General features: G+C 38.8%; 1 protein-coding gene and 2 long non-coding RNA genes across 5 annotated transcripts; all 3 read left to right on the forward strand.

Annotated features, from left to right (window-relative positions):
• The first annotated feature begins 19,931 nt into the window (after nucleotides 1-19,931).
• On the forward strand, nucleotides 19,932-27,654 carry LOC110940912. Of its 2 annotated transcripts, none has more exons than XR_002593666.2 (2): nucleotides 19,932-22,325; nucleotides 27,105-27,654. It is a non-coding gene; the product is annotated as an uncharacterized LOC110940912 (long non-coding RNA). The 2 variants fall into 2 exon arrangements; XR_004893787.1 differs by lacking the exon at nucleotides 27,105-27,654 and adding an exon at nucleotides 24,732-27,074.
• A 4,186-nt stretch (nucleotides 27,655-31,840) lies between these two features.
• LOC110938985 lies at nucleotides 31,841-33,337 on the forward strand. Its single transcript, XR_004893788.1, has 2 exons — nucleotides 31,841-32,827; nucleotides 32,910-33,337. It is a non-coding gene; the product is annotated as an uncharacterized LOC110938985 (long non-coding RNA).
• Nucleotides 33,338-54,266: 20,929 nt separating this feature from the next.
• Nucleotides 54,267-59,016, forward strand: LOC110940914 (iridoid oxidase). Of its 2 annotated transcripts, XM_022182480.2 has the most exons (3): nucleotides 54,267-54,314; nucleotides 57,209-58,130; nucleotides 58,201-59,016. In XM_022182480.2, the coding sequence occupies exons 2-3, from the start codon at nucleotides 57,237-57,239 to the stop codon at nucleotides 58,819-58,821; spliced, it is 1,515 nt and encodes a 504-aa protein (XP_022038172.1). In that variant the 5' UTR covers nucleotides 54,267-54,314; nucleotides 57,209-57,236; the 3' UTR covers nucleotides 58,822-59,016. The 2 variants fall into 2 exon arrangements, with proteins under 2 accessions (XP_022038172.1, XP_035846371.1); XM_035990478.1 differs by lacking the exon at nucleotides 54,267-54,314 and having other exon boundaries at nucleotides 56,113-58,130.
• Nucleotides 59,017-72,089: the final 13,073 nt, after the last annotated feature.

The following is a 72,089-nucleotide window of genomic DNA, read 5'->3' on the forward strand; positions in this document are numbered from 1 at the left end:
GACACTTAAGTTTTAAATTTTGTGTTAGGAAATTAATATAACAATTTATGTGTTATTCTGTGTAGATGAATCTTAATATTTATATTATGGTTTTTATGTTTTGAGTCCAGAGTATGAGTAACCAATATGACTAGACGTACCCATAGGCTACCTCGGCAGATGTGTTATACTACACTCTTATACAATTAGTAACTTAAGGTATCACCTTGAGTGCGATCTCTTCTTAAATAAATGAATGTACCGTAATATATATATACATATATATATATGTGTGTGTATATACTACTATGTGTATATCAACCTTACTAGGAAATATTAATACACGTTCATTTTGTAAAAATATCCATAGATCATGGGTATAAATTTTAGATATTAAATCTAAAATCATAATTTATGGTAAATTTACATAAGAAATCGAATAACATTATGTATCCACCTTAAATAAATAAAAGTATGTTATTTTAGTTGATTCATAGACTTCATGATCTATACCATGATCTATCCTTATGAATGGTGGTATAGATTATGGTAAATTCCTGAATTGACCTTAAATCCAGAAATCGTGTTAATATATTGTATGTAAAATAATATACACGTTGTAGTATAGTATACTTCTAATAAACATACGTTATAATACACTATTAAAAGAAACGGGTCTGATGGTTTGTACAATCGGTATAAAAGAGAGTTAATAGTTAATGTTTTTAAGAAGTAAAAATAAGGGAACCTCATTTCAACCAAATCCCTCAAGATACTCAGCAGATACTGAGAATGGAATTTTTATTCGTAAGGCACAGTCTGAGAAACTATTTACCACTAAAAAGAGAAGTAGGATTACTAGAAAAAAAAAAGTCAAGAGAAAATAAAGAAAATAAAGAAGTCACAACCAAAGGAAGTCATAATTAATAAGGAAACAAATGCACAAACTCAAGAAATAGGTAATAACCTACCATGGGAAGATAAACAACGGGTAAATCTCCATATGATAGCCACTATAGAAGTAATTATTAACTTATATTAAATAGTTGAACCGCAAAACCAGTACCAGCACCCATGCCACCTATGAGCCAGAAATTTTAAAAGAAATTTTGCCCATTAAATAAACAACCTAGTAAAAGAAAAAAATAGAATAAAACCATACATAAAAGTATGTTGAGCATAATACTCCTATAACCTAGATAGACTAACATAAGTTATGAATGCATAATTCCTAGTATATTTTGAACCCCAGTTGTAGTTGCAATAAATATACATATATATATATATAAGTCGCAATGTTCGCCATTTTTAATCAATCTATTTTTATGATGGTACCCAAATATTTATACTAGAAATTTGTCTGTGATAATTAATACCACCTACTCAAATAACATTATAATATACATCAAACTAAGTTAGTTGTTAACAAAGCAATCATGTTCATGACTTTCTTTTGGAACCAATCATTTACTTTGGTTTAAAATACATATTGAAATATATGGTATAAAGTTTTACAACTTTGTGGTTTTAATAATATTGTTTCAAAATAAATTATATTTAAATAAATAAAACCGAAGCTATTAAATTAACCGAAATGATTTTTAAGAATTAGAAAAAAAAAAGAGATTGCTTTAGTGGATTAAGTCAAAGCAAGTTTTTGAAAACCAGGTGTACCAATTTTCCACTTTATTTTATTCCTTCTGGTTTGTAACCAGTTGGCCATAAGATTTTATACTTTCATAATTTTATGTTGGGATTATTTGTAAAGATTTCTATTAAAATACTTAGCGATAAAATAAATGGTTAAATGAATATGATGGTTATTCATGATTAAATAAAATCATTTAAAATTTTTAGAAATTTGAGTTGGTTGGACTACGTAGAAAGACCTAACTATAAACATTAAAAGCATTTCTACAAATCTTTAATACTAAGATATGTCCAGAATAGGTCTTATGCCTGAAAATAGTTAATATAAGATTTTAAGAGTTACTACAAAATTAATCAATCATATTAATTATAGGATTGTGTATCCTAAATTATAAAGAAAAATATTCGAGTCAGCTGGTTGATGTATAATAGCTAAATAATACAATATTAGTAAATGAGTTGAGTTAATGAATTGGATGTTAAATTTACCTTAAGTAATCTTGAAGTTCTCATACTTTAAAAAGATTATAATGAAGATCAAAGAGATGAGATTGAATTGTGATTGGTTAAATAATGGAGATGGAGATTCTCATAAAATAACTGTAGTAATAAAATATCAGTGATGTACCCGTGACACAGATAAATTTTATAAAGTCGGTTACGTGAATTTATAAAAGATCTATTTAGTTAAATACTTGAAAAATAAATCTCGAATATATACGAAGTAAAGTATTGATCTTAACATATTTTTGAATATAAAATAGACATACTTTGATAGTATGGGATGAAGTAAGCTACAGAGGGCAAAATAATCATAAATGTTATGTGTTTTAAATTTATACTATATATTTAATATCCGCTATATTGTTATAACTAAAGTTTTCAATTACAGAAAGTAATTTATGTATAGTATATATATCTCTTGGTAACCCATAAATACAATGTCATGGGTCACATGTGCACATATTCTTTTAAATAATGCCTCTCAATCTTGAATGTATATTATGATTGATTCAAAAGGGAAAAGGTAGGCATGTGATAATTGGAATAGATATATAGATGGTTCCTTGAGGAGAAATTATTAAGATGAACCTGGTATAGTTTAAACCATTAGTTAAAAAAAAATGAAATTGTTCTTATGAATCCAGAAAATTTATATTTTGAGTAATTTATTTCCCTAAACTTTTAATTCCAAAATATTGTATTTGACATACTACTATTATAAAAGGATAAATGAAGTAATGGGAATAAGCTCGATGATTGGTACCATCGATTATATAGTTGTATTGTTATAAATTAAAGATATTATAAAATAATTTAATATCATACATATATGTGTGTGTATTACCTAAGTTTAAATATTAAACTAGAGATTTGAAAATTTCGTTGTTTCTAAATAATAAATATACACATGTATATACATAATAGAATCTCTTGATGGTATACACAATATAATAATCAAATATCTTCTGAAGATAAACATAAGAGAAAATAACGCTGGTAATTCTTATAAAGACATGAAGCCATTATAAGAATAAATTATGAAACCTATTATGTTTTAAAATACCATATGTTTCAATAAAATATTCCGTGCATCGGAATCTCGTAATATATAAGCATGAATAGAGTTGGCTATAAGCACACTTATTACATTGAACCTAGCTATAGTATCAATGGAGACAATGATATATTTGAAACTCCATTCTCCGACCAAAAGAAAACCACAACCATGATAATATCTATGCGAAAAGAGTTAAGATTTTGATATTCACTGGTAACAACCAGGACAGTATTTAGACTTGAATCTAAGAAAAATGCCTAGTATAAAGTTTTGAGATAAGCCAATTAATTGCGTAGATAAAGTGTGATGGTTATTGGTATCCCGTGAGGATGATGACTAGAACAGTGCAAGTATGATAAATAAGCGATAACAACTGGCCACTGTTATTTCTTGTTTATTAATACTACTCGGTTCTAGAATATGATCCATCATGAGAATACTAATTTCCTTGTTTCGTGATAAAAATAAATAAATAAATAAATGATGCAAATCATGATATGAGAAAATTATGTTTACGGGAAATACAATGATAACTACCTCTCCGGCAAGTCTGGGTATGATGTGGTATACACTCCAGCTTGTCCGGGTGAGATGGGGGTACCTCTCTGGCGAGACCGGGTGAGATGAGGTATATGTTATGATAATGAAATTCCCTAAATAGTATCATGACTTGATGTCTGATCTATTTTTGAAAATCTAAATCTGTTAAATACATTGACCTGATGAATGGTGTGTATATTACAGTATATGAAATATATGATTATATAGATATGTATATCTATGAGGAAATCCAAAGACCATAATGATTGACAATTAGGGATAAATCACGAACAAGTGTGTCAATGATAATTTTAGACTTAATTATCAGGAATCTCTCGTAGACATCTATAATCCCGATATCAAACACTATTTCGTTTGATCCTCAATCTCGAAACTCGTGCGACAAGATGAACGACGGGAACCCTATAAGTTGGGACGCCATGGAAAGTATAAGATTTCCCTTTGCGATTATTAATGCGTTAGGAAGCCTGTAACCAAAAGTTGTGCTAAGACACAAAACATCTAAAAACTTATAGAGAATTGTTTTACCTTTATTAAGAGCTCTTGAGAAGATAAGAGTAACCACGACTAGATATACTTACAAAAACTTTCTTCCCCTATGATTTTACTAAGATTTACCATTGGGAACCCTTAAATTTATTTGAAATGACAGGAATACATACCTAACTGATAAATCTTTAGTTATACCTCTTTAAAGTTATAGAGGTAAATGAAGAATTTAAATCCATTAAAAGATCATACAAATTAAAGGTAAGAATCTTTAAGCATAGAGAATAGTTCTGGTCAAAGTAAAGTGGAATTCAAAACAAGGACCAGAATATACCTAGAAACTAAACTATCTAAAAATATTCATCCATATTTCAGGGAATCTCGAGGACGAGATTTAAAACAAGGTGGGGAGGATGTAACATTCCCAAAATCTTTATTTATATAAAATATATAAAAACTTATGTTATTAACAGGATGCATCATGGGTAAGTTGACTGATGGAAATATGAGGTATTTTGGGCAAGCGTAGGAACCATTTAATAATTAAATTATAAAAATACATTATATTTGAACCTACTCTGTTCTTAATGAAACTTGGTTCAAAATGTAGATAAAAATATGCTCGTCCTAATGGCATATTCATTATTTTATAAAACGTCATAGTTTAGAAATTATAAGCGCCAAATAAGTGAAGCAGTTAAATTAATATATAATAAATAAAATAATAATAATAAAATAAAATAATGTATACATATGAGTTGTAGATGTTACGTGGAAGATCAACATCAAAAGCAATTAATGGCTAAACGTATTCCCGAAGTTTATAGGCAACTATAAATAGGTACATCATTTCAATTGTTAGACCGTCCCTTCTCCATCTTGCTCTCTCTAAACTTTCTATAAATCCATTCTTTCTTTTAGTAATTCACATATACTACTCCAAAGCCCTGCCCCGTTTTAAGTATTGTAGCCCCTGATCACCGATACCCTGTCCGACTGACGTAGGGCCCCGTAACGTATGTCAAGGCTCTGCCTAAATTCGTTGGGGTTCTGTCTCGTGACGTAGGGATAAAGTAGAATTGGGCCACTATACTTAATGTGAGTGCACTATATATTTTATTAAATAATCTAGGAGTTGTACCCAAAATATAACAACTTTCCTAAAACACCCATGACACCCCTACACTTCCTAAAATACATCCCGTATGGAAAAACTAAACCCGAAATATAATATAGCATTGAAAATAATGGGAAACCAGAAAAAGTAAGTTGAGGCGGGCCGCGTAGACCCACCCCAAACTTAACGCGGGCCGTGTGAGGGTGTAACTGGACTCCACTGAATTCTTTAGTTCATGCGGGCCGCGTAAGGCCACACCCTTAGTTTATGCGGGCCGCGAGGGTCCCAATTGGTGGCGCAGCCCGGTGATGACACGTGTCATCATCGTGGCAAGGCTAGATCATGACCAGGACAAGCTACGCGTTGACCCAGTATTGACGCGGGCCGCGTAAGCCTTGCCTGTTCTTTACGCGGGCCGCGTGGGAACCAGTTTTCAAGGCCATCGGGTTTCACTTTCCGTCGCTCACATCTTTCTTTCTAAACGAATTTCTGAAGTAGTAGAGATTATAGTTGGGTATTATACCCCTAATTAGCAAAGCTCTGCCTCGTTGTAAGTATCATAACCCCTGGATACGTATTAGATACTCTGCCCGATTGATCTAGGGTTCCGTAACGGCTGTCGTGGTTCTGCCCGACGTAGTCGTTGGAATGCCGTCTCGGGGAGGGTATTACTAATGTTAAAATGGGTTATTATACTAACACGTGTGCATTGTTTATTTAATTAGATTATAACCAAGAAGTTACAAAGGCAAGTCCTATAATAGCAATGTGAGTTGATCCTTCTTTTTATGAACTCATTTTTGTGAGTAATCTCCTTTTTATAAATTGTTTTTACAAAACCTCACTTAATTAAATATATATAAAGCAGTTATTGAGTATTTGTAAAGAATACAATTATAGTGGGTATGTTGGGGTTTTGTATACAAAATTGGTTACTGGCGTGGTAACATCCCATATGTTGAGTATGACCGTACCACTGATGTTAATTGTGATGTCTTGGAAACAAATGTAATTGCGGATGTGCCCTCAAAACTGCAAATTGGTTTTTATTTCAACTGGGATTCACTCACCAGTATTTCCTGCTGATAAAATGTTTTAAACACGTGTTTCAGGTAACTTAGTATGAAGCCAATAAAAGCCAGCTGGAGAGCACTGAAGGCTTGGAAAAGTGGCAATAAAGTTACCTAAAATAAAATGGATGTTTTTATTAAATAAAATAGGATTTATTCCTATGAAAATGTATGTACTGCAAAACTTGGGTTTTATCCCATGTGTTTAATCTTATGAAAATATGGTGGTTTTGCTCTGATAAAATATTTCCTAACTACGGTCCTGATGAAAAATTCCGCTGCCAAAGTAGACAATAACCAGATACCACCAAAACTGGTCACGGCCGCCCGTTCCTGTGTTTTGTACCAGGAGGGAACGGGGGTTGTGACACGTGTGGCGGAGGATCTGGTGGAGTGACGGGGGAGCGGTGGAGGGAGCGGCGGTGGAGTGTGGCGAGGAGCCGCCGTGAAGACATGGTTAGGGTTTGTAGGGTTTGAAATGTGTGGATTGGAAATGACCAACCAGTTCAATCCTTCTAGTTTTTTCTTCTACCCATTTTTTTTTACCTTAACCCGTATTAACCCGTTCCATCCTTTCCCTCTTTTTTTATTTTGACCCAGTTTGACCCTTCAAAGATAATATTAAACCCAAAAAGACCCGAGAGGTTATTATTATGACCCAAAATAAGCTATACGGGTTACTTTTGCCAGCCCTATTGATACCATAGTTGAAATTGAAACTACCTTAGACACTAAACAAACTAAATCAAATCAAAACACCCTAGAGGTATGCAACAATTCAAACTATTTTGTTTACCTAACTTAATTGTATAATAAAAAATGGGTCCTTATTGTATAGAAACTATCAGAATCAGGGCATTAAACATTTTAATTTTAGACTTAAGTGACACAGAGACTCAAAACTTAAAAAAGGCAAATAAAAACAGAGCTCGATACAAAGGTGGTGTTTGGAATTCCTTATTTTCCACCTCTTTTAACTTATTAACTTTTATAAGTTAATAAGTTAGGTTTATAGTGTTTGGCAAATTCATAAGTCCTTTTATAATAACTTATAACTTGTATTGTAAAAAGGCAATTTTGAGAAGTTAGAATTTGTAACTTCTCAAAGAAAAAGGACTTTTGGAGAATTTATTATCATTACACCCTTGCTGCCTCCAATAATACTCATCCACAGGATCCCTCTTCCTCTACATTAACCAACATTAATTCTGCATTTATAAAGTATTAATTTCAACCAATCTGCATTGATTGGTTGCGGCAGAATTAATCTATACTCTATAATAAAAGAAACCAAGTTTGGGACACATGTCACTCATAGAGGGCCTTTGGTTAAATGGGTACTTGATACGGGTATAATTCCTGACCCATGACCAACTTTCGGATCCTCTTATAACCCGTAACCACGCCTTTCTTTTCCCATCATATCCTCATTCCCTTCTCATCTTTGCCCTAATAAAACCTTTGGCAACACTCTTACCAGTAACCACCGTCTATACGCATCGCCACCGTCACCGCAACCACATATGGGTAAAGCTGCAAACAACGCCCCGAAATCTTCACTATCTATTGTTGATTGCTTTCAGCGGACTTGGTGGACTGGAAATCGATGCAAATCTGATGTGAATATGATGATAATATGAACAGATCTCAGATCTCCGGTTGAATTTCTTCTCTCCGATGAGAGTGATGAAGGTATGATGAGTGAGTTTGTTACTGATTTACCCTTGGTGTGTGTCATTCTGTTGTTGATCGGACTGCTTGCGTTCTAGATCCGTCTTTATTCGGTGAAATTACTGGATCTGAACATCGTTTTATGTGTATATGATAATATAGTTTCAATTTCCGTCTTTTTTCGGTAAAATTGCTGGATCTGAACATCATTTTATGTGTCTGAATCAAAAACTTGCAATTGGTAGCTTCTGCTCCAAGAACAGATGATTGTGTTTACATTTGTATTACTATGTTTCTTTATATGCTTGATCACGTTGGATGGGTTATACTATGAAGACAATTTGAAATTGAATCTGGGATCAGTTTTCTTAGGAGTTATTAAATTAGGGTTTTGATCTATTTTCTCCTAATTCTTTTTTTTTTATTTTGCATATATAGTGTTTTTTGTATAATGTCTTAGGGTTTTAATTAATTTTCATAAACACAATATCGTGTTCTTGTGTTTCCATTTTCGCAAATAATAATTGATCACAGTTGATTAGATTATTGATTCCATCTGTGTTTTATTCTTTACATTTGATTTGGTAGAGTTTACTGGATTTGAGTATTCTAGGATGTGTAATTTTACATGCAGGATGATTTTTTGTTTGTTTATTGTTTTAGTTTTATAATTTATAATTTAGAGAATGGATAATATTATTATTTAAAATTAATTGTAATTAAACTATTTAAACAATTAGAAAATAAAATAGAAATAATAATTTAAACATAAACGCATAATTGAAATATGATGAATCTATTTTAATATAATAAATAGATTTCAAAAGATGTTTCGCACCCCAATCGTTTTCCATCATCCAAAAGATTAGAAATATGATGAATCTATCTATCTAATATAATAAAAGAAACCAAGTTTGGGACACATGTCACTCAAAGAGGGCTCCTTTGATTAAATGGGTAGTGGATACGGGTATAACTCCTGACCCATGAACAAACTTCTGGATCCTATATAATCTCTTATAACCCGTACCCATGCCTTTTTTCCCATCATATCCTCTTTCCTTTCTCATTTTCTATGAAACCCTAATTTCAAAATCCTCAATCGTATCATCCCTTTTCATCTCAACTATTAATTTCGATTACGGTCTCAGTGGGACAGAAGATAAGGTGCTGTTTCCTCCATCATCTTTCAAGGCTCGCAGTGGACCGCTACAACAGGCCATGGGGTTGGGGTTCGGGCCAGGGTCTATGCTGACTGCACAACCTAGCCCATCTGAGACGGGTGTTTCGCCTAGAGAGTTGGCTTTGCAGAACACGCGATTGATCCTCGGTCGGGTGCTCGATAATTGTGCCCTTGGAAGAAGAAAGGATTATAAAAGGTTGGTGCCTTTTGTGACTAGCTCTGGTAACCTTTAAATCGTAGTTTTTATTAACTGTGTGTGTACATTAGTTGAGATACAAATGATGCCTATTTTGACTATTATGCATATTTAGTCTGTGAAATATACAATTTAAAGAAAAGTATACGCAAATTGAATGTAGTTGTTCTTGTCATGAAAAGAGTAATATTACACATGAAACATGATTGGCTTAGTATATAATACTTAAAAAATACAATAAATTCATCATCATACAAGAAATTGAGAAATAAAAACGTGTGTTTCTATAATATGAGATAATTTGTAGACCTAATTTATTTTTACTTCATGCAGGCAGTAGGCTTTTTGATAGAAGCTTTCGGTTCAATGATATCTCCCGATGACATGGCGTCCGCGTACTGCCAAGCGGGATGATCTAAATAAAGCAAGTGATATGTCGCTAAGGCACCGACTGAAACTATGAACAGTGATATCGAGATGTTCTTGCTTCAGATGCTTGGAGATGGTTTTCAGTTAGATATCAAAGTAATCAGAGAAGTTCTTGGTAAGAATTTTATTGTTTTCATATCCCCAAATTATTAGTAATTGGGCTTAATCTTTTGACCTTTGCAATAAATCCTTGTGGGCTCATAATGGGCTGCTTCAGATGAATAAAAAAGAAACTCAAGGCAGTTCCAGCTTTGCAGGGGATCGCATAACAAGTTATAAGAATAGCATTCAATAATAGAATTTTACACATAATTAATTGTCTTTATCTATTATTGTTTATTGTTTGAACTTTGTTAGTGTGTGAATTTGTGTTTTTATAGTAGGGTTAATAGTCTCATGGACATATCCACATTTTCTCTGTCGGAGACGAAGAGAGAATAAAATTGGTAGGCCCCGGCAAGTTGAAGTTTGGTTCCAAAACAGAATAGCCAGGTATATATATTACTCCACGTTGCAAACAAAATTATGTATGCCATAAATCTAGAAAATTATAAATATTTTGATGATTTGTAATTTTATAAAAAAAAAAGAGTTTTATAACATATGATTTAAATCATGTACAAAATATCGATCTTCTTTCTTATCTTTCAAATTTGCTAAATAAAAAACACAAAGTTGTAGTTGTAGTGAATTGATGGTCAGCCACACAATACTCTTCATATATGAGGCATGGCAATGTGAAAACAAAACAAAACAAAAAATAAAAACAAAAAAAATTGGGTCTTAGTACATAGAAAATAGAAACCATTGACTGATTGACATACCAATTACCAAATATCATTCTTTTGGGCCGGTCCACAACCCATGAAGTCATGGGCAATGGCTTGATCATAGACCTTCTTTTGGCATTTGTCCTATATGCATCATTCATTCATTTGTATGCAGACGTATACAAATAAGCGGTTTCCAGACCGAAACCGGAAAAAAACCAGTTTATGTTTTTTTAACTGTTTTTTTTAAACCGGTTTGGGCTTAACCCGAACTGGCGTTTATTGACCGGTTCCTATTTGGTCAGAACCGGTTATAACCGAACTGAACTGTTTCGTACCAGTTAGGCTTCCTATCAGTTAAAACCAGTTAAAAAACCGGTTCGGTTTTTTTTGCCAAAAAAAAGGCAGGTGTGCTACCTGCCGATGGAGGTGTGTATTGTTTGTGATGGACAAAAGTTTATGGGGAAACTTTCAGATGAGCAAACACGGAGAATGTTGAAGTTGGGGTGCTGGAAACCGATGGAATGGAAAGCGATTATTGATAGGGTTATGGCTGGATCCTTTGGTCCGTCTAGGTATGTATAAGCTATAACCTCTTTCCTTTGGATTCCTTTTTTTATATCATTACAAATATAATTATTGGATTTACAAACTTATAATGTTGGGTTTATTTAGAAAACTTTTAAAGAAAAGGAGTAAAAATGGAGGAATATGAATAACCGCAAGGAATATGGAGCTCTATTTAGAAATCCTACACAGCAGAAGCAATATATGTAAGGCTAATGTATTTTTTTTTTTTGTAATATGTTTTTTTGTTTTTTTATTTTGATTGCAGTGATCAGTTAATGTGATATTTGTATTTCAATGTAATATGAACTAACAATATATTAAGTTTATTTGTAATATTGAATAAATTTTCATTTTATTTTTATTTAATCGGAACAAATTCAAATAAATTCATTTGTTAAACCGCGTGTATACGCGGGCTCTAATCTAGTACAATTCATCAACGGCCTGTCTTTGTTATAAAAACTAGCAAGATATATGGTTCCTTTTTTTATTTGTATTAAAGTGTAAAAATATTAAGATAACAAATTAACAACTAGTAACTTATAAGTTGTTAATAATATACATGATTGCTTAACGTGACGGAACTCTATCAAGGTAATATGTATAAATGTGAATTAGGTTCTTGTGATATATTGCTTTTCTACTTTTCTTACTTGCCTAACAAATTATCTCTACGATCAAATAATAAAAAGATAAAAACGAAATTAAATTTTAATACATAATAAAAATACCTCAATTTTCATTAGGATTGTATAATCTATATAACTCTATAAAGAATCTCCCCTATACACAAAGGAAATTATAAAATATGTAAACGAATTTATGTTATATATTTCGTAAAATTGTTTTTCAATATGCAAGAGAGGGAAAAAATAAATAAGCTAAACCAAACACTTTTTAAAAGAATGTCCTTTTTGGTCATTTTACATGAATACGCTAAAAGAAACACCTTTTAAAAAACTACTTATTGACTTATTGGCTTATAAGCTAACTCAAGCATTTTTTAGAAACTCATTTATAAAAGTCATAAGTTAATAAGTCCTTTTAACAAAAAGTCTTTTTCAACTTTAATAAGCTAACCCAAACACACCCAGAAATGAGGGTTTGGTGGAAGTGGAACCGAAAGCTCAGACAACAAGAGAGAAGAAGGCAACAACAAAGGGAATGATTGGGTGTTGCCTCCCTCTGCAGCCCATGATCTCTGATTTCCCTCAATATTCAACACCCCTTGCATTTGGGATCGAACCTGAGACTTGTTGGTCTTGTTATTGTTTCTTTTTACCTAATACGGTGAAAATATACCGGTACTAGTTTTGATCCTGTTGCTAGTAACCCAGCTGCGACATACTCGTTCCCAACCAAAACCATCCCACAATGATAATTATGAGGACAAAAAGAAATGTATAGAGGCAATGATGATGAATTTCATGTTGTCTGAGTTGATCGAACGAAGCTTGAAAAACAGACGGTATCTTCGCGGGGTAATCTCCAAAGGCTTTTACTATTGAAGCAGCCGTGATGTTTGCAGCCATGCTGGTTCATTCTTCTTTGTTTTGATTATTAACAGATCTGAGCCTCTCTTAATTCTTGTTTTTTTCCTTTGGATTTGGGTTTTTGATTTATGATAAATTTTGTTTTAGATTTTAGTAACTAACAATATGTAGTTTAGAGTTTAAGAATGAATAAGAAATGACACACGGTTGGCCACGCCATGCCACGTCATGCCATACCTAGCCAACAGCCACGTCACGCCGCACCATCCATGTGGCCCCACCAACTGTCACTTGTCGCTCAATACTCAAACCCAAACCCTCCACTCCCTGCAGTCTAGTATACTTATGGATGGGATGGAACCCACATTTTTTTTCTCTCACAAAAAGAAGGTACATCTAATAACTAGAGAGAATGCATTTTAGATCAACCCTTCATGACCAAAACACAAATCACAACAACAAAGGAAAAGTATAAGGTCAAAACATGAAGTTTGACAAAAAAAAAAAAAAGAAAAAAAAAAGAAGTCCCAAGTCAATCATCTATCCATAACAAATAAACGAAGAACTCGAATACAGAAAAGAGGGTTTTTGGGGAACCCGAAATCTCAGACAACACAAGAGAAAGAGGAGGCAGCCGAGGGAAGGGTTGGGTGTTGCCTCCCTCTGTAGCCCATGATTGCCCCAAAAATTCAACACCACCATTTCTAAATAACATCTGGGACCGAACTCGGATCTTGTGATCGCTTGTGCTTCTGATCTTGTTCTTCAAAACCCTAAATTCAGTTGCGACATACTCAATTCCAAACACCCCTCTTTCTCTTTCTTTAACATTGTGAGTTACAACAGCAATCATTAGAGGCGATGATGATGATGAATTTGTCGTTGTCTGAGTGAATGGAACGAAGGTTGAGACTTACCGTATCTTGGCGGGGTAATTTCCGGAGGCTTGGCGGTAGTTTTCACCGTTGAAGCAGCCGCGTTGTTTGCAGCCATGGCGGTTCGTTCCTCTTTCTTCTCCTTATCTATACTATATATATAAGCATATCCAAAGAACAGAAATGGTCATTTGCCACTTTTTCTCTTTCTTTAACATTGTGAGTTACAACAACAATCATTAGAGGCGACGATGATGATGAATTTGTTGTTGTTGTTTGAGTGAATGGAACGAAGGTTGAGACTTACCATATCTTGGCGGGGTAATCTCCGGAGGCTTGGCGGTAGAAACTGGTGTCTTTACCGTTGAAGCAGCCGCGTTGTTTGCAGCCATGGCGGTTCGTTCCTCTTTCTTCTCCTTATTATTGTTAACAGGTCTGAGCTTCTCTTAATTCTTCTTCTTTTGCATATTTTGGTTTTTATTTTTATTATTTGTACTAGGGTTAGGGTCTTTGACTTTTGATAAATATGTTTCCAGTTTCCCAATTAAAGATATGTAGTCCATAAATTTGTCTATGGTTGGATTTGTAGTATGATGAGTAAGTTGAAAGTGAAATTGCACAGATGAATGAGTCTCGACCGAGAGAGTTGTCGATCTCTTGCCATTTGATCAACCGATTAAATACGAGCCTATGATTTCATCACACGATATGTTTTATTAAACAAACTCTTTTCTTTTATGGGATTGGAGGATGATTGATGATAATGTTGTTGTTGCTGCTGTTATTGTTGTCCCAATTAACATGGCTATGAGGATGGAAATTATTGGCTATGACGATGGAAATTATTGAGCAAACTCTTTTCTTTTATGGGATTGGAGGATGATTGATGAGGTTAACGATGCCTGGAAGGGGGCCTACCACTATTCGCATTAATAACTTACTTTATTATCTTTCAATAACCCGACCTTGCGAGATTGTATCCTTGCTGACTTAGACCAATAGGTTGAGGGTAACGTTGCCTGGAAGGGGACCTACCACTATAACTAAGATAATCTCTTAAAAAGCTCAAAGTGCGGAAATCATCAAAGGAAACATAAAAGAGGAGTTGGAAAGTGATTCGTTCTTTTCTATTTGTTTTCCTCATATTTATATTTTTTTAGTTTATCTTTTTAAATCTTTCAAAATCTTTTATCAATATTTTGTTAGATTAGACGTTAACGATAAGCCGATATTAAAAGCTCTTGTATTCTTGGACGACCTCGGTATCTTGCCATCGCTATACTACGTCTACGATGGGTGCACTTGCCCTAACGTGTGTAGAGAGTATTATATCGTGTTTTATATATTTAAAGCTTGATTCACGAGTAAAAAGTGCTTAAAATATATTTAAACATATACCCACACCCTCACACGTCAATATGGTTTAGTTATAGGGTAAAAACTAATTTTTAAAACTAAATTTGTGTGAAAGAATATCTTCATAAAAATATATATAATTCACACACATCAGTTGACTTTCTAACCAACTAGAATTTGGTTTAGGCAACTATTTTATCTGTTTCTTGATGATTTTTGAAGCCTAAAAGCCGATTTGTGAGGTCAAAGACGTGAAGAAACACATAAGTTCTTCTAATTCGGTAGTTGGAGTTGTTTTTGTTGATGTTTGGGTCATCGAGAATCTTGCGAAAAAAGTGTCCTAAGAGATACGTGTTCGAGAGTGAAGTGGGAGACCGGCATGCTAGCCGAAGAAGAAGGTGAAGTTCCTAGAGAGCATTCACCGGCGAGGAAGTTTGGTGGGAGACGATCGAAGAAAGGGTTAAAGATGAAGAGGATGAAAGTTGTGTTTTTGTTTTAATATGGGCCCCACCCCTGTTTTTTAGCTATAATTTAATATAATTTTATTATTTAAAAAAAGTAGGGTCTGTAAGTCTTGTTGCTTTTTTTTATAAAAAGAGTAAACAGTCATTTTCGTTCATGTGGTTTGGTAACTTCTGTCACTTTTATCGCATATGGTTTCAAGTGGCGTCAAGATCTTGTTGTTTTCATCCACCGCGTTAACTCTATCTAATTTTACCGTTAAATGGGGGTATTTATGTTATTTCACTTAATGTGAAAGTTTTTAAACATCATGTACAAGTTAAAAAAAACTACCCCTTTTCTTCAACACTAACCCATGATGTGCTGAATATGGTCTATAAAAACTAAATCTAATCTAGACACCCTTGTTTTAAATTTATAAACTAAGGGGCTGTTTGGTAGCCTCTGAATGGTCATTAAGAGGCTACCTCTTAATGAAACCATTAAGAATTTTACCAATGAGAAGGTAGAAGAATGTGACATGTGATGATTTATCATTCAGAGGTTACCTCTTAACCATTCAGACTTGAGGTTACCTCTTATTCATTCAGAGGTTTTAAACCATTAAGAGGTAGCATCTGAATGGTCATTAAGAGGCTACCAAACAGCCCCTAAGACTATCTAAATGCTAGACCACTGACAGGCAAGTGTATCTATCGTACGTAGTAAAGCCTAATGAAGTCCGAGTATCGAACCCACGAGACACTAGCGAAGCTAAACTAGACTCTGACTTAACTAATTACTTAACTGGTTTTTTTTCTTATTTGTTTTGAGTTTTCGGATTAAACTAATACCTAAAAACGAGCAATTAAACAGAAGAACGAAGCAAGCAGGCAAGATGGTGAAGTAACCGGAAGCAAACAATGACGAAAGAGAACTACCCAGGCTTCGAATCCCTATGACCGGCCTATAACCTCTAGATAATGACCAACGGCTAAAGCTACGAATCTACCCAGAAAACCTCCCGCTAGGGATGATCAACCAAAATAGAAAATGGAACAGAGCGATGAAGTGCTAAACTGAAAACGACTCGACCTATCGATCCCGAATCTCACAACTGTCAGATACAAGGCAACTCGGGTGCCAAAATCCACCAATCGCGAAGTTAAATCTGCTAAAATAACGGAGAACCTAGGGAACTCTAAACGCGAATAAGTAGCCGGATCCGAGCTATCGGTCACCCAAACCACCAAACAACGCCCTGCTAATAACCTAGCAATCCTGAGTCGTCCCTAGAGTCGCCAGGAAAGGATGCACATTATACTCGGTTGATTTTAATTAGTTTAGTTAAACCCAGATTATCTCTAATCTCAGGCTCTAGACCGGAAACCTAAGGTAGCGTTTGGTACGAAGGAATAGAAGGCGGAATGGAATGGATCATTCTATTGGAATGAAAAGAAACATGTTTGGTTGTCAAGTGGTAATGGAATGGAGCATTCCACAAGGAATGTAAACCTTCCAAATATAATAATTTTCATTCCTTGGTAAGGTGGTGTTTTTTTTTCATTCCTTCAAGGAATGGAAAGATATATTATTATTATTATTATTATTATTATTATTATTATTATTATTATTATTATTACTATTATTATTATTGTTATCAATATTTTTATTATCATTTTTTACCATTATTATTATTATTATTATTCTTATTGGTTTTAATAACTCACTCACGGGCGACACCACTACTGCCATAGCTGCCGCCGTGACTACCGTCGCCGCCGTCACCCACTTCCACTACCACCACCACCACCACCACCCACCTCTACCCCAGTCGTCACCCACCTTTGCCGCTAACAACCGTCACCCACCATCCACACCTCCGCCCCCGCCGTCACTCGCCACCACCCCCTACACCACCGCGCCATAGCTGCCATCCACCCCGCCTCCGCCGTCAGCCGTCACCCACCTCCACCACCGACCACCATCGTCCCCGTCACCCACCGCTACCACCTCCGACCATCGCTACCATTGCCACCTATCACCACCCACACCACCGACTTTATTCCTTCGTCTATTCTTTCCTACCAAACAACACAAAGTAATGACTCATTTCATTCTCACATGGTAACCAAACAAGACATGGAATGGTAATGATCCATTCCATTACATCGTCCATTCCATTACCTCGTACATTCCATTCACCTGTCTATTCCATTACGCCATACCAAACAGACCCTAATAGATTAACGAACCTAGAATGACCTAAATAGTTCCAGACCAGACTAACAAGATCACCAAAGCAAATAATTAATCACAACCAAGACAAGCACACAATTTCATAAACCGAAACCTAGCAGAAATACGTAAATCATCACAATTTAACCAATAAACAAAATCAATAGTCAAAACACCGAATCAAAGTTCATCTAACCTAGGTAGCGATAAGTTTAGCCTAGCATAATCAAGTTCAATACATAAACAATCTCAAAACCAAGTCTAAACATAATATCAAGTCAAAGAATACGAAAAACGAAAGAACCGTATTGTGGGTTTCTTCTAGATGCGATCCTGCGCCTTCGATTCTTCAATCCCGCTTCGTATGCGCTCCACAAATCACCAAATCACTGCCCCATTTTGCCGTCTGTGCTTCTTCCCCTTTAATTCGTCCACAAGATGTCCCCCAAATATTCTTTTCTGCTAGGCCTTTCATGTCTCGCAATGGACCATCTTCACGAAGTTGGGCTTCTTTTTGGGGTCACAAAATTGCTGTTGGGCCAGGCATCATGTTATTGCAGAAACCCAATTCAAAGAAATAAAATAGATAGCAGTCCAACTGCCCATGGCTTTATGGCCTAGTGACATCTTGATGGTGGGATAAGACTTTGGGACCAATAGGTCGATTCTCACAAGGGGGTTTTCCCATATTTATTGGGTTTCCTCCTAAATTGGTGTATAGGTATTATGCCTTAAAAAAAAAAAAAAAGATAGCAGTCCAACTCTTCAGATTCGGTCAACAAAGATTCTTTTGAACATCCTCACAACTCGCGTAGATCTCTTTTCAACTTCACGAACTGGGCCCCTATGCTTCTTTCTTTTAATTCTTTTGGGTTTTGATCTTCTTAGGCCCATCAAAAACAAAACTTATTTGCACTCCAATTGTTTGCCTTGATTCCCTACGTTGCAAAATTCACAACAGTTAATAGCTATTAACATCAATTCATTTAAAGGCATTCATAACCATATTAATAAAATCTAATTGTTACATTATTTTCTTTCCCTTTTTTTTACGATGGTACCCATTCAACCATTAATTGACTTTGATGTTGTTTAGAAACTTGATTAGCTTTGTCACATTTACTATTTTTTTTATAAATATTTCAGTTTGAATTCATTTTCCCTTTTAATATAATCAAACTTTAAATGTGAACTAACTAAAAGTGAAATTTAATAAAAACAACATAAAGGGTACTCAAAAGCGTAGGAATATTTATATAAAAATATGTATATTTTAACCCACATCAACCCACCATTTCAACCCTAACCTCAACGACTCCTCCATCCACCATCAATAGTCAATCAATTCCAATATCCAACGTATCATTTAGGCATTAGCACTCTTCATCATCGTTGTTACCTCCGATTCTTCTATTTACATGCAATTCCCTTTCTGACCTATCTTATCCTGAATACATTTTTCGCTAGTCTTTGCAATCAAAGTCTTGACATAATAGTAACTAAATGGTTTGATCAATACATATAGATTAGAAAACACATTTTCCCATTGATCATAATAGTAACCAAATTCTTTTAATAGCAATTTCTTACACTCAAATATCTAAATTCTTTTATTAGTAATTTCTTATACTCAAATACCACTTAACTTTGTACTTGTAACGATTCAAGCTTGCACCATTTATTCATATGAGTTAAGCACCATACCACTAGACTACTAGATTATGGGTAATGTTAACTAATTGGGTTGAGTAATACATATAAATTAGATAGCACACTTTCCAATATCGCCTATTTTATAGTCGCACACTCACGGAGAAAGATGTGTGAATGAGCCCAACGCTTATGAATACAACTTAGGCGGAAATATACAAGTCTAACAATCAAACCTTCTTGGAAACACTATAGGGTGGTTTGTAGGAAGAATATACCCAACAATCAGTCTTAACGATAAAAGTATTTTTCTTGTAAGCCTCTATCAAATTGTGATATACTCAAAATCATTGGTTCATAGCCATAAACACATTCAAAGTTTAGAGATGTAGAGATAATACATATTCTAGAACTGGATGCCCACCAACATGCTATTTCAACAACTAAGAAAAGGAAAAGATCGTTCATTTTACATGACTGGTTTCATGTTTCAAACTACATACGGATGTTTGAATTATCAAAACATCAAAACCGAAATATATAAATCTCAAACTAGCGACTTGGTTGAAATGATTGATTGGTATAAAGTGTTGTTAACACTATTTCATTCGTTCCCTTACCACAAACATAGGAAAGGTTGAAGGGTCAAAAGTGAAACTTTGATTAAAATCACAAGCGAGTCATCTACAAAAGCAGAAGTCCACTGCAGAAACGAGGGTTTGGGGTTTCCCCGAAAGCTCAGACAACGCTAGAGAAGGAGGCGGCATTGGGAAGGGTTGGGTGTTGCCCCCCATCCGCGGCCCATGATCTCCGATTTCCCCCCTGAAATTCAACACCCTTACATCTGGGATCAAACTCCGATCTTCTGATCTTCCGATTGCTTGTTGACTGGACTACTCTGTTTCTTCAGTAATTTTTTCTTTTTGGGTAAATTACACTTTTCGTCCTTTATGTTTGTTCTTCGTTGTGAGTTACAACAGCAATCATTAGAGGCGATGATGATGATGATGAATTTGTCGTTGTTGTGTGAGTGAATGGAACGAAGGTTGAGACTTACCGTATCTTGGCGGGGTAATCTCCGGAGGCTTGGCGGTGGTTTTCACCGTTTTGAAGCAGCCGCGTTGTTTGCAGCCATGGCGGTTCGTTCCTCTTTCTTCTCCTTATCTATATCTATACTATATATATAAGCATATCCAAAGGACAGAAATGGTCATTTGTCACTTTTTCTCTTTCTTTAACATTGTGAGTTACAACAACAATCATTAGAGGCGATGATGATGATGAATTTGTGGTTGTTGTCTGAGTGAATGGAACGAAGGTTGAGACTTACCGTATCTTGGCGGGGTAATCTCCGGAGGTTTCAAGGTATAAATTGGAGTTTTTACCGTTGAAGCAGCCGTGATGTTTGCAGCCATGGCGGTTCGTTCGTATTTGTTCTCAATATTATTATTAACACATCTGAGCCTCTCTTAATTCTTCTTATTTTTCATATTTCCGTTTGATTTTTTATCACTCAATACAAGTTTTGGATTTAGGGTTTTGACTTTTGATAAAACTGTATCTGGTTTACCAATTAACAATATGTAGTGCATAAGTTGAAAGTGAATGAGGCTCTGGCTAGAGAGATATAGGTTTCATGGGAGAGAGTTGCCTATCTCTTGCCATCTGATCAACCGATTGAATATGAGCCCATGATTTCGTAGCCTAATGTTTGATTAAACAAATCTCGTCTTTATGGGAATGGAGATGATGATGATTATGTTGATGCTGCTGCTACTGTCGTTGTTCCGTATAGAGAGGCTATGGTGATGGGAATTATTTGGAGCAAAATCAAAATTTACAGATCGGATCCACCGTATCTTGGCTAGGCAACTCAGTCGGTATGTATTTGATACATGCAACTGTGATTGCAGCCATGGCGGATTTCGACAATAAATTCCGATGATAACATATCTGAGCCTCAAAACCTTTATCCTTGGAGATAAGATATCTACCTAGAGGTGCACATTTTGGTTTTTTCCCAAACCAGTTCATGTTGGAATTGTTTTGGTTTGGTTTGGGTCAACAATTGTCAAAACTGGTATTTGGTGAAACCGGTTTACAAGTGGAAAAGGATCGGTTTGGTTTGGTTTGAAACTAGTTCTGGTTATTAACTGGTTTCAAGGGATAAGTTCTCAAACCGGTGGTCGGTTTGAAACGGGGACTAGTTTCACCAAATCTGTTTCATAATCGGTTTTGAGTCGGGTCGGGTCGAGTCAAAACTGGTTTTTTGTTCATGTCTACATTTAAACCGCCTTAAAATATATAAGATGAGGTGTTTCATTGTGTTATTCTTATCTTGTTCTGTGTTTACGAATCATAATATGGCGCCCTTGCTGGTACAATGTTGTTATGAGGCGGTGATGATGAAACGATTTTTGAGCAAAATAGTAGTATGAAGACCCGATCCGTATCTTGGCGGGGCAATCCAGATAGCAACTGCGATTGCAGCCATGGCGGATTTGGGCGTCACATATCCGACTACAACAGATCTGAGCCTCTTATCTGTCAGCTGATTACTCGATCTATGAGTGTTGTTTTAAAAAGACTTGTTTCCAAAAAGGGTTAGTGATGCGGCTTGTTACTCGTTTGCCTTCTGTTTCGATGTGATTTCCCCCGATATTCAACACCCCTTCTTCCAGATTACATGGGATCGAACTCGGATCATCTGATCTTCCGATTCGATTGCTTGTTGAATTTATTGCTATGTTTCTTCTATTATCTTTTCTTTTTTTACCGAATACGGTGAAATTATATATTGGTACTGCTTCTGATGTTGTACTTCGTAGGTAGCACCGCTTGCGACATACTAAACTCCAAACACCCCTCTTTCTTCATTAGAGGTTGAGTGAATTTGTCGTTGTTGTCTGAGTGAATGGAACGAAGGTTGAGACTTACAGTATGTTGGCGGCGTAATATCCGGAGGCTTGGCAGTAGAAACTGGGGTTTTCACCGTTGAAGCAGTCTCGTTGTTTGCAGCCATGGCGGTTCGTTCCTCTTTCTTCTCAATATTATTATTAACACATCTGAGCCTCTCTTAATTCTTCTTCTTTTTCATATTTTGGTTTTTATTTTTACTATTTGTACAACTAGGGTTAGGGTCTTTGACTTTTGATAAATATGTTTCCAGTTTACGAATTAACGATATGTAGTGCATAAATTTGTCTATGGTCGGATATATAGTATGATCAATAAGTTGAAAGTGAAATTGCTCGGAGGAACTAGGCTCCAGTGAGAGAGATTTTGGTTTCGTTGGAGAGAGTTGGACAGATGGGATTGGAGGATGATTGATGATAATGTTGTTGCTGCTGTTACCGTTGTCCAGTTAAAATGGCTAAGACGATGGAAATCATTGAGCAAACTCAGAATTTACAGATCTGATTCGTATCTTGGCTAGGCAACTCGGTCGGTATGTATATATATGATACATGCACAACTGTAATGGCAGCCATGGTGGATTTTGACAGTAATTTCTGATGATAACATATCTGAGCCTCAAAACCTCCGCAGCCCCGATTTCCCCCCAAATATTCAACACCATATGTAATGCCTTCTGTCTACTGTACATTTTTATTCCTGTGATCTTGTTGCTTCCTTCAAATATTATTTCCCACAATACAATGGAAACATAATGGTATTCTTTTGGTCTTTCTCCTGGTAGAGGCTACATTATGAGGAAAAAAACAGCTATTAATAGAGGCGATGATGTTAATGATGAATTTGTCGTCGTCTGAGTGGATCGAACAAAGCTTGAAACAGACCGTATCTTGGCGGGGTAATATCCGGAGGCTTCTATTTGAAGCAAACGTGATGTTTGTAGCCATGGCGGTAAAATGTCGTTTTTTACACCACATAAAAAAAGAGTAAAATGCCATTTTCGTCCCTGAGGTTTGGTCAGTTTTGCGACTTTCGTCTAAAGGTTTGTTTTTTCACATCTGGATCCAAAAGGTTTGAAATCTTGCCATTTTCATCCGGCTTGTTCATTCCATCCATTTTTCTCCGTTAAGTGAGGGATTTTCATACATAAAGTGAAAAAGACCGAATTACCCTTTGTTGTTGTTGTTTCATATATAAAGGCTATGACGATGGAAATTATTTTGAGCAAAATCAGAATTTACAGATCTGATCCGCATCTTGGGTAGGCAACTTGGTCGGTATGTATTTGATACATGCAACTGTGATTGCAGCCATGGCGGATTTCGAAAATAAATTCCAATGATAATATATCTGAGCCTCAAAACCTTTATCCTTGGAGATAAAAGAACATCTATCTACCTAGAGGTGCATATTTCGGGTTTTTTTTCCCAAATCGGGTCAGGTTAAATCACTTCAGTTTGGGCCAAGAACAGTCAAAACTAGTATTTGGTGAAACTGGTTTACAAGTAAGATGCCAATTACAAACAAGTGGTATTATAATTAATTCAGCTGCTTCACTCATTTATCGTTTATAACTTCTGAAATATGTTTGGAGATTCTCTCTGGAGTTTGCAACTGCAATTGCAGCCATGGTGGATTGGGCAAAAACAAGTTCCATTGCTACATATCTGAGCCTCGTGTTTGTACTGCAACTTTGATTAAAAATCACAAGTGACTCATTTACAATAAAACCAGAGCTCCAATTCACAGATCAGGTTTGGGGGAACCGAAAACTCAGACCACAGAGAACGAGGCAGCAGAGGGAAGGGGTTTTTATGGGGTGTTGCCCTCCTCAGCAGTCGATGATCTTCGATTTTCCCCATAATTTAACACCCCTTTCTGGATAGGAACATGAACATACAAATTGAACAACATTTGCTCTTTCTTTTTCTTTTTCTGGTAGTGCCAGCTGTAGCATACTCGTACCCAGAATCATAATTATGAGGATAAAATAGCAATGCTTATGAGGCGATGATGAAAATCTTCTTGTCTGAGTGGGTCGAACAAAGCTTGAACTAGACTGTATCTTGGCGGGGTAACTTCCGGAGGCTTCTACTATTGAAGCAGCCACGATGTTTGCAGCCATGGCGGTTTGTTCTTTGTTCTCATTAGTAACAGATTTGAGCCTCTTTTAATTCTTGTTCTTTTTCTTTCATATTTTGTTTTGATTTCGATTTAGGGATTTGACTTCTGATAAAATTTGTTTTACAATTTAGTAGTTAACAATATTATAGTTTAGAGTTTAAGAATGAAATTGATGGCACGTAAAAACAAACCCCAAATCAAATAGTTTGATTTGATTATAAATATATTTTATACTTTATTTTTTTTACAGTTCTTTTCTCCATAATTTGGTTTAATTTAGATTTGGACTTTTGAGCCTCTTGCCCTTTAATCTTCTGATCTACTATGAGTTGATGATCTCGCCTGTCTCCGTTTGCTTTATATTTTTTCTGCTTTTAATTGTTTGAAAGTAGGAGGCTGTGATGATATAATGTAGCGAGCAAAATCGGAGTTTGTGGATCCTATCTGTATCTTGGCTTGGCAACATATTAGAGGTGCACAAACCGGGTTTTTTTTTATTAAACTGGATTGGGCTTAAAACCGGTTCTGGTTTCGTCAACAAAGTTAAAACCGGATTAAACCCGAACCAGTTTTAAAGGACAATTACTGTCTGTGAAGGTTGATATTCACTTGCATCTGTGATTGCAGCCATGGCAGATTCGGGCCAAACAAGTCCATTGCAGCATATCTGAGCCTTCGATTCTCATCAGCAGCAAACTTGTATTTGATCATGTGGATGTTAATTAATTGGTCCTTGGAAAGCATGACCTTTTGAATTACGATCATCTAGTGTTTGATTGACCCGCTAATTGCATACGTAATCTTACTACAGTTTGGTCTGACTGGTGCAAGCGTGGTCAAGGTGTTTAAATTTTTATTGGTCCGGGTGTTGCAGCTTGGCTTCGGCAATTTTCTAAACTACAGTTTGTTCAGTTAAAATGGCTATGATGATGGAAATCATTGAGCAAACTCAGAATTTACAGATCTGCTTCGTTTCTTGGCTAGGCAACTTGGTCGGTATGCATATGATACATGCAACTGTGATTGCAGCCATGGCGGATTTTGACAGTAACTAGATTCCGATGATAACATATCTTAGCCTCAAAACCTCCGCAACCCATGATCTTCGATTTCCCCCCAAATATTCAACACCATATGTAATGCCTTCTGTCTACCGTACATTTTCATTCCTGTGATCTTGTTGCTTCCTTCAAATATTATTTTCCGACAATACAATGTAAAACATATCGGTTTTCTTTTGGTCTTGACTCTTGCTCTTGGTAGAGGCTACATTATGAGGAAAAAAACAGCAATGTGTAGAGGCGATGATGATGATGAATTTGTCGTCGTTTGAGTGGATCGAACAAAGCTTGAAACAGACCGTACCTTGGCGGCGTAATATCCATGGCGGTAAAATGCCATTTTTTACACTGCATAAAAGAGTAAAATGTCATTCTCGTCCTTGAGGTTTGGTCAATTTTGCGACTTTTGTCCAAAGGTTTGTTTTTTCACATTTGGATCCAAAAGGATTGAAATCTTGCCATTTTCATCTGGCTCGTTAATTCCATCCATTTTTCTCCGTTAAGTCAGAGGTATTTTCATACATATAGTGAAAAGGGCCGAATTGCGCCTTGTTGTTCCATATATAAAGGCTATGACGATGGAAATTATTTCGAGCAAAGTCGGAATTTACAGATCTGATCCGTATCTTGGCTAGGCAACTTGGTCGGTATGTATTTGATGCATGCAACTGTGATTGCAGCAATGGCGGATTTTGAAAATAAATTCCAATGATAACATATCTGAGCTGCAAAACCTTTATCCTTGGAGATAAAAGAACATCTATCTACCTTGAGGTGCACATTTCGGGTTTTTTTCCCCAAACCGGTTCAGGTTAAAATCGCTTCAGTTTGGACGACCAAGAACAGTCAAAACTGGTATTTAGTGAAACTGGTTTACAAGCAATATGCCAGCCAATTACAAACAAGTGGCATGTAAACAGGCAACAAGCTACACCCATAGTTGTTAAAAGTCATCGCCTCTTGCGCCTAAGCCCAATTTCCTAGCTAGGCGAGGCAATTGAGTCAAGGCAATTGCGCTTTAATTCTCCTTGGGTGCGCCTAACGCCTTAATAACTATGGCTACACCGCAAACCCTTTTGCTCTTCTCTACATTTATAATAGCAGCCTTAAAATATGAGATGAGGTGTTATATTGTGTTGTTCTCATGTGAACCGAGACTCGGGGGAGATTGAGGAGGTTTCTAAGAGTATCTTCCATCTTGCCATTTGATCTTTTCATCAACTATGAGTTGGTGATTCTGCTCTATCTTTTTTTGTGTTGGTGGTGCTAATTGTTTGAAAGTACGAGGCAATGATGATAAATGTAGGTTGAGCAAAATAGTAGTTTGTGGAACCAATCTGTATCTTGGCTCGGCAATCCAGGCAATCCAGTTGGCAATCGTTGTGTTTGGAGATTCTCTCTGGAGTGAACCAAACGAAGGTTGAGACTTACCGTATCTTGGCGGGGTAAATATCAGAGGTTTCGCGGTAGAAATTGGTGTGTTTACCGTTGAAGCAGCCGTGATGTTTGCAGCCATGGCGGTTTGAACCTATTTGTTTTGATTATTATTAACATATCTGAGCCTCTCTTAATTCTTGTTTTTCATATTTTAGTTTAAAGTTTTCTTACTTGTACAACTCTTGGATTTAGGGTTTTGACTTTTTATAAATATGTTTCCAGATTACTTATTAACAATATGTGGTGCATCAATTTGTGTAAGGTTAGATTTGAAGTATGAATAAGTTGAAAGTGAATTTGCTCAGAAGAAATGAAGCTCCGACTCTTGCCATTTGATCTACTGTTGTCCATTTAAAAAAGGTTGTGATGATGGAAATTATTTCGAGCAAAGTTGGAACTGACAGGTCTGATATTCTGATCCGTATCTTGGCTAGGCAACTCGGTCTGTATGTATCTACCTAGAATTTCACATTTCGTTTTTTTTAATCCCAAACCGGTTCAGGTTGAAATCGTTTCGGTTTGGATCAACAATGGTCAAAACTGATATTTGGAGAAACCGGTTTACAAGTGGAAAAGGATCCGATCGGTTTAATACTAGTTCTGGTTTTTTACCAGTTTCAAGGGAGGACTTCTCAAACTAATAAGTGGAAACGGATCGGTTTCGGTTCGTGTTAAAAACTGGTTCTGGTTCATTGTAATATCCGTCAAAACAGGCTCCCAAAATCCGACCCGTTTTGAAACCTGGATACTAATCCTTGAAACTTAGAAATTTTTCGCGAATTAAATAACCGTCGAAAGATTTTTTTTTTATTTATTATTTTTTAACATTGTTAATTTTTTAGTTAATTTATTTAATTTAAATAATCCTTTGCAATTTAAAGTTTTTGGTATAAACTAGTTCGTTAAGATGAGTTTTAGTTATTCTAAGTTGTAACTTAATTAGTTCAGTTAGTATAACTCTAGGGACTAAATTGTAAACATTACAAAGATTTAGTCAAAAAAAAAATGTGTAGACCTGGGATCGAACCAGGGTCTCACAATTACCAAACCAACACTTAACTACTACACCACCATACAAAATCTGAAAGAAAACCTCGAGGGATATTCCCAATGTTTTAAATACCGGTATGAACCGGCCGGTTATACCGGTTAAACCGGATACCGGACACGTGCCCGGTATGATAAAGGCCGGTAAAACCTAAATACGGTATGTTTTATGTACCGCCGGTAAATCCGGTTCTACCGGTTCAAACCATTGAACCGGTTTGCATTATCTTAAAATTTGATTTTTTTAATTATAAAAAACATGATATTAAGGTAATACCGACGTTCCATTATTGGTAATTAACCTAGTGCCTTCCATTAGAATATCTCATCGCTATTGAAACTGTTACTCAGATCATCCAATGTAATATTGTTTATAAGTAATAAAAATGCTCTTAAAAAATGCACCATATTTTACAAGAAAACAATTGTTTTTAGATAAAACCATAATCAGTTATATAAATCTTAATTAAGATTGGATTGTTTTTTTAGATTAATTTGTATTTTATGGAATTATAGTGTTAACTAGTGACCCGGTTGAACCGCCCGGTACAACCTGGTTCAACCGTTTGAACTATTTCAGAGCCTAACCCGGTATGAATAAAAAACCGTTTTTATACACGTGCTACAGTTTCAATTTATTTTGAATTTTACAATCAAATCCCGAAATCTTCGAAGTTGATTCAATTTTTCTGAATGTGAATCGATGTTACAGCATGCAAACCGTGTTTTTCTTATTTATGGGAATTATCATCATCATCGATCCATTTCTTTTTGTTCAAACACCGATAAACCCATCCTCCCCTACAAAATCTGACCACTGGTTCTTCTATGCTCTTTTACCACCTCCACCTCCACTCTTAAACAAGCAACCGTTGTTGACACAAGACGTCCGTCGGACAATCTGGGCACCGTCGGAAAAACCTGTTAGAAATTTGATGAAAATAGCATTTTTTCATGTGGGGGATTGTTGGAAAAATAGGTGAAAATAACATTTTTTCACAAATATAAGAAAATGATTTTTTCCTATTTTGGACTAGAAATAAATATAAATGACCGGGTTTTATATATTTATTTGTGGGTTTGTGTTCTATGTTGCAAGAGCTTCGCAACGAACTAAACCACGTCCAAAACGGAGTTAAGATGAATGAGATATCGATGCTCAAAGTTGGGTGTTTGAAACATTGAAGCTGAAACAAAAGGGAAAGTAGCACCTTGTCCGACATCGGAGGAGAGATGGAACTTAAATGGGTATTTAAGGTGGAACTCTCCATCCTTATTGTTTCATGGAAGCACACACTAGTGTCCTCGCGAAGGGTGCGGAGCACCCTAACTCCCGCTCGCGCTCGCGCGCGTGGCGTGGGCGATGAAGCGCAATGTGGCGCTTTAATGGCGCTTTGATGGCGCACTTTGCACTTCGCACGCTTGAGAGCCACCTTTGTATTTTTGACCACATGCGCGTGGTTGATCACAGGGGCTGCAAGGACCAAGTAGCGTGCGGGTTTGAAGCGCGTGGCGTGGCATGAAGGTGCGCGGTTGCGCATGGTGCATGGGTCCTGTTGTGCGTGCGCGGCGCACCAGAGTGAGCCAATACGGCGCGACTATGTGGCGTGCTCGTAGAGGCTCACAAGTGACGTGGCGCACGCGCGCATGGTCCTAAGTCAGGGTGGCGCACGCACGCATGGTCCTAAGTCAGGGCGGCGCATGCGCGCATGGCATTGAGCCAGTTGGACGCACCGCGCATGAGCGTGCAGACTAGCGCGCGCAAGGACGCGCGCGCACCGGTGTCTATTGCGCGCACGCGCGCAGAAGCTTACAACATTCAATAGAACTGCAGTTACACTTCCGCAACGAGACTGCCAAGTCAAGCGGTTATGACTGAGAATTAAATGACGTATTAAATTGCATTGAAGACGTTTAATGCAATTTAAACCTCTCATTTAATTCGGTTTTGGCTGTTTCATATCGGGAGCTGTATAAATACAGCTCCATACTTTGCTGCAGATTACACCAACGAATACCAGCTACACAACAGCTATTCTACTTTCTCTCTAAAGTTTTCTGATCTTTTTCTCTCTAGAGTTTTCTGATCTTTTCTTGCTGCTTTCAAGGTAACCTTCGGGTTGTAGGCGAACTCCGGCAGTACTTCTGCTCCGGCTGTTGTACCCTGGGAAACAAAACGAGTGCTCCTGGGAGACTCGGAATTTGTTTTAAGGGAAGCGTGGATACACGTGCCTCAGCCAATCTTCTTCATCTCCAAGTCTTGTATTTTATTTATTTCAGTTGTAATTGTATTTAGTGTTCAGCTTTCTCTATTTCTGTTTTGTAATCTACCAATAAAATTTATTATTTTATTTATTATTACGCGAACGGTTCCTACAATATTAAAACAAATTTTTAAAACCGTTTGTGTAATCAAACCATTCTGTTTGTGATTCAAACCAGTTTTGTTTTCACTCAGTTTGTGTTTTAAAAACAGATTTTTTTTTTTGTTTTCATCTTCAAAGGAGCGACTTTGGTTGAAAACCATTTTGGTTACATTCAGTCTTGTCACAAAAAAAAATTGCTAAAACTTTCTGATTTGGTCTTCAAAGTTCGACTTAGAAGCCAATCAGTAAGTTCTAAAAATTATAAAATTTCTGTTTTTGGTCTTCAAAGTTGGACTTAGAAGCCAAAACAGTAATTTTGTGGTAAAATTAAAATTTACTAGTTTACTTCTGATTTTTGCGTAAATCAGAATTTTTTGACTAAACTTTAAAATTTTAATTTTTCAGCATGTCGAACGAAAACATCAACGTTAACAACACGAATGTTGTGACGGGAACCCCCCTCAACGCCACCACTGTGGGAGCGTCCACAGTGGCAGCAGAAGATGTTCTTCTACTTGACCACCATGAACCTTGCGAGGTTCTTAACGTAAATCAGAAGGACCTCAATGGAAAGAAGCAATAAGAAATGAAATAGATTCTATATTGCAAAATCGTACTTGGGAGTTAGTAGATCTTCCACCTGGTTGCAAACCACTTGGATATCGTTGGATATTCAAGAGGAAGATGAAAACTGATGGAAGTATTGATAAGTACAAGGCTAGGTTGGTGATTAAAGGATTTAGACAAAAGGAAGGTCTAGATTACTTTGATACCTACTCGCCTGTGACGCGCATAACCTCGATTAGATTGGTTCTTGCTATAGCGGCCTTAAGAAATTTGGAAGTTTACCAAATGGACGTTAAAACCGCATTTCTAAATGGCGATTTAGAATAATAGATTTACATGGAGCAACCTGAAGGTTTCTCCGCCCCAGGTCAAGAGGGTAAAGTATGTAAACTCGTCAAGTCCTTGTATGGCTTGAAGCAAACACCATGTCACACCCCGACCACGTAAAACAACAAATCGTGGCGGAAACGTCGGGGAGTGTTGTAACAGAATTATTGTTTCAAACCATGGATACGAGGAGTTTCGTTTCATTAAATATTAAACATTGTCTTAAAGTTTAACAAGCAAATCAAACATAGTCTATCATTATTATTAAATCACTAAGGCCTTGTCCAGTCCTAAGTGAGCATGCATCCTACTCGCAATCAACATTAAGCAACTTCACCTGAAACATATGTAAAAACAAAGTCAGCAAAGAAATGCTGGCGAGTACATAGGTTTTGCGAGAGTGTCAGATTCATGGCTCGTTTGCATGTCGAAATAACTCGTACAACTTCGTTAATCGACATCAGAAAACCTTGTTTTGTAAAATGTTTGTATCATAAAATGAGTGACCAAATCAGAACAGTTTGGTTATAATTTATAAGCCTCGATGCCATGAATCTTAACCCAAAACATTTGTCTTCGTAAACCAAATAGTAAATCGTTCTTGTAATAAAACTCGTGTGACAACCGGTAATTAACACCTTTTAATTACGCGATTAACAAACGTTTAAGATGATAATAAATAGTGTTTAAGACACGTATTAACTTAATTAGGCTCGTGGAAAGCCTATGAACGCATACTCGACTATACAATACGCGAATGATAATCTGCGGAGAAAATGTGTAACGATAAACGATAAGGAACTGACACCGTACAAAATACTGACAACGCCGACAAATATTAAATCTTTACGATATATTTTAGTTTCGTAATTAAATTTTTATATCCATAGACGAAATCGGATCGAAAAACGAATTTAAAACGACAAACGACGCGATTTTACGCGATTATTATCGTAAACAACAAACAAACGCGCCAAATGCGACTACTAACTCTATTTTTCATAATTTGATCCTAAAAATTTATTCTTCGACGTTACGGATAGTTCAGGTTTCGAAAGCGGGTTCGTATGTGCAGACGGGCCCTTAAAATGTGGGATTGGGCTTGTGGGCGTTGGGCCCAAGCCCAAGCCCATTAGAGAAAAATCTAGTATATAGTCAACCTAACCCTAAAACTTCCCCATTTGTGTTATCAGTCGCACATGACAAAGATTTTACATCCCAACCTTATCTTCACTTTCTCCAAACAAAAAAAATTCTCTTTAAGCGAACCAGGCCTCTCATCTCTCTCTCTCGGCTGGATTCGGCTAGACACCGACAACATCGACACACTCACATCGAACCTCATCCCTCTCGATCCTTTCCTGCACACCAACCCCCACCAGTTTCTCCTCCGGTGAAACCACCAGTGTTGGTTCTGTTTCGGCGGCTCTCCTTTCCGACAACACACACCAGCCGACAGCCCCCCCCCCCCTCTCCTAGTGGCAGCGGAGAACAACACACTGCCGCCATGGCGGCGACAGCGGTAAGACAGAGACGGAGAGAGAGAGAGCTGTGGAGATAGGTGACGAAGAGAGAGACCGAAGAAAGAGTGTGACGGCGAAAGCACCGTTTCCGGCGACGATCTGCCGACGACAGCGCCGCCGTGGTGGCGGCGGTAGTGCCCTGGTTCGACAAAAATTCACGGTAAACCTCGTCCCCCATTCTCTTCGTCTTCTATTCTGTTTTGGTGACAAAAGATGATGATTGTTGCTGACTTTTGTTGAAGATTATAATTTGGTGGCTGAGATTGATAAGGGTTTGCGGTTTTAATTCCAGTTTGGCTCAGATCTGCGGCTCGGGATCCTCGGTTCGGCTCAACGGTTAACCGGTCAAGTCGTGGGTCTCGGTTCAGTTCAGATGTCGGCTCTGATCACGTAGGTTCTGGTTCAGATTTTGAGTCACGGTCAACAGTCGGTCAACAAGGTCAAAGCTCGGTCAACCGGAGTCAACTCGGTCAAACCGAGTCAACTCAGTCAATGACAGTCAATGATGGTCAAACTCAGTCAAACGAAGACCCGGTAAAGTTTTAACGACGTGAAAATTAGTATAGATTTCTATAGTTTTTAGAATTTTAGCTAGTTTACGCGACCGAGCTCGACCCGAATCGATTACATATTAGTTTACCTTCGATACAATTAACGAAAATTATTTATATAGTGTTATGTTGTTGAAAATTGATTGAATCTTGAAAAATATATCGACACTTTGATTGTCGGGATCGTCCAAAAACAGAGGAAACTCTATCCGTTTCTCGTTAAAAACTCGAATTACAAAACATATTCAAAGCTTAAAAAAAATATAAAGATTTATATTTATTCCATTCGACGGAATTCGTAGCTTATATTTCAAACACTTAGTATTCGAGAATCATACAAAATAAATATAATTATGTATATATTTCGATTGTTTAGAACCCGAACGTTCCTATAAAATAAATATGTTTGTTCGTTTTAAACGCCAAGGTTTCAAATATATATATATATATATATATATATATATATATATATATATATATATATATGTATATATACTTGCATATTTCCATTCTACGAAACAACAACGGTTTATTACCGTACTAGTTACGACATTTCGAATACGCAACTTTTTTTTACATATATGTGTATATGTACGTGGAGATATACTTTTGTGATACGAAAGCTACAACGGGGCGCACCCTTATATATTTACGTGATTCTATTCTTAACGACTTCGTATATATATATATATATATATATATATATATATATATATATATATATATATATATATATATATATATATATATATATATATATATATATATATATATATATATATATATATGTTTTTGGTTATATATACAAGTATATATTCTAAATCCCTCGAAAGCTAAGTCATTTCGAGACTTAGTTTCTATCTCGATTAAATGAGGTCAAATAACCATAAATTGGTAATTCTAAGTCAAAATAACAACACCTTTGGTAGAGTCGTTTCATTAACGACTCGGTAGAGCTCGGACACGTATTTTAGCTACGGTAAATTAGAAACTTATAAGTATTCATTCGTAGGAATGTCATAGTTGCACGCTAGCTACTTCACGTTCTTGGAACGACACTACGGAATTACGTTAAACTAGCTTTGCACAGGAATGTCAAGGTGAGTTCATAACCCCCACTTTTTATGGTTTTACATTTTTGTAAATGTTTTCGGGGGTGGAAAGACATGCAAGTTTTTGCAAAAGCAAACACTATCTCAATGAACGATAACGCATATTTATAAACCATATTGCAAATGAATTTCAACGAACTCGAATGGTTTACGAAAGGTTTATACTAAACATACCGGTTTTACAAAACAAACGCGTATTTTCACAAACGTGCATGATTTTCATGACTAGTGACAGGAATGTCCTAGTTACTACAATGGAACAGGGTTGTTCTGCGTACGAACAACGAGACAACCCAATGGGTTTATGTCCCCCTTTTTCTTTTGAAATACATATTAACTAGGGTATAATTAAGCTATGGAATGACCTCTTGGATCACGTGCGAATAGGCGCTAACTTAGGCACCATTAATCCTTTTAAGGACCACGGAACAGGGGGTAGATCTATCGGGTATGGGCGAGCCCCACTCACGGTCCTTGTGCGGCCACTTAGAGTGCTTTTGTGTCCCTGTCAAAGTGAATCGACACTTAAATCGTCTACCGGGTTGAGTGCTTCCTATGTCGACACACATATTAATGTCTTAGCTACACATTAATGATCAACATGTTCATAGACGCATTACATACCTACTTATAAACTGAACTTTCAAATGTTTTTAAGATTCATTTGATGTAAACTTACAAATACATGGATTTACAAACTTTGGTAACGCTTTTCAAATTATACCTAAGTAAGAGGACGCGCTGATCCTGCTTACAAAGGTTCGTTTGGGCTCGGCCTATTCTCTCTCGTGCAATGCACAAAGACTCTCGTGGGCTAGACTCACAGTTTTCATATATAATGCCAAGAAAATGATTTTACTACATTTTCTCAACAACTTTAAACCGGTATACAAAAAGATTTATTTTAAATCTTTTCAAAACAAACTATGAACTCGCTCAACTTTATGTTGACTTTTTCGCATGTTCTTTCTCAGGTTGCATTTTCAAAACTATGGAATGGTTGGAATAGGAGAACCCATGGGAATTCGAGTAATTAGCAGGCGTTATATTTCTAGAAGCCTTACCTTATTTGCTTCCGCTGTGCAATGAAGATACCAGTCCAGTCATGCCAGCTTTGATATTTCGGGGTGTGGCAGATTGGTATCAGAGCTATAGGTTTCAGCAAATGAGGTTTCTGTAAAGATACCTAGGCTTTAACCTCACTATCCTCTGGGGACTTAGATATCAAGAATTGAACGCATACAAAACGCCTAAGACTCAAATATGGGTTCCAACCGTTGCCGAAAAGAACGAGTCAACTGTTTTGATTTTAAACATGCACAAGGGTTGCGTTTGATACACGATGCACGACACACGAAACGATTACACACAGAAAACAAAAACCTTGGAGGGTTTTGATAACACGCATATAGGACCTTTGGAAAACTCTTGATGAGAAATTTATGTCGAAATTCATTAAAGGTCCTCACGTAGGAACTGCGATTATTAACTCGCGCAAACACCATTATATTATGTCGTCTATGCTATCTTAATTACCCGAGCAGGTAATCTACGTGGAACGTAACGCTATTGCGCAACTATACTTGAAACTTAAACTACACGCCAACGGACGTTGAAGTACATCACACACGACTTTCGAGGCAAGGCCTTGGGGAAAACACAAATGGGCACGACAACAACGATGCTAATCTCGTCAACAAAAGAACAACAACCGAAGTGCAATACGTTGCCACGTGATCCTGTAAATGACACGAATCATGCTGAGGTATGTTAAAACAAGATTTCACAACAGTCGATGCTTAGCCTAATGAGACTCACAATTATTGGCGCTGCAAAGGAAGTCACATGTCTTCGCATTCTCCTTACTTCATTAATGGCGACTACACTATGTTCGACATTCCATGGTAATGTCATCTAACAACCGGTTATCACATGAACTTCCAGGTAAAGTCCTTAAATTTCTTTTGTTGAAATTTCGTCTTTTTGCATATAGTGAGTAGATTTTTGCATCTCTACTCCACCTAAGGGTCATTGCATCGTGAAAATTTTATTTCATGATAGCGAACACTTATTTGTTTCATTTATTGACAAATTCATATGTACGCATGCATTGTTGGTCGCGCATGTTGTTCGTTGATTCGTGAAGACCATTGGAGGGCTTCACTCCAAATTGTTGTTTTATCAAAGCTCAAATATCATTTCGCCATACTTGATCTTTGCATTATTATTTGAATGGCTACATTATTGCAAAGCGTTGACTCTTTGATATCGAGTCAACGAACTCGTTGAAACTCCTTTCCTTTTCGAGTTACATATATGGCTTTCGTTGTAACCATGTCGAAACTTTCCTGTTGATACTTGCATTCATTGTTGGAATGTGCTTAAACCAAGTTCAATTGATTAAAATTGCTCGTAATATATATTCGATTCAAGATTCCATATGATGGATTGAGGCCATCATATTCGAAATAATCCCAACAAGCACTTCATTTGCTTTGAACCATAACATGCTTGTTTGGTCTTCGATTTCATTGAATCGGTTCCTTGATCACGATCACCTTGTGGTGACGTTCCCATGAATTTGAAGCTTGCGCTAATATCGTTTGCACACATCCTTTACGGATTTAATTATTTACTTATATATTTATTTACTTGAATTAAATCCGCTTTGTTGATTTATCATATTAAAGCAATCTTAATACAATCGTGTATTAAGATAATGGTACATAAGTTCATGTCATATTTCGGTGTACCTCTTAACGGTTCTTTCAGCATCGATCGAACACTTTGTGATATTCAATTGCTTTTCATCTTCGCTCGAAAACATTGTTTATTTGTTTCATTATCAATTGAAAATCCTCTGATATTTGTTAGAACGAGCATTCAAATTAACTTCGTTGAGCCTTCATTTGACTGCAAACGCGGTGATACTTGTTCGGTCACCACTATTATTGAATTATTTCAAATCACTACGACACCTTGTGGTGTCGGTATCGAGCGTTTCATGTAAAACACCGGTGATACTTGTTCGATCACCGCTATTATTGAATTATTTCATTCATTGCGACACCTTGTGGTGTCGGTATAAACTTGTAGCTTGGGCTAATCCTGATCGATCGTTTCATACAAGACTACGTATGCTTTTAGTCTTAATGCAACTATGCATTAAGACGATGATACACTAAATTTTGTTGTATTTCATTTCGGTGTATCCTTGCAACTCAATAATGTCAACACGTTTATTTTATTCATTTAATGATTCGATAGTTGACAAATCATTTTTATGATTCTATCTATTTGAGCTTGTTGAATTCGAGTTCCAATCATATAACAACCTTTGCAAGTTTCCGATTGGTAGTGAATTCTATTATTTCAAAAATTGATTTGCATATTGTGAACATTCATTTGGAGTTCTATTGGTCGAAATTCCTCTTTTGTTGATCTCCGTAAACTTGGTCACATTGGTGATAGTATCACAACATCTCGTTCACTTGACATCGATTTCTATAACAAAATCAGTTGAACCATTGGGTTCTTATCGATGCAAAATCTCTTTACACTCACGTAATTCGAATAAGTCTTAATTCGATTACGCGGTCATTCACTTTGGTGTTATTCGGACTTACCTAGGAACGACACAACTCTAAGGAGATAACATAGACTAAATTTCGAGGACGAAATTTCTGCAACAGGGGGGGAATGTGACAACCGGTAATTAACGCCTTTTAATTACGCGATTAACAAACGTTTAAGATGATAATAAATAGTGTTTAAGACACGTATTAACTTAATTAGGCTCGTGGAAAGCCTATGAACGCATACTCGACTATACAATACGCGAATGATAATTGCGGAGAAAATGTGTAACGATAAACGATAAGGAACCGACACCGTACAAATACTGACAACACCGGCAAATATTAAATCTTTACAATATATTTTAGCTTCGTAATTAAATTTTTATATCCATAGACGAAATCGGATCGAAAAACGGATTTAAAGCGACAAACGACGCGATTTTACGCGATTATTATCGTAAACAACAAACAAACGCGCCAAATGCGACTACTAACTCTATTTTTCATAATTTGATCCTAAAAATTTATTCTTCGACGTTACGGATAGTTCGGGTTTCGAAAGCGGGTTCGTATGTGCAGACGGGCCCTTAAAATGTGGGATTGGGCTTGTGGGCGTTGGGCCCAAGCCCAAGCCCATTAGAGAAAAATCTAGTATATAGTCAACCTACCCTTAAAACTTCCCCATTTGTGTTATCAGCCGCACATGACAAAGATTTTACATCCCAACCTTATCTTCACCTTCTCCAAACAAAATCACATTCACAGGCCTCTCATCTCTCTCTCTCTCGGCTGGATTCGGCTAGACACCGACAACATCGACACACTCACATCGAACCTCATCCCTCTCGATCCTTTCCTGCACACCAACCCTGTGACAACTCGAACTTTAGACTTGTTTTTGATGTAACGTTACGTGTCTACGTGACACCTTGATTTAATGAATGTTACGTGAACCTTGTAATCATGTGTTACGTGTGTTGTGTATATTATATGTATGAAGGTTAGGGCCCGATCACACAACACCACTCGAGTGCACAAGCCCTTTGGGCCACACCTTGTTCACGGACCCATTAGGCAGCCGAGTGGGCTCGGCCCACTCCCCACTCGCAAACACAAAACCTTTTGGTAAGGGTTTGATTCTCATTGTTGTTACAAATCACACACACACACACACACGAACCCTAGACCTTTTCTCTCTCTTTCGGCTTGCCTAGAACCCGACAGCGAATAACTCAGAGGATCGGAGATCTTGCTCTTCCATTCGGCCCACTTTTCTTGTGTTTGATCCTATCTTCCGGTTAGTATGTTACCCATTGATGTGTGTTGTATATGCTCGGTATGTTGATGATGATTTGGTATGATGTTATGACTCTATGTTTAGGTTAAACCGATTAGGGTGCATGCTAGTAAGACACAACAGAATCTATATATTTACTTTCGGTGATATATGTTGATATGCTAGAACAGAACCGGATCATATGTTGCTGATTAGTCGATGTTCTTAGTGTTAAATCGGTTGAATTGCATGTGCTTGTAACCGGCTGTGATGTTTTAGATTGCATGCTAGCCTATAAGTTAGTTATTTACATGTTTGATTATTAGAAATTGGCTGTTCTTGATGTTGATTACACAAGCTGATCATATGAATATGTTATGAAATTGATAAATGTTGGTAATTGATCTGATAATTGCCATGATTGATCTGTTATTGAAACTGCCAAATCTGTTTGCTGGGATTACGGGATTTTGTTAAATGAAATAAGGAAACTATTATAATCCGTTACATGATCGGTTGCGACACACTGATTGCGAGTCGAAACCTCACAATCACGACTCGAGACCACACAACGACATCAGCCGCAATCATGGTTGCGAGTCAGGTTGCGACTCGTAACCAGACCATGACGAGCCGAGACCGTCCCTTGCGACTCGTGACCAGCTGCTGCGACTCGCAATCCCCTGTTGCGACTCGAGATCGCCGGTTGCGACTCGAGACCACCTTTGCACGTACACTGTTTTGGGCCTTCGCTGTCACGGGCCCAATCAGTTGGGCCAAATGATTGGACTTATGACTGTTATGTTATTGGACTGCTTATCTGTTTGGTTGAATGATATTTGGGTTGATTGACTTTCGGGCTTAGACATTGGATCGCACAAGTTTAATATGTGGAATATAATTGGGCCGGGTTATGTTGGGCCGAGATTAGAACACACAAGTTATGCTCTTGACTGCTATGTGTTACCATGAAACATGTTAACTTGTATGTTTTATACGTGCATTACGTGAAGTCAAAACCTGACTTGTATTATAACCATGATAGGACGTGGTTGACCATTTACTAGCTTACCTGTACTCTTTGTGTATCTGCCGAGCAAACCAAGGTGAGTTCACACAGCCAAGGCATGGGGTTCCCGGGTTGGGAATTGGGTTGGATATGTTGATATTGAAAGAGTTACTCGTGCTTACGCATTCGCTAGACTATAGACCATCGTCCTCAGGTCAGTTAGGACACGTTACGTAAAGCCTACGTAACCCAGTATTTGCCATTTGTCTCCCGGGTCGGGAGGACACGTTACGTAAAGCCTACGTAACCCAATACCTTCTACTGTCTTCCGGGTCGGAAGGACACGCTGCGTAAAGCCTACGTAGCCCCCCAACGCGTACCACTGTCCTCGGGGAAGGGCACGTCACGTAAAGCCTACGTGACCCAGTACGTATTCCTGTTCTCGGTAAAGAAGAACACATGGTTGGAAGTTAGTCTAGTAAGTACCACTAATGTGAAGCCCTCAATAGTAAGGATAAACGTGGGAAGCCCCCACCAGTAATATAAACACAAGGTTTGGGAAGCCCCCACCTTTAGTACGTACTAGTATGGGAAGCCCCCACTAGCTAAACTTATGCACTATGCTATGAACTTACTTTCTGTGAACTCGCTCAACTAGTTTGTTGATTATTTGCTGCATGCCTTGCAGGACCTTAGGTACTTATGGAGCTTGCACAGGGAGGAGCAGGTCGTTGTGGGATATGGATCATGAACGATATTTGAACTTATAACTATTTTGAGTTACACTGCTATGCTTCCGCTACTTAAACAATGTTTGGTTTTGAAACATCAATCATGTCGTGGTGAATTACGTTAATTACTTTTATTATTAAATGCTATGTTTGATATGATTGATGGCTTGATCCTGGTCATGTCACGCCTCCAAGCGGTGGTACTCCGCGTGTGGATTTTGGGGGTGTGACAAACCCCCACCAATTTCTCCTCCGGTGAAACCACCGGTGTTGGTTCTGTTCCGGCGGCTCTCCTTTCCGACAACACACACCAGCCGACAGCCCCCCCTCTCCTGGTGGCAGCGGAGAACAACACACCGCCGCCATGGCGGCGACAGCGGTAAGACAGAGACGGAGAGAGAGAGCTGTGGAGATAGGTGACGAAGAGAGAGAGACCGAAGAAAGCGTGTGACGACGAAAGCATCGTTTCCGGCGACGATCTGCCGACGACAGCACCGCCGTGGTGGCGGCGGTAGTGCCCTGGTTCGACAAAAATTCACGGTAAACCTCGTCCCCCATTCTCTTCGTCTTCTATTCTGTTTCGGTGACAAAAGATGATGATTGTTGCTGACTTTGTTGAAGATTATAATTTGGTGGCTGAGATTGATAAGGCTTTACGGTTTTAATTCCAGTTTTGCTCAGATCTGTGACTCGGGATCCTCGGTTCGGCTCAACGGTTAACCGGTCAAGTCGTGGGTCTCGGTTCAGTTCAGATGTCGGCTCTGATCTCGTAGGTTCCGGTTCAGATTTTGAGTCACGGTCAACAGTCGGTCAACAAGGTCAAAGCTCGGTCAACCGGAGTCAACTCGGTCAAACCGAGTCAACTCAGTCAACGACAGTCAATGATGGTCAAACTCAGTCAAACGAAGACCCGGTAAAGTTTTAACGACGTGAAAATTAGTATAGATTTCTATAGTTTTTAGAATTTTAGCTAGTTTACGCGACCGATCTCGACCCGAATCGATTATATATTAGTTTACCTTCGATACAATTAACGAAAATTATTTATATAGTGTTATGTTGTTGAAAATTGATTGAATCTTGAAAAATATATCGACACTTTGATTGTCGGGATCGTCCAAAAACAGAGGAAACTCTATCCGTTTCTCGTTAAAAACTCGAATTACAAAACATATTCAAAGCTTAAAAAAAATATAAAGATTTATATTTATTCCATTCGACGGAAGTCGTAGCTTATATTTCAAACACTTAGTATTCGAGAATCATACAAAATAAATATAATTATGTATATATTTCGATTGTTTAGAACCCGAACGTTCCTATAAAATAAATATGTTTGTTCGTTTTAAACGCCAAGGTTTCAAATATATATATATATATATATATATATATGTGTGTGTGTGTGTGTGTGTGTATATACTTGCATATTTCCATTCTACGAAACAACAACGGTTTATTACCGTACTAGTTACGACATTTCGGATACGCAACTTTTTTTTACATATATGTGTATATGTACGTGGAGATATACTTTCGTGATACGAAAGCTACAACGAGGCGCACCCTTATATATTTACGTGATTCTATTCTTAACGACTTCGTACATATATATATATATATATATGTTATTGGTTATATATACAAGTATATATTTCGAGACTTAGTTTCTATCTCGATTAAATGAGGTCAAATAACCAGAAATTGGTAATTCTAAGTCAAAATAACAACACCATTGGTAGAGTCGTTTCATTAACGACTCGGTAGAGCTCGGGCACGTAGTTTAGCTACGGTAAATTAGAAACTTATAAGTATTCATTCGTAGGAATGTCATAGTTGCACGCTAGCTACTTCACGTTCTTGGAACGACACTACGGAATCACGTTAAACTAGCTTTGCACAGGAATGTCAAGGTGAGTTCATAACCCCCACTTTTTATGGTTTTACATTTTTGTAAATGTTTTCGGGGGTGGAAAGACATGCAAGTTTTTGCAAAAGCAAACACTATCTCAATGAACGATAACGCATATTTATAAACCATATTGCAAATGAATTTCAACGAACTCGAATGGTTTACGAAAGGTTTATACTAAACATACCGGTTTTACAAAACAAACGCGTATTTTCACAAACGTGCATGATTTTCATGACTAGTGACAGGAATGTCCTTGTTACTACAATGGGACAGAGTTGTTCTGCGTACGAACAACGAGACAACCCAATGGGTTTATGTCCCCCTTTTTCTTTTGAAATACATATTAACTAGGGTATGTTTAAGCTATGGAATGAACTCTTGGATCACGTGCGAATAGGCTCTAACTTAGGCACCATTAATCCTTTTAAGGACCACGGAACAGGGGGTAGATCTATCGGGTATGGGCGAGCCCCACTCACGGTCCTTGAGCGGCCACTTAGAGTGCTTTTGTGTCCCTGTCGAAGTGAATCGACACTTAAATCGTCTACCGGGTTGAGTGCTTCCTATGTCGACACACATATTAATGTCTTAGGTACACATTAATGATCAACATGTTCATAGACGCATTACATACCTACTTATAAACTGAACTTTCAAATGTTTTTAAGATTCATTTGATGTAAACTTACAAATACATGGTTTTGCAAACTTTGGTAACGCTTTTCAAATTATACCTAAGTAAGAGGACACGCTGATCCTGTTTACAAAGGTTCGTTTGGGCTCGGCCTATTCTCTCTCGTGCAATGCACAAAGACTCTCGTGGGCTAGACTCACAGTTTTCATATATAATGCCAAGAAAATGATTTTACTATATTTTCTCAACAACTTTAAACCGGTATACAAAAAGATTTATTTTAAATCTTTTCAAAACAAACTATGAACTCGCTCAACTTTATGTTGACTTTTTCGCATGTTCTTTCTCAGGTTGCATTTTCAAAACTATGGAACGGTTGGAATAGGAGAACCCATGGGAATTCGAGTAATTAGCATGTGTTATATTTCTAGAAGTCTTAGCTTATTTGCTTCCGCTGTGCAATGAAGATACCAGTCCAGTCACCCCAGCTCTGATATTTCGGGGTGTGACAACTCGTATGGTTTATATAGTTTTGTAAACATCGTTGTGTGACATCGTTTAACTCGTTCTTGTTCTAGATTATCGTTCATTTGTTTAAATCGTTCAAAATCGTTCTCGTAGAAATCGTTCTCGTTTTTAATTGTGAAAACTACTTTTGGTCGTCTTGCTAATAACATTCAAACCTTTGTGACTCGTCCATCGTTCAACTCGTTCTCGCATTAACAGACCTCCAAAGGGTAAGTTAACAATCATCAGATTCAGTCGTTACCCACCTCACCCACACATAACCATGGGTGCGGTATGATAACGGGATTTGTCGGATCCTATGGTACCATAACCTAATACTGGTCGGTTCAGCCAAAATTAATGAATGTCGTTCGTTATGTAATTACAACCAACAAATTCGTTCACATTATCGAAATTGTTATTAGTTTAATATAAACCATCTTACTCGTTTTGAAACCATCGTTAAAACGTCAAATCATTTTGATACATATGAATCACCCCAAAATAATTGAAAACAGTAAAATAGGGGAACTGTGTACTCACCTTCGGGTGCGTTTTTAAATGTTAACACAATCCCTCAAATTGTTTATCCACCCTAAATTAAATAAGAATGATTTTTAATAATCAAAAACCACACTTTGACATGCAAAATACTACTTATGTCATTTCTGTTTTAATATATATGAAACTGGACTGTTTTCGGACATTTGAATAAAATGGTTAACTTATTCCAAAAATTCCCAAATTTTTACAAAACGTCTTACACGAACCAAATATTATTGTGTAGAAATATCGGGGTCTAGTTTATTACCAACATTTTATAAAAATTCATTTTCCCGGACTGAAGTCAGATTCATCTTTTTCTGACCGCAGTCCACGGAATAATTCATCTAAAATTTATCGTAAGTCCGTTTGACATAATTACAGTTGCAGGATCACGGCGACAACAGTGACCATCTACAGTATAAATTTGATGATCTAACCCTACACAGAATTCAAGTTATGATTGAAAAAAGGACGCATATTTTCAGCAGCAAAAATGCAGCTCTAGCTGCTGTTACAAAATGGTACTTTAAAAATAGTAAACGAAGTCCAAAAATTATGATTCCAGTGCCATTAGAACCATATTTCATAATACATAAATCCAGACTTCAGAAAATCAGTTTTTTGTTAAGTTATGATCTGGTTACAGACAGTTAAAGGCGGCTGAAAATGCAGATCAGCATGCTTTTTGTAGTATAAGTGCCATTGAAAAGTACTCTTACGACTACCATTCATTCTAATAATGATTTATCTCGTAACATAAGTTAATTACAGCAGATTATTGTTTGTATTACTCAGATTTATCATGATTACTTCATTATTTTATCAAAACTTCAACACTAGACTAGATTATGTTCAAGACTTGTTTAAGTTCTTTAGGCTTTCTATCTTTTTTATCTCAAAATATCATTAACCACTCAACAATCATGTAAAATGCAAGGATCTAAGTGCTTACCACTAGCACAAGGCTAGGGGAGTTCGAGTGTAGAAAAGTGGTGGATAAAAGAAAACGAGAGCGGTCCTTCAACTTCCTAGTGCACCAAGCTTCGTTGTATGACCCGTAGCACCTTTGTGTGTATGGAGATGACTTGGAAATGGATTGAAGGTGGGTGTATGATGGCTGGTTGTTGGCTGCCGAACACAAGGAAGAGGGAGAGAAGAGTTTGCAAGAGAATTGAGATGGTGATGATAAGAATGATGGACTACAAGTTACTCTTATAATCCCCCATCAAGCTATTGTCCATCATACTAAGTGTCCCCTAGAGTACAAGGCATATCAAATAAAAAATCAAGAAAATCTTGGGGTGTGAAGCCCCATGTAACCGGTTCTCAAGGGGGGGGGGGTGGTACTTGGTTGGGTTCTAACTAGATAGTTAGTGATTTGGTTGGAATTCATGGGTTTAGTTAGAGTGTTATGTTGTGTAATATAATGTAAGGTGTGTTAGGGTGTTCGGGGACCCTAACTAGCTCAGAAAGGTAGGAACAATATGTTTGACAAAATTTTTTGTGTCCTGGGTAATGTCCGGTTGTTCGGTTAAACACCGTTCCGTTAAAGTGTTTAATTATGTACCGGGTATTTTTTTTAGCGTTCAAATCCCGATTTATGGCGTTCTAATTTATTTTTATTATTTTATAAAAATAAACTCGCCAAAATATTACTGAAATAAATTTCAGTTGCCAAGACTGGCTGCGTTGTCCGCGTTTCGCAGTAAAAGCACTGTGTCGCGCAGAAACACACGGTACGCGCTTAAACTTGAAAAATAACGTTTTTAAGCGTTTTAATTTATTTTTCAACACAAACCTGATTAAAATATGATTTTAATCATAACAGAATATTTGTGGGATTTAAATATTATCCGGGCGGTCACCAACGTTCGTTTCGCAGTTTTGTCGTAATTAGTTCTTTAGTTCAAATAAACATGTTTTCGCCATACCGAATCCTTCGAAACTTATTTCTAAGTTATGTAAGGGATATTTAAGGTATGTTTGGCTTACGTCACAGTTCCGGGGTGTATGTCGCGTTAAACTGATTGCGTTCAAGCACCAGTTTGCGTATAATCTTCCAGAAAGTGATTTAAAGCTTGAAATCGGTATCGAATCAAATTGTAAAACTAATAAACACAATTGCACATATAATAACACCAAAACACATATAATAACACCAAAGCAAAATGTTTTATTGATAACTGACATTGTTTTACATTATATGATGATTACAGATCACAGTTGTCACAGTCTCCCCTACTTTAGGAAATTTCGTCCCGAAATTTTATTTAGAGGAATCTTGTGAAAACAAATGCGGATATTTTGCCTTCATCTGGTCCTTATGTTCCCAAGTAAACTCGGGGCCACGTTTGGATTCCCAGCGAACTTTGACCAAATGAATCCATTTGTTCTTCAACTGTTTGAATGTACGGTCCACTATCTCCACAGGCTTCTCGACAAAGTACATCGTTTCATCAATTTGAATCTCGTCAAGAGGAATGTGAAGATCAGCATCAGCTAAACACTTTCGCAAATTGGACACGTGAAAAGTCGGATGAACATTTCCAAGCTCCGGAGGTAGCTCTAGTCGATAGGCAACCTTTCCAATTCTTTCAACAATCTTTAATGGTCCAACATATCGTGGTGCAAGTTTTCCTTTCTTTCCAAATCTCACCACTCCCTTCCAAGGTGACACCTTGAGTAGGACACGATCTCCGACTTGAAATTCTAAGGGCTTGCGTCTCAAATCCGCATAGCTCTTTTGACGGCTTCTAGCTGTCACAAGATTATCGCGAATTTTCTTGATTTTGTCTGTTGCTTCAAGAATGATCTCAGGTCCCGTAAGTTGAGCTTCACCGGTCTCATTCCAACAGACAAGTGAACGACATTTTCGACCGTAGAGAGCTTCGAATGGTGCCATCTTAATGCTAGCATGATAACTATTATTGTATGAGAACTCGATCAATGGCAAGTGAGAATCCCAATTACCACCAAAGTCTATCACGCATGCTCTAAGCATATCCTCCAAAGTTTGAATCGTCCTCTCAGATTGACCATCTGTTTGGGGATGATAAGCAGTGCTTAGATTCAGTTGGGTTCCCAAAGCAGATTGCATGGTCTTCCAAAAATGAGATGAAAATCGAGCATCACGATCGGAAATGATATCTAGAGGAACACCATGTCGTGATACAATCTCGTCTACATAGATCTTGGCAAGCTTCTCAGTAGAGAAATCCTCACGGATTGGTAAGAAGTGAGCTGATTTTGTCAAACGGTCAACTACGACCCAAATAGCATCGTGACCTTTAGACGTACGCGGTAACTTGGTGATGAGATCCATTGCAATGTTCTCCCATTTCCAAAAAGGTATCTCTCGTTGTACAAGCAAACCAGAAGGTCGTTGATGTTCCGCCTTGATTTGAGACAAGTTAGGCATTTCGATACATACAAGGCAACATCCTTCTTCATACCAGGCCACCAATACTGGGTACGAAGATCCTTGTACATTTTATCAGCACCAGGATGGATAGAATATCGAGACTTGTGAGATGCATCCATTACTAAGGTGCGAAGATCGTCCTGATTCGGAATCCACAAACGATTCTCAAAATAGAGTAAACCATCGTCTTTCCTTTCGAGTTTAAGCTCAAATTGAAGCGGCAGTTCGTATTTCAATAAGTCTTTGATCACACAAGATCATTGAGTTTGAAGAACACGAGATTGAATATCTGATAGAGTTTGAACAGAATGAATCTTGACTCGTTCCTTTCGACTAAGCGCATCGGCTACGACATTCGCCTTACCAGGGTGGTAGCGGATCTCGCAATCATAATCGTTTAAGAGTTCAACCCAACGTCGTTGCCTCATGTTCAGTTCCTTCTGATTGAGAATATGCTGGAGACTTTTGTGGTCTGTGAAAACCACACACTTCGTTCCATAGAGGTAGTGTCTCCAGATTTTAAGCGTAAAAACCACAGCTCCTAACTCAAGATCATGAGTCATATAGTTCTTCTCGTGAATTTTCAATTGTCTGGACGCATAAGCTATGACTTTACCACGTTGCATAAGAACGCAACCAAGTCCTAGATTCGACGCGTCACAATAGACAACAAAATTATCGTTTCCCTCAGGCAGAGATAAAACAGGAGCATCATAGAGCTTTCGTTTCAGCGTTTGGAACGCTTCTTCTTACTTAGGTCCCCACTCAAAAGGCCTATTCTTCTGAGTCAAAGCAGTGAGTGGAACCGCGATCTTCGAGAAATTAGAAATAAACCGTCCATAATAACCAGCAAGACCAAGAAAAGAACGAACTTCTGTAGGTGTCGTTGGTGTATTCCAATCCACAATGTGTTTATTTCAAAGACATAAATGAAGGTTATGTGATTTTATGCCTTTATGTAGACGATATGCTTATCATTGGGAGTAATGATAAAATTATCAAAGCTACTAAAAGCATGTTGAAAGCGAGATTTGACATGAAAGACATGGGTTTAGCTGATGTGATTCTTGGAGTAAAGATCATAAGAACCCAAGATGGTCTTGTGTTAAGTCAATCTCATTATGTGGATAAAATTCTTGAAAAATTCAACCCGGGAGACACGAGTGTAGCTCGAACTCCAGTTGATACCTCCCAACATCTCAAGAAAAATAAAGGTGATGGAGTTGCTCAGTTAGAGTATTCAAGAATTATTGGCAGTCTAATGTATCTAATGACATGTACTAGACCCGACTTGGCTTACGCGGTGAGTAGGCTAAGTAGATACACAAGCAATCCGTGCGCGGATCATTGGAAAGCTATCATGAGGGTGCTTAGATACATAAGATACACAAGAGATTATGGACTGCATTATACCCGACAACCAGCAGTGATCGAAGGATACACTGATGCAAACTGGATATCGGATAATAAAGATTCCAAATCAACAAGTGGTTACATGTTTACACTTGGAGGAGCTGCTATTGCTTGGAAGTCTTCTAAGCAAACGATAATAGAAAGATCCACAATGGAATCCGAATTTATCGCCTTGGATAAGTCAGGCGAGGAGGCGGAATGGCTACGTCAATTCGTGGAATATATTCCAAGATGGCCAAAGCCTTTGCCAGCCATATGTGTACATTATGATAGCCAATCAGCGATTGGTAGAGCTCAAAGCTTGATGTACAATGGCAGATCAAGGCATATGCGACGTAGACATAACACGGTACGACAACTACTCTCAACGGGTGTTATCACAATTGATTATGTGAGATCAAAGGATAACATTGCAGACCCGTTTACAAAAGGATTAAGCAGAGAGTTAGTAGAAACGTCGTCAAGAGGAATGGGACTAAAGCCCGTGGTAAATGGGAATATGAGGGAAACCTAACTTAGTTGACTGGAGATCCCAAGATCTAAGTTCAATAGGACAACTTAATCATATTACCAAAACGGAGTCAATGTGGGGGAGTACCCCAAACTAAATAAAAGGGAGTTATATATACTTCCTAGTCCATTCCAATCAGTGACATGAAGTGAGGTTAAGCATATTAAGGTTAATGATTTCGGGAAATCAAATAACCATGATGCTTTTAATGATTCAGGGGAATCACCTATGTTAGAGAGAAGTGGGGTCGCTTCAAATGGATCTGTGGGGTGCGCAAATCCTAGAGCTCTCGCAGAACCAGGCTAGTATTCCAGGTACATAATAGGACACGACAATGAGGAGTTGGCCAAACCAGGGAGAGTATTGTGTGAAGTGTATTGTCGTTTACAAAAATGGGGGTATGTTCAAGGACATCGCGTCTACACACCGCTAGTAAGCTAAGTGCCCTTCACAAAAGAAGGTTCAAAGGTGACAACCTACCTATCTTGAAATACTCAACTGTCGAAGTTTATCGTTGAAAAGTGTAAGGAAAAGATCCATTTCCATACACGTGGGGGATTGTTGGAAATTTGATGAAAATAGCATTTTTTTTCATGTGGGGGATTGTTGGAAAAATAGGTGAAAATAACATTTTTTACAAATATAGGAAAATATTTTTTTTCCTATTTTGGACTAGAAATAAATATAAATGAGCGAGTTTTATATATTTATTTGTGGGTTTGCGTTCTATGTTGCAAGAGCTTCGCAACGAACTAAACCACGTCCAAAACGGAGCTAAGATGAATGAGATATCGATGCTCAAAGTTGGGTGTTTGAAACATTGAAGCTGAAACAAAAGGGAAAGTAGCACCTTGTCCCACATCGGAGGAGAGATGGAACTTAAATGGGTATTTAAGGTGGAACTCTCCATCCTTATTGTTTCATGGAAGCACACACTAGTGTCCTCGCGAAGGGTGCGGAGCACCCTAACTCGCACACGCTCGCGCGCGTGGGCGATGAGGCGCAATGTGGCGCTTTGATGGCGCACTTTGCCCTTCGCACGCTCGCATCGCCGCGAGCCGCTTGAGAGCCGCCTTTGTATTTTTGACCATGTGCGTGTGGTTGATCACAGGGGCTGCAAGGACCAAGTAGCGTGCGGGTTTGAAGCGCGTGGCGTGGCATGAAGGCGCGCGGTTGCGCATGGTGCATGGGTCCTGTTGTGCGTGCGCGGCGCACCAGAATAGAGGCTCACAGGTGACGTGGCGCACGCGCGCATGGTCCTAAGTCAGGGTGGCGCACGCGCGCATGGTCTTAAGTCAGGGTGGCGCATGTGCGCATGGTCCTAAGTCAGGGTGGCGCATGCACGCATGGCAGTGAGCCAGTTGGACGCACCGCGTATAAGCGTGCAGACTTGCGCGCGCAAGGACGCGCGCGCACCAGTGTCTATTGCGTGCGCGCGCAGAAGCTTCTAGCATTCAATAGAAATGCAGTTACACTTCAGCAACGAAACTGCCAAGTCAAACGGTTATGACTGAGAATTAAATGACGTATTAAATTGCATTGAAGACGTTTAATGCAATTTAAACCTCTCATTTAATTCGGTTTTGGCTGTTTCATATCGGGAGCTGTATAAATACAGCTCCATACTTTGCTGCAGATTACACCAACGAATACCAGCTACACAACAGCTATTCTACTTTCTCTCTAGAGTTTTCTGATCTTTTCTTGCTGCTCTCAAGGTAACCTTCGGGTTGTAGGCGAACTCCGGCAGTACTTCTGCTCCAGCTGTTGTACCCTTAGAAACAAAACGAATGCTCCTGGGAGACTCGGAATTTGTTTTAAGGGAAGCGTGGATACACGTGCCTCAGCCAATCTTCTTCATCTCCAAGTCTTGTATTTTATTTATTTCAGTTGTAATTGTATTTAGTGTTCAGCTTTCTCTATTTCTGTTTTGTAATCTAGCAATAAAATTTGTTATTTTATTTATTATTACGCGAACGGTTCCTACAAAACCCCCCATCGTTCTCACTGCCGGTATACCTCTTCTCACCAATTCGTCCTATGGTCTTGTTCATTTTTTTATTTAGTTATAGTGGGTTATGAAAGGTTTATATCATGAACAAATAAAAAGAAAACAAAATTAATGGGGTGTTCGGATAGGTTCTAATCTATCAAAGAAGACAACATCGTGAGTCATGTTAAATAGCCCAAGTCCATATCATGGCTTAGTGGTTAATGTGTTGAACAAACACCTACAGGGCGTGGGTTCGAGTCCCGGCCCTGATTCTTCGCTGCATCATGTCCTTTTCTTATATATAAACAACTGTAAAGAATTTATTTACCAGTGGTATGGGTGGTTGTAACGGACTCAGAGGTCCCGAACCCGGCCTCATGTTGTTAATCGCTGCACTTGGTTGCAAACAAAGTATAAAAGAGTTATCAGGGAGCAGACCAGTGGTATGGGTGGTTGTAACGGACTCAGAGGTCCCGGGTTCGATCCCGGCCTCATGTTGTTAATCGCTGCACTTGGTTGCAAACAAAGTATAAAAGAGTTAAAATGTGTGTTTTCTTTTGGGTTAGACACGGCAAGACCGGTTTTTGGGCAAACATATTTACTTATATTGGTTAACGCACGTTTTCACAATAAATCAAACTTAAACATATTATTTTTCCAATAACAATAAGGTTCACTCACAACCTTTGTTGACCAAAAAACTATTTTACACATGATACAGGTGAACATGTATGAAGAGAAGAATGGATATAGGGTGGGCCTTAGTTAACAAGAAACTGATTAATGTGTCTATTGTTATGAGAAATGTTTCATGTATTAATTGTTTTATTTTGATTATCTGTTTTATGAAAACATTTGTTATGCATTAATGATTATTTAAAACTCGTAATAGCAAGTCATAAGCTCTCAAGTCAACCCAATCATGCCTCGTCACCTATTCCGTTGCGGGTCGTGGTGTGACATTCACAAACCGGTTTTTTTTGTTCACCTCTGCATTAACCTACAACGGCCTTAAATGATGAGATGAGGTGGTATGCTCAAGTGAATTGAGGCTCAGGTGAGATGTAGGTGGTTTCTTAGAGTAAGTTACTGCAAATGCACCTGTTGATGATAAATGCTGGATTCTGCTTCATGAAGATTCTTTAGGGTCTAAATTGTAACTGATGAATTGTTTATGTCTTTTATATTTTGTCTTTTGTATTGTATGACAAATTCGGATGGTATATGTTGCTAAGGGTCCGAATTTGTCACTATAAGTCATGTACGAATTTATGTAAAAGGTCCGAATTTGTTTGTTTGATTATTTAGTGTCCGAATTTGTTTAGTTAACAAATTTGGACTAGGGTATGATTGTCAAGACTTGAAAGGTCGCCTACCGGACCTCGAACACATAAGTCCTGACAAGATTTATCGTTATTCGCTACGTAGCATATAGGTACCTTATCGCTATTTGTCGCTATTCGCTATTAACAACTATGATCGGTATCTTAGCTGGGCAATCTAGATGGCAATTGTTGTGTTTGGAGATTCTCTTTGGAGTTTGATGAATACTTTGCAACTGTGATTGCAGCCATGGTGGGTTGGGCAAAAACAGGTTCCATTGTTGCAGATCTGAGCCTATGTATTGCAACATTGAAAAGAGCAACTTTGAGTAAAAATCACAAGTGAGTCATGTACAATAAATCAGGGTTTTGCGATAAAGTTTTGCGTACAATCAAATGGCTCAAGCACAATAGTTAATCAAAGACGATAAATGAAACCAAAAGATTCAAGAAGAAAGTTGTAATTGTAATTTTATTTTCAGTTTCATTCTGTAATAGTTCAGTAATTCAAGTTAATAAATTTTTATTTATTTTTGCACGAACGGATTCCTACAGAAACCAAAAAGTTCAAGAAGAAAGTTGTTTTTATAACAATCAAAACGGCTTCTCACACTTATATCTAGTAATATTATCTCTCTATGCTCCGAATTTTCTAATATTATTACAAATGTGTACGTTGTTGTCAAGCTGTCCTTTAAAACAAGATATTATAAATGTCTTTTAAAAATACTAACGCATGAAGATACAGCCATCAACTAAACATCAGGGTATAAGTTTTGTATGTATATTTTGAAAACAACCTAATAATAGTAAAATGTATAAACAAAGTGGCACCGTATTTTCAGATAACTCTAATAAAACAAAAAAAATGAAATAATTGAACAATTATTGATAACAAATAATAAAGTACAATATGGCTCACAGAAAATGATCATAACTTTGTCACTATGTGAATTAATAAAATTTGGTTTATGAATCATGTGATTGGTGGCTTGATATTAAATAACTAATTACTCAGCATGCCATATGATTTGGTCTATAAATACCTCAATTGCTTCATCTATGTTTCCAATAATCAAATAACTCTTAAAGAAGTATTGCAGCATAACACAATATGATGATATGATCAAGGTAACTTACTTAATTTGATCGTCATTTTAATGAGCAACGAATTATATTAGTGTCTTAACTGATAATTTTTATATCAATATATATTATATGGGGTAAGATCAAATAAAACGTTCATTTTGAGATGAGAAGTAATCTTAACCATTCATTTTTCAAATTAATGGTTAAGATGAAAATGTAGGAAAATTTTTATATCAATATATATTATATGGGGTAAGATCAAATAAAAAGTTCATTTTGCCTAAATAGGATGAGAAATAATCTTTTTTTTTGAACGTCCAACTTAAGCAACGCCGGGTACTCCGTACGTGGCACCCATTGGCCGAAAGGTAGCCCCATGACTGCCCAACCTGCATGCACGGAGTCCCTAGCCCACCAAGCCACCAGTTCCGGGGAAAACCCGACCCTTCACCCGCCTGAGAGCACAACAATGAAGAACCGGTAAAACCCGGAGGGATCAGGAATCGAACTCAAGACCAAAGGGCAGGAGTCTTTCCTCATTTCCCATAACCACTGAGCTATAAGCCCAGAGTTAGGATGAAAAGTAATTTTAACCATTCATTTTTCAAATCAATAGTTAAGATGAAAATGTAGGAAAAAAGAGGAGTGTAAGTGTATCTTAGAAAAATCCTATTTATTGACTTTCTCTCTCCACATGCATATTTCAACCTCATTTTTTAAACGTTCATAACTTTTTTATACGACATTATTTTTTCATAAAAATTTCACCATAAAATCGAGCGTTTTTTATCTTTAATTTGAGTACCATATTGCTACATAAACTATGACGACTATAAAAAAACCCATAAAAAATTGTTGTATTTATATGTTGTATAACATTTTTTGTATTGGATTTTTGTACTATATTTTTGTGCTAAATTTTTTATGCTGAACTTTTTTGTCTTAAATTTTTTTTTCTCAATTTTTGTGCTGGTTTTTTTGTACTATATTTCTTTTTTGTGCTGAATTTTTTCGTGCTATATTTTTTTGTACTAGATTTTTTTGTGCTATATTTTTTTGTACTGCATTTTTTGTGCTAGATTTTTTGTACTGGATTTTTTGTTGTATTTTTTAGAAAACAAAAGGGGTGCCAAATGTCATTTTCACACTCCTATTTATAAGGACCAAAATGTCCTTACTTCCTATTTATATGGATTGTCATATGACATCATCACAATCCTTCTTTGACTACTTAGGCAAAATCTACTTTTTTAGTGGATCATTTCCCTATGTAGGATTAGATTCAAGAGTGGATAATTTTTTGAAAGTGAACTGAGTGAACTAATTTTGGCTTTGATCATTTTTTAGATTAAAAGGGTAAGATTGACATTAGCTAGGTATGTTTAATTAAAATCACTTAATTTTCTCATCTATTAACTCTCTCTCTCTCTTTCAATTTTAATTATTTCTCCATCATTTCTTTATTCATAGATTTTGTTTTAATTTTAAGTTGAATATATTGTTTTTCTTTTATTATTCGTATATATGGATATCATAATATATTGTCTTTAACTTTTTATAATTTTCAATAAATATTGAAAAAATTTCTCTGAGATTGAAATTGTAATTATTTATAGGCATTAACTTTTTTTTTTTTGAATATGTGATGGAGTTATTTCTTTTTGTATACATGTGATATGTTCTGTTTTCATTAATTTCATAATTTTTATATGAATCTATTTGTGTGCATGCATAATATACTATAAGTTGTTAATATATACATATGTAACCATTTCTAAATATAATCCACAGATGTATAAAAGACTGTACACATGTGTATAAACTAACACTTGTGTATGTTGTATAAACTAATAGTTAGCGAGACTATACACATGTGTATAAACTAGCATCTGTGTATCTTGTATAAACTGATACTAGCGAGACTGTACACATGTGTATACACTAACAGCTCTGCATCTTGTATATACGGAAACTTGCGAGATTTTAGGGATTTTGATTATATTGTTTAATAAATGCAATTTACAAAAGACGCAAATGCCCTTCTGTCAATTATCTTAAAGGGAAGTTAGGACATTATAATTACAATCTTATCATTGTTTAAAAATCTCTAGATGATGTAATTCAATGGCCCAGATTAGTTCACACAATTCACTCTCAACCTAGTGTTTACTCTAGAACCCTACCCTACATATATTGTGTGTGTGTTGCACATGTATAGTCGTTCAATAGTCCTATTGAACGTTTTTCTTGTAATCGTGACGACATTTAGAATGAACTACCAAATTGTAGCCTAGGGGCTGGTAATAAGGTGCAATGGTGCATACACAACATGTCCATTCTCAAGTAGTTTAGGGTTGTAATCTCATGATGAAAAAAAAGATATAGATTTGAGTGTACGATTTGAATTCTAAAAGTGCTAAAAATAAAACTAGAATATTATAAAATGATCTGAAAGCATAACCTAGCAAAGGGAATCGAACCAAGGACCTATTGGTCTTAAAGCCTTATATCTAGTGATCTATTTTACATATATAATTAAGATCTCACTTGTTAAAATCATTATTAATATTCGGTTTAAATAAAAGATCAAAGGATGATTGAAATAAAACATAGATAATAATCAAATTGTTCCCGGAAACAGTAGTTACTTATTCGGTTGTAAATAGGTTGGTTTCACGCTCAGACTTGAAGATTCGGTTTAGGTTTTTACAAAGGGTTCGATTCTGTTCGGTTATGAATTCTTTTCAGTTTTACATTTGGGTATATGAAATCTTTGGGTCTAAAAAATTGTAAGAAATTTAGTCATAGTACTTTTTTTAACGGAGCCAACATATACATAAATAATAATGAACAAGCCAAAACTAGCTAGTAAAACAAAAAACAAGTTTAGTTTAGTTTAGTTTGTATTTGGGTCATAACAAAAAAATGTTTTCTAGGGTGATTAAGAAAGAAAAGCAGCAGGGAATGGAATATCTGAAGCTTGTGGGATTTGTTTTACTTTCTTCACTGGCATGGCTTGGATGGGGTTATCTGCAGCGTCGTCGCGTGGACAAGCTACCACCTGGTCCAACACCATGGCCGGTGGTGGGAAACATCTTTCAGCTAGGCTTTGTGAAAGTACCACACAAGTCATTTGCAGAGCTGGCTCTTGTTCACGGCCCCAACGTGATGACCCTTTGGCTAGGCTCCATGTGCACGGTTGTGATCTCCTCCAGCGAGGCAGCACGTGAGATGTTCAAGAACCACGACGTGGTGCTCGCGGGCCGAAAGGTCTACGAGTGTATGAAAGGAGACTTTGGAGACGAACTTGGGTCCATGATTACCGCCCAATACGGGGCAAAGTGGCGACTGTTGAGAAGACTCAGCACTACAGAGTTCTTCTTAAACAGCCGCCTGGATGCCACTTCCAGCATCCGTACAAGGTGCATCGACCAATTGGTGCAGTCTATAGAGGAGGCCAGTGGAACAAGCATCGACGTGGGTAGGGCTTTTTTCCTGATGGCGTTTAATCTGATAGGGAACTTGATGTTTTCCAAGGATCTTTTGGATCCCAACTCGAAGATAGGCGCAGAATTCTTTTACCATGCCGGAAAGGTCATGGAATACGCTGGAAAGCCAAATGTATCTGACTTCATGCCCCTTTTAAAGTGGCTTGATCCGCAAGGCATCCGTAAAAACATGCAAAATCATATACGTCAAGCTTTTCATATAGCCGGAGGCTTCATTACAGAGCGAATGGAAACTTCTTCGCTCCATAAGAGAACCAAAGATTACTTAGATGTGCTCTTGGAGTATCGTGGTGATGGTGTCCACGAGCCCTCTGTCTTCTCTTCGACAACTATCAACATTATCGTCTTCGTAAGTATTCTAAAACCCACTTCTTTTCCTTAATAAGCGCTTTCGTTTTGTTATATAACCGATATAACAGGAAATGTTCACCGCGGGGACTGACACGACCACAAGTACACTAGAATGGGCTATGGCAGAACTTCTCCACAACCCTCATACTTACAAGAAATTACAAAGCGAAGTGCGAAATGTTGTTTCCTGTGATGAAAAGCTCGAAGAGAAACACATCGAAAATCTTCCCTACCTAAAAGCAGTGATCAAGGAAACTCTTAGGCTTCACCCGCCGCTCCCTTTCTTAGTTCCTCACAAGGCAATGGAATCATGCATGATTCTAGGGTACAATATCCCCAAGGAAACACAAGTGCTTGTGAATGTATGGGCAATTGGGCGCGACCCTAGAACATGGGAAGATGCATCCGAGTTCAGACCAGATCGGTTCTTGGAAAATGACAAGATTCATGTTGATTACAAGGGGCAAAATTTTGACTTCATACCATTTGGTTCTGGTCGAAGAATGTGTCCGGCTATACCCCTCGCGTCACGGGTGCTTCCACTTGCTTTAGGTACACTTTTGCACAAGTTTGATTGGGTTTTAGGTGATGGACTTAAAGCGACGGAAATGGATATGAGTGAAAGAATGGGGATAACTCTTAGGAAAGCTGTTCCGTTAAAGGCTATACCTATAACTAAACCATTATAAATGGACATATGATAGATATGCATCGAACTAAATAAATAAATAAAAATGTACCTCAAATGAAAAAAGCTTTATCATGCATGTATAGAGTAGAGAAGGAAAATAGAAAACCAAGGGTCAGTATTGTAAAATAAAATATTATTTATTTGAATTTTAACGAATGCTTTCCGAATTGAATTAAATCCAGATTTGTTTGAATTTATGTGGAAAAGTTTTATATGTTGCTCGTTAAAATATATGAAACTAAAGTAGGGTGGGATTATTCTTCATAATAATTGGTAAAAATTATATGTCCACATATATTAATTAGAAACTAAAATATCATCGAGATTAAATAATAACTAGTTACAACGTCCAGCGCGCGTTGCGGCACGGGTATATTGCAAATATCGAATGGACCAGTTTAAGCGTTATGTAATGCGTCAATAATATAAAAACGTTTGTTTTGTCGTATCCGATATAACTCAATATAACATATATAAGCATTGTGTTGGATCAAAATTTAAAGTAAATCGAATTTATACCATGTAAAATAAAAGAAATCGAAAACAGGTTGTTCGTTCAATGGGGTTCCACCTACCCACTACATCACCATTGCATTTGCATTAAGACTTAATGATGTCAAAACGTACGTATACTATGTCAAAACGCAGACCAACTGAAAATGTATATAAAAATAAGTGTTGCTACGCGGTGGGAATTCGCTCTTGATATAGTTGTGTTTGGTTCATTATAGTATCACTACAGTCTTGCCATGCGGTATTGCAACCGTTTGTTTGGCTTCATTACAGTATCACTACGGTCCTGCCACTTGGTATTGCAACGCAAATAGAAAAAAGAAAAAGAAAAAGTCATGACATACACAAAAAGTTGTAGACACATGATAGTCAATTTCATATGTTTTAGTAAAAAAAAAGGGGGTTTGTCTAAAGAAGGTGAATATGATTGAGTGGTTCTGCTGGTGGTATGATAATACTTCAATTGTCCGTTAGTGATTCAAATTTGTCGTTCAAATAAAAAAAAATTGTTGTTTTAAATACCATCGAAATGACTATGATTTTATTTTAATAACCTACACATTTGAACTATGGTAGGTAATATTGTATATGACTTACTGTTTTATAGATATGACTTTTACCGTTTTATAGATGTTTTAAAACTAAAAAGAAGTCCTTACAGTTTTACAAATATTTTTCCAATAATTTGGATAAGCAGGTCATAAACTTTACCTCATTTTCACTTTGTTACTGTCCTATTTCTCTCCATCGTCCTCTCATCTTCTCAAGTTCCCCTAAACGAAAACCTAAAATTCCCAAACTGGAACCCTTCTAATTTCACCCGAACGTTGTACCCTTATCACTCATATAGTAGTACCCGTCTCTCTCTTTCTTTTCTTTGTACGTTTTCTCCGGCGATAGGAGCGCACCCTATCCTCATCACATCTTCCCCGTCGAGAAAAACCGTAGATTTTGTACCTATCTGACAACCACCACCGTCGCCGGATATGGAAGATGAAAAGCCACCACCACATCTCAACGAACTCCGCCGCGACAACCACATCACCGCCTACGCCTCTCAACCTCTCTCTCTTGCTTACTATCTTTTGAGTTGTAATCGTGGATTTCATAAAACAAAATTTGTTCACCAGGATGGTCGATGGTGGCAAGAATTGTGGGAAAGGGTGTAGTTGGAGAATGGTGAAAAAGGGAGAATGGTGACCAGCAAGATTTCGTTGTATTTTTGGGTCGCCGCCGACAACTACCGTACCGGAATCGCAACCTCTACCTTAGCGGTCGTCGATCTGATGAGTCCGTCTCAGATCTGGTACATGCATTGCTGGAAGACCGGTTAGCGTTGAAACCACCTGACGACGGGCCAGTGGGGAAACCCACTTTACCCGCTTTGGACCATTTTTCTGGAAGCCCAATTACGCGTAGGCCCACAAAATAGAATTGCCTTGTCCACTAAGGTTTCTCTTCCTTTTGTAACGGGCGGGAAACAGCTAAGCAGGGGAGCAGAGCTCATTAAATGCCCGATAAGAAAAGGATCTCGTCTGAATTACTGTACTTCTCTGGCTGGGCATTAATTAAGGGGAACATCTCACCGTTGGGGGTCAGACACATGTCTGCACCCCCCGAGAACCCTCAAAAACCGTTGGATCACGTGTGGAAAATCCCTAACGAGATAAGAGCTGGCTGTTATATAAGAGAAGGCATCAAGGAGCTAAGGCAGGTATCATCTCCGGCATTCCCTCATTTACTACACCTTCATTTACTCACCTCTCATTAACTTCCGACCAACATTCCCCCATATTTAATACACACACATATTAATTAGATTCACACCAAAGAGGAAACCTTCCGGTGATTATACTCATCGGAGGAAGCTCCTCTCGTTTTCCGGCAAGTTTACTTACTCTCACGCCAGAGCTTGGTCACGGATCCCCCTCCCCGGGTCCTCTGTGGCGAGGCTAACGGTTTGTTCTTTTGTAGTAAACGAAGATAGGGCTCTTGACGTCAACGAAGATCCAGCTAACGTCAGCCGGGAGTTGGGTATTCGACATTGGCGCCATCCGTGGGACTTCAGCTTGCTCGGTGTACCCACACCAAAACTCGACCTCTAAAGAGCAGCTTATCCCGTCAAGAACAACATGGCAACCCCACATAACTCACGTGTCACTCAGACGGCACAAAACGATTTGGATAAAGTCACTGTAGAAGATATTACCCATGAAGAGGGTAACGAGAACCAGGTAGAGAACCCGGAAGAAGCAGAACATATCACTCCTGACTTTGTGGCCATGCACAGGGAGAAGTTAACAAAGTGCCTTGAAGATTTAAAGAGGCAGGAAAAGCTCGACAGCCTCAGGGCTAGACTTTCTTTTGACACACCCTCCAACCAAGAAGGAACAAATCTCCAAAATAAGAACAGCAATAGTGACCAGCTGGAAACGTTTACGACTGCCCTGAGGCAAATGTCCTCAGAAGAAAGGGAGGATCTTATCACAGGCCAGAAGTCCAAGGAGAAAGGGAAGGAGAAAGGGAAGGAGAAAGACAACTTTGGTGATAGTGGCTTGGATCAGCCATATCTACCACGGGACTTAGCCGAGGTCTCAAAGTTCACACGAAGAATCGCAGAAGCACCTATGCCCCCCAAGACGAAGTTACCCCCAGGCTTTGACCGTTATGATGGAACAAGAGACCCCGAGGATCACCTGCATGCCTTCCGTGGAGCGGGACAACTGGGACGATGGCCCATGCCAGTATGGTGCCACATGTTTGTGCAAACCCTGACAGAAGGAGCCCGGCTTTGGTTTGACAGCCTTCCCCGGGGGGAATGGATAGTTATGAAGAGCTAAGCGAAAAGTTCCTCAGGAACTTTGGCCAACAGAGAAAAGTGGTTAAGAATCCAAATGAGATCCTTCATATCAGACAAAGGGATAACGAGCGGATAGACCAATACATGGAGAGGTTCGTCAAGGAAAGCATGAACATCAAAGACGTCCTGGAGGTTATGAAGATCAGCAGCTTCATAAACGGGTTGAAGCACGCACAGCTGTGCGAGAAGCTAGGGGAAGAGTTCCCCCACTCATTTGACAATCTTATGGACAGAGTCAGGGCCTTTGTCCGGGGAAAGGATACAGTCAGCAAAGCAAAGGAGACAGACGTCGCACCTCGGAGGGTCACCCCAGCTACAAGGCCCCCTGATAAAGGTACGCCCTATTCCCGGAAACCTGCCTTTGATAGAATGTTGCATGACAGGGCAAGGCCCTCATACTCCCCATATAGACCCCGAGGGAGGGGTCCCCCTCCTTGCTCCGATAGCTTCACCCCTCTCACAAAGACCCTAAGTGAGATACTGGCCACGGAGAGGATAAAGAACTCCTTCCCGAGACCACCACCCATAAAACCGGTACCGAAGGCACAACCGAACGAATATTGTGATTTTCACAAAGGCTTTGGGCATAAAACTGATGACTGTATGTACCTGAAAAGGGAAATAGAAACCGCGGTAAAAACAGGGAGGTTGGCCCACTTGGTCAAGGAAATCAAGGAGGGGGGAGGGATCGTAAGGGAAGAGATGCAAGGGAGCCGGGGAGGGTGGATGTTGATATGATTAGAAGGAGAAATGAATTCGATACCACCCGAAGTGTAAAGGCCAGGATCCTAGGCTCCCCAAGCTGCATGAAAGCTCCCATCCTTATGCCACACCTAGAAGAAAACGAGGTGCAACGGCTCCCCCTGAACATCTCAGCCATAATAGCAGGGCACAAGGTGTCTCGAATACACGTGGACGGAGGGCCAGGCGTCGAGGTAATATACGAGCATTGTTTCCTTAGATTCGACAGGGACGTAAGAGACAGGTTGGAAGAAGACTCCATCCCCTTAGTGGGATTCAACAACAGTGTATCACATCCCTTGGGAAAGATTAGGCTCCCATTCACGGTTGGTGTAGGGGATCGAGTCCGAACAATAAATCTGACCTTCACAGTGGTTAGGGCACCCTCAAAATACAATGCAATCCTAGGAAGACCCGGAATTGGAGACTTGCAGGCGCAGGCGTCCACCCCCCACGAGGCTTTAGTATTTCAAACACCAAAGGGCCTAGCGTGGGTTAAATCGGCTTATGAAGTGGTCTCTTCCGTATCCAAAGGAGAAACACTAGAGAAACCCCAGGGGAAGGGGGTGGAAGAATGGGTCCTCTGTGACAGGTTCCCAGAACAAACAGTCAAGGTAGGAAGCCACTTGAGTGACAAATGCAAGAGTGCTCTAAAGGAGTTGCTCCTCCATAACATAGATGTGTTTGCATTTCAACATGGAGACATGACAGGAATCCCCAGGAGCCTAACTGAGCACCGGCTCAACACCTTCACATGGGCGAAACCAGTAAAGCAGAAAAAGCGGAGCATGGGACCTAATAAAAGAAGGGCTGCTTGTGAAGAAACTCGAAAGCTGCTCAGGGCTGGGATAGTCAGAGAAGTGAAATACCCGTCCTGGGTCGCCAATCCAGTCATGGTTCAGAAGAAGGACGGGGGTGGAGGATGTGCATCGATTTTCAAGATCTAAACAAAGCATGCCCCAAGGACTGTTATCCCCTCCCGGAGATAGACACCCAGGTGGACTCTTTGTCTCAGTACCCCCCTGAAATGCTTCCTGGACGCCTACAAGGGATACCACCAAATCAGATGTCGATAGAAGACGAGGAAAAAACCGCCTTCATCACGGATGAGGGGACGTTCTGCTATACCAAGATGCCCTTCGGCCTCAAGAATGCTGGGGCCACATATCAGAGGTTCATGAACACCTTGTTTAGGGAGCAACGAGGAAGGAACTTAGAGGTGTACGTTGACGACATTGTTATCAAAAGCTTGACAGAAACGGCCATGATAGACGACATAGCCGAGACTCTCAACACTATGCAAGATGTGAACATGAAGCTGAACCCCGGGAAGTGCTGTTTCGGAGTAGAGGAAGGGAGTTTCCTGGGAGTAGTGGTCACCAAAGGAGGAATCAAAGCAAACCCGGAAAAACCCAGGCCGTAGCCGAAATGCGGTCTCCAAGGTCCCTAAAGGATATCCAGCAGCTAAACGGGAGGCTAATAGCGTTAAACCGTTTTTTATCAAAGGTAGCCGACAAGACCCTTCCCTTCATGAAAGTGTTGAAAGACTGCCTCCAGACAAACAAGTTCAACTGGACCGCAGAGGCTGAGGCTCCCTTGCAAGAAATGAAAGCTTACATCTGCAAGCTCCCGACGTTGGCCACCCCGGTACCCGGGGACCCATTACTCCTGTATCTATCCGCCTCGAAAACGACCATAAGTGCGGTCATGATGGTAGAACGGGAGGGGAAACAGATCCCCATATATTTCATTAGCAGAACGCTTAAGGGGCCCGAGGAACGATACATGCCTCTGGAGAAACTCGCGTTGGCTCTTGTCTTTGCATCCCGAAGACTCAGGAGGTATTTCCAAGGGCACAAGATTACCTTGATGACCGATCAACCCCTTCAGAAGGTACTCAGGAAGCCGGAGCTGTTGGGACGATTGGCCAAATGGGCTGTGGAGTTAGGGGAACACTCTCTATAGTTTAAGCCCAGGACGGCCATGAAGGGACAGATACTGGCCGATTTCTTGGCAGAGGTCCCTGAAGACGAAGAGAAGGAGCTATTAAAATGGGAAGCCTTAGATAAAGAAGAAAGAGAGAAGGAAGACGAGGCGGTGTGGAAGTTACTCACTGACGGAGCATCTAGTGAAGAAGGGAGTGGGGCAGGAATCACACTGGTAAGCCCCGAGGGGGTCGAGCTGACATATGCCATAAGGTTGGATTTTGAGAACACCAACAATACTGCAGAGTATGAGGCCCTCCTAGCAGGGATGAGGTTGGCACAAAAAATGAAAGCAAGACACGTAGAGGCTAGCACTGATTCACAACTGGTAGTGAAACAGTACCAAGGAGAATATGAAGCCAAAGATAGCACCATGGCCCAATACGTGGCGAAAGTAAAAGAGATGGCTAAGGCGTTCAAAACTTTCAAACTGGAGTATATCCCCCGTGGAAGAAATAGGAAATCTGATGCCCTCAGTAAACTGGCCTCGGTAGCATTCGACCATCTCGCGAAAGAGATCAAGGTGGAGGTTCTGACATCCCCTTCCTTTAACGCAAAGGAAGTTGTTGCGATCGAGGGTACCCAGGAAACATGGATGACACCAATTATTAAGTTCCTTTGGGACGGAATTCTACCCGAGGCGGAATGGGCAGCCAGGAAAATAAGGGTCGGAGCCTTGCAATATGAGCTAATCGAAGGGGAGCTATATCGAAGATCATATCTGGGCCCGTCCCTGAAGTGTGTTGACATGGAAGAGGCTGAATATGTGGTTAGGGAAATGCATGAGGGGATTTGCGGAATGCACTCGGGACCAAGAACAATAGTGAGAAAGGCAATGAATGCGGGGTTTTACTGGCCACGAATGTACGAAACAGCATCTGAAGAAATCAAGAAATGTGACAACTGCCAGGTGCCTGCACCGATGACCCACCGGCACAAACACCCAATGGTACCAGTATCAACATCCTGGCCATTCCAAAAATGGCCATCGACATAATTGGGCCTTTCCCGGAGGGCCCGGGAGGGGTCAAATACATGGTGGTAGCCATTGATTATTTCACCAAATGGATCGAAGCGAAGCCCCTGGCAAAGATTACTGGAGAACAGATGAGGAGGTTCGTATTGGATAACATCATATGCAGGTATGGGGTCCCAAAGGAGCTGGTGAGCGATAACGGGGTCCAGTTTGCAGGAAGACCTTTCAAACCATGGTGCGAGCAGATGCGGATTCAACAAGTGTTTACTTCCATCACCAATGCCCAGAGTAACGGGTTGGTGGATAGAGCTAACCAAAGCGTCATCAAAGGAATGAAAGGAAGGCTTGGAAGAAAACAAAAAGGCTGGCTGGAAGAACTTCCATTTGTGCTATGGGCATACAGAACCACTCCCAAAAGTTGCAATGGGGAAACCCCGTTCAGCCTTACCTACGGGACGGAAGTTGTCATCCCCGCCGAGATCGGATCCCCAACTTCCCGGATGAAGCTTCGAGATGAAGAAAACGAGCAGGACCTCAGAATGAACCTGAACCTGTTGGAAGAAAGAAGGGAGATAGCAGCAGTCAAGGAGGCCAAATACAAAAAGCTACTGGAGAGTTATTACAACACCAGGATGAAGAAGCTCAACCTCGTCCCAGGGGATCTAGTCCTTAGAGCCAATGAATCCAGTTTGCAAGAAAACACTGGAAAGCTAGGCCCCAACTGGGAGGGGCCCTACCGAGTCACATGGGCAAATGGCAAAGGAACTTGCAAGTTAGAAACGCTTGAAGGCAAGGAGATCCCCAGGACCTGGAACCTCATGCAGCTTAGGAAGTATTACGTGTAAGGGGTTCACCCCCAAAGAAAACGGCCAAGAGCCACTTTTGTAATAGCTAACTGTTAGTCTGGGGATCCCCCAAAAACGGACCTTTTGTAAACAATCTATGATGGGAAGTGTAAACCCCCCTAAAGATTAAATGAAGAACGGACGGAACACGTCCCATTTTGAAAAAACAATGGACATTATACCTAGGCAGACGTGCCCAGGAACACCATTAAATCTAAACTAAAACAAACGAACACACGTGTACAAGGCACCCAAAGCATGCCAAAAGCCCGGCCGTGGGGCTGATAAGGGTCTAGCTAACCCAAAACGGTCAGAACAAGTTAGAAACATAATGCCACATTATAAACTTGTCCACAGATTGGCCTTGAACAGACAATCATAGTTTAACAAAACAAACAAAAAATACAAATACACTCGTACATACAAGACTACGAAAGGGAATCTGCTTTATTAATACAAAGTACATACACAAAGAAAGGCCTCAATAACTTTGGCAACATACAAAGTTACAAGTACAACAAGATGAAACAAAGACACAGCTCCTCGCCACACGGTCTGAAAATCTCCGGGGAAGCACCAAACTGACCTTCGGTAAGAACCCCTACAAAACAAACAACCACAGCAAGAAACAGGCAACAAAGCAAAGAAGCAATATACAATCATAACCCATACGATTAAAAGTTGAGGTGGTCCCCGACACAAAGGACCCCTCCCAGGCAGTCAAGCAAAATGCAAAAGCATCCTAGGGTAAGTAAAAGTTATTACAACCATATCGAAATGTATCAAGTGTTTGGAATTCATTGGGGATCACCCCCGGAAAGAGACGGTGGAGACGAAGGACCGGCAGAGGAGAACAGGGCTTTCAATTCATCAATAGAGATCAGGGGATGCTCCAGGATTTTCCCAAGGATGGCTGGGGTTTTACGCCCAAACTCCTCATTCAGCTTGGACAACCTCTTCTTTGCTTTAGAATTGTAAAGAGGAGTCTCCTTTCTGCCCAGGCCTTGAGCAGAATAGGCATAGCCATCCTTTAATCCCGCCTGGTAGCCAACATCCCTATATGCCCTATACACCTCCTCCAAGCCACTTTTGAAGTCCTCCGACTGAGCAACAGCAGCAAGAAAAGCCCCAAAGCCCTCAGTAATCAGCCAATGCTTCTCCCCCGCCAATCGTTGGTTGTCATCGGAACTTATCCCATAATCTGCATACATGGTATTGAGTTGCTCCTGGGAAATGGAGCCAACTTCCTTCAAATGCTTCAGCTCAGCAGCAAGCTCCTCCTTCTCTTCAACCAACGATGCCATCTCCCGCTCCTAAGCCCGTTCTTTCCTCTCAAGCATAGCTCCAGCCCCCTAGACAAAGGATCAGTAAGTATAAAAAAAGGGGGGGAGAAGACTATGTACCTTCTCCTCCTGCAGTTTCCTTTCGGCATCAACCACCTGGCACCTAAGCCCAGCAGCAACCGACTGGGAAGCCTTAAGCTCAGCCTTAAGCCCTTCGTTTGCCCTCCTCAGATCGTCGATCCTCTGCAACATCCCAGCGCCCCTAAAAAAGCTTTCACACAGGGACATGCTGTACTGGTCTTCGAAGAGGTCGTCCCTCAGAGCAGAGTTTACAAATTTGTGTGAGGGAGGAATAGCATGGTTCAAGAAGTCCCTGGCAGCTTCAGGAGTCCCTATCACGGAAGAGCTACTCACCTTCCATTTAGGGACATAAGTAGGGGGGATGGCATCGGCAAACAAAGGGGCAAGAGGGGATCGATAAGCAGGACCTTCGAAGAGAGTGGGTTTGCTAGTCCCAGTAGCATGAGAAGGAGAAAGCTCGAAAGCTGAGGAGAAGCGAGCCACCCCCACCTCAGAGGCCTTATCCCGGACACGGGAAGGAGAGGGACCAGTAGGAATCTCTATAGGCTCCCTGGAACTCCCCTGAGAAGTAACAAAAAGAACAATCAAAGACAAGGCAAAAAGACAGAAAAATGAGATCAAGGAAAGAAAAAGCTTACCAACAAAGGAGCACTCACTAAGCTTGAGGACCTTAGGTGTTTAGACAGGGAACCTTTGACCCCAACAGGGGGAAGATCAGAAGCAGCTTTCGATGAAGGAGGAGGTTTTTGACCACTGGCACTCCGAAGTCTTTGACGGATGTTACGGGGAGCAGGGGCTGGCTGAGGACTGGCAGATCTTCTCTTGCGAACTAGTTGGATTTCCACATCTTCATCGTCACTTTGGCCAGAGGGATGAACAGGAGGAAAGTCAGGAGAACTTTCCTCCTCATCAGAAGGATTCTCCTCGTCACCACCCACAGCAGTAGAGCCTCCGGCCTGGGTGGATCCCCCCGTAACCTGCACCTCCGCATTCAACCTGGGATCAATCTCGTTGTCAACCACGTACTTAACATCTTTTGAGTCTCCCTGAAGTAGCCTCCACAAAGTTATCTCTACACAGAAACAAGACGCTAAAGATGACTACACGATCTCTAAGATATAAAAAAAGGGATAACCATAAGTAACAGGTCAAGAACAAAAAGGTACCTTTCTTGCCGAAAAAAGCCCTCGGACGAACCGGATAGGAAGAACTCAACCCTCCCATGGCAAGCATCCCTTCAGAAAAAGTAAATGCCCTCGTCGGATTCTCGCACATCCGTTTCCACTGAACGGTTTCGGCAGCAGACAGAGTAGGAACGACGTCTTCAATTGCGGCATCAAGATCCTTCGGCAGAGGGGACTCCGGCAACATAGCAGCAGAAACAAAGATGAATCTGCTCTTCCAGTCCTTTGGATAAGTGGAGGTGGGCATGAAGCTATAACAGGGCTTCGAGACATTGTTCTATCGTTTCGCAAAGGTAAACCAATCTCCGTCTGAAATAAGCCTGTAGAACATGCAAAACAGAGGAATAGAGGGCTCCCCCGAGATAGCTGCACAGGATAATTCAAAATGAACCACCCTTATGAACCCTAAAGGGTGAATCTGAGAAAAATGGACACCAAAGTGACGGAGCAGAGAGATTTTGAAAGTGGAAAGAGGGTACCGAACCCCACAGGAAGAGAAGGCCAGTGTATAGATGGGTATCTTGTCCGGTGTGCATTCCGCCGGCTCGTTAGGGCCAGGCAAAGAAGGAGAAAATTGTTCAGGGATGTTGTACGCTTCAACGAAGGATTTCAGATCCTTCGCCGACAATATGGATCTTATCGATGAACGGCCGCTACGACTCATGATCGGAGAAGAAGCTATGATTCAGAGAAATGGCTATAAAGAGAAAAAGGAGTTGAAGTGTTTGGGTGAGAAATCGGAAAGGATAACAGGGTATTTAAAGAGGTATCAATGACATGCAAGTAACCGTCATGTCAACAGTCCCTTCAAAATTCAAAAAAGGGGGCACGTGTTACTAGGGGATTAACTCCCGCTATAGGTATCCGGCGATGTGATGATTAGTGGGGACGGTGGACCATAACTGACTTGGAGTGGGCCCACAAGAGGAAAACCACCCCTTTCAAGCGGTTGTGACTCAGCCCCGGATCATGAGCCTCGGGTCTCAGAACCAGGGACTAAAGATGACTTGACGACGGGCCAGTGGGGAAGCCCACTTTACCCGCTTTGGACCATTTTTCTGGAAGCCCAATTACGCGTAGGCCCACAAAATAGAATTGCCTTGTCCACTAAGGTTTCTCTTCCTTTTGTAACGGGCGGGAAACAGCTAAGCAGGGGAGCAGAGCTCATTAAATGCCCGATAAGAAAAGGATCTCGTCTGAATTACTGTACTTCTCCGGCTGGGCATTAATTAAGGGGAACATCTCACCGTTGGGGGTCAGACACGTGTCTGCACCCCCCGAGAACCCTCAAAAACCATTGGATCACGTGTGGAAAATCCCTAACGAGATAAGAGCTGGCTGTTATATAAGAGAAGGCATCAAGGAGCTAAAGCAGGTATCATCTCCGGCATTCCCTCATTTACTACACCTTCATTTACTCACCTCTCATTAACTTCCGACCAACATTCCCCCATATTTAATACACACACATATTAATTAGATTCACACCAAAGAGGAAACCTTCCGGTGATTATACTCATCGGAGGAAGCTCCTCTCGTTTTCCGTCAAGTTTACTTACTCTCACGCCGGAGCTTGGTCACGGATTCCCCTCCCCGGGTCCTCTATGGCGAGGCTAACGGTTTGTTCTTTTGTAGTAAACGAAGATAAGGGCTCTTGACGTCAACGAAGATCCAGCTAACGTCAGCCGGGAGTTGGGTATTCGACACCACCTTCACCGGAAAACCATATTGAGTCCCGGACGGAGAAAGGGCAAACTGGTCAGTTTGCAAGCTGGATATACGAAGGGCATTTTTGTGATTTTGTCGGTGCACTGTGGCACCGACTTTCTACTTTAAGATGTTACTAGTTTTTTTGCACGATTTGTAAAACGCAATGTGTAATAGACAATTAAAAGAAGTGTAAAACATAATGCATAAAACACAATTATAAAAAAAGGAGTAAAACACAAAGGTAAACATGAAATGTAAAACACAATGACCAAGACATTTCGTAAAACACAATGCATTGGTATTTGCAAAGTATAAGTAGTAGTCTAGGAAACGTTATGTAATAATCAACAAAAACGTAATATAAAACGGTGATATATTTGAATTTATTATAAATAATTTAAGCTACTCATAAGACTATTTGTTTTGTTATTAAATGAATAAATTCTAAAAATTGAAAAAATTATAATAGTTATTATGGCTTTAGAGAAGAGTGACCAGTAAAACTAAATAAGGTCAATTAAACACACTTAACACATTATTGATGATTACATTCTCCTAAAAAGTCTAGTCTACTAAAAATTAGAAGATGAAATATACATATATTAAGGTTTTATTATATTTTAAAAAGTTAAATTACATATTAAAAAACAGTTATTCAATGTAATGGAATAAGCATATTCCATTTAATTAATTAAAATATATAACATATCATAACAAATGAAGTAGGAAAAGACTTAGAACACCCCTCCACCCTATTTACAGATAGGGGTATTCATGAGCCGATCCGATCCGATCGAGGGTCTGCTCGTGCTCGGATTGAATTACAATCGATCCGATCGGATTAGATCGAATTTGCAAAACCGAGCATAAAAGTGCTGCTCATGCTCGGATTGAATTTGAATCGAGCAGATCGTTTTCGCTCGGTTTTGCTCGGTTTTTCTCAGCACCGAAAACTAAACAAGTGGAGCAAAACAAAAAAAACTGAAATCAAGACTATTATAAGGTTGCGTTCAACAAAAACAAATCCTAACTTAATTAAAACATGTCCAACACCTTACTAACAAAAGCAATACATAACTAAAATCATG

The sequence above is a fragment of the Helianthus annuus genome, chromosome 5 (assembly GCF_002127325.2).
Source record: "Helianthus annuus cultivar XRQ/B chromosome 5, HanXRQr2.0-SUNRISE, whole genome shotgun sequence".
Lineage (NCBI taxonomy): Eukaryota > Viridiplantae > Streptophyta > Magnoliopsida > Asterales > Asteraceae > Helianthus > Helianthus annuus.

Coding starts and splice junctions, on each gene's coding strand:
- LOC110940914 (XM_035990478.1), top strand. CDS start 57,198: ATGTTTTCTAGGGTGATTAAGAAAGAAAAGCAGCAGGGAATGGAATAT. Junction 58,131..58,200: donor CTATCAACATTATCGTCTTC/GTAAGTATTCTA, acceptor CCGATATAACAG/GAAATGTTCACCGCGGGGAC.